General features: G+C 36.8%; 1 protein-coding gene and 1 non-coding gene across 2 annotated transcripts; one reads left to right on the top strand and one right to left on the bottom strand.

Moving 5' to 3' along the window:
• Window positions 1-22,385: 22,385 nt before the first annotated feature.
• Window positions 22,386-22,492, top strand: LOC111911299 (small nucleolar RNA R71). The gene has a single exon (XR_002856817.2). It is a non-coding gene; the product is annotated as a small nucleolar RNA R71 (small nucleolar RNA).
• Window positions 22,493-46,067: 23,575 nt separating this feature from the next.
• LOC128127707 (uncharacterized) lies at window positions 46,068-48,872 on the bottom strand. Its single transcript, XM_052766382.1, has 5 exons — window positions 48,855-48,872; window positions 48,734-48,793; window positions 48,617-48,677; window positions 48,113-48,268; window positions 46,068-47,998 (listed from the first exon to the last, which is right to left on the bottom strand). Exons 1-5 carry the CDS (start codon window positions 48,870-48,872, stop codon window positions 46,068-46,070), a joined length of 2,226 nt encoding a protein of 741 aa, XP_052622342.1.
• Between the last annotated feature and the right edge of the window lie 23,217 nt (window positions 48,873-72,089).

Below are 72,089 nucleotides of genomic sequence, written 5' to 3'. Positions count from 1 at the left end.
CCGACTAGCTCCTCCCCTTGCCGCTGCTACAGCCGCTATAGCTGCCGCGGCAGCCGTCTCTGTGAGAGCTGCATAGCGCTCATCAAAATACTCCACCATGGCGGTCTTAATCGACCCAAATAGCTCTGGCAACTCAGCCCGGAACAACTCAGCAATCTCCTCACGCAGGATCTCACGAATCCTTGCATCCAACTCGCCTGTGCTCATCTGACCAATAACTTCGGGCGGTACCGATCCGCCCGGAACTCTCTCTCCTGCTCCTGATCCTGATCCGGATCCACTCTCATCATGCCTCGGAATCTCCATACTGAAAACACCACACAAAATCTCAGACTCTTCCCACATCCTGGGATCCAACTCTCTCTCAACCCACCCTAGAGATCATGGTTTACCTGATACGCGTATGGGTCCTGTGCTTTCAGTAGTACGGGCCCATACTACCTTCCACACCTACCCATATTTGTATGAAGTACTACCACAACACCCTAGAGAAACATGCATAACAACGCTCAACCCTCACCACTAGAGGAACACTGAAAATATCCCATGATGAACCCTAGGCTACAGGCATCACAAATCAGGCAACATATCATGAAATCCTAAAGATCCCTAGCCTATCACTAGCATGCTGTTCTATCAAAGCTCAAAAACAAATAACATGCATGGTATTTTGGGGTTACTTACTGGCTCTGGCTGATCGTACCTCCGCGTCCTCCCTTACTCATTTTGAAAACCATTTTAAATACTCTTTCGAAAACTCTCCTCGATTTGAGACTGGAGTCACACGAATGTTCCTCCAATTCACTCAAACCAAGGATCTGATACCAACTTGTAACGACCGAAAAATACAACCAATTTTAAATTTTTCAAAAACAACTCGATTCCATTAATTCTTTACAAAAAGGTTTTCAATATAAAACATTTAACGTGTTCTTAGAATCACAATACTACAAAATCATGAGGAGCGGTACGATCACGCCTTCACCTTGCCACGATCCTCTGAAGAACCTGAAAAACATAAAACCACAACTGTAAGCCCGAAAGCTTAGTGAGATATCCCCAAAATACCAACCACAAATACCATACACGCATAACATGCCATAACATATCCGATCACAGAACAGCCATGCACTTCGAGTCTACTGTGTGACTGGTCCGCCGCACTGGCCTACAGTCCACCTGGTCCACCCTCTGAGTCTATCCACATACATCGAGTCTACAGTGTGATTGGTCCGCCCGCTCCCGGGCCTTCAATCCACCTGGTCCACTCTCTGAGTCTATAGTATGACTGGTCCGCCCGCACCGGGCCTTCAGTCTATCTGGTCCACTCTCCGAGCCTTCGGCACGTTTGGTCCGCCCTTTTAGGGCCTACAGCCTATCCGGACCGCTCGCTGGGCCATCGGGACAACCGGTCCGCCCTGGGTATCTTGGCCTACAACACACAGCAGGACCCGCCTCAACCCAACTCCAGTCCAAACAACCATGTGCACATATACATACAATCATATAGCAATTCACAGTCAACAAGCAGATCAAACAGATCACATAACATACCACCATCCTAACCAGGATTCCGACCTAACAGGTCACTAGCATAGCATCTCCCTATCTCTCAGGATACCGATCTCAATCAGGTCTCTAACATATACCATCCTAGCTCACAGGATGCAAACATATCAAAGCAGTAACATGATAACAACTACCCGGATCTCAATCCGATAAGGGCCGGCCTTGGTGCCTTAGACCCTGTTGATATAGTGAGGATAACTCACCTTGAAACTGCCGACTGAACAGATAACCCAAGCTGCTCCGATCACTGATACGATCTCCACCACTGGACAACCACCAATGCACTGAACTCAAAACAATAATCAACAATTACCAAAATGCCCCTGGAAACCACTGGTCAACCCTTGGTCAAAGACAAGGTCAAAGTCAACCCCTGACTGACTCTACTTGCCGAGTCAACCCGATGACTCGCCAAGTCCCCATACTCAGAACTTCCCTCAATCCGCGACCTAACTCGCCGAGTCACCCCGAGACTCGCCGAGTCCAACAACTCTGAGTCCACTCGCCCACAACTCACCGAGTCATCCCTTGACTCGCCGATTCTTGACTCAACCAGAAAATATTGGAACTCTTCGACAAGACTCGCCGAGTCCAATAACAGACTCGCCGAGTCTAAGGCTATCTTCAACCTACTCGCCGAGTTGTTCATACAACTCGCCGAGTTCCAGGTCATCTTCATCCAACTCGCCGAGTTGTTCTTCCAACTCGTCGAGTTCCAGCTCATCTTCAAGCAACTCGTCGAGTACACCCATGTGACTCGCCGAGTACCACCGGTCTGAATCCATTTAGAAGCATTCCAGGCCATGCAATTGCTCCAAAACATAGATCTAGCCTCCTATAACTCATCCATCACGTAAAGTGGCAAACTTTATGTGAATCCAAAGAGATCTATGCATTTTGCACATTAGGGCTAAGGTTTGGGACATGATAGCTTCATCCAACACTCAACACAGGGACTTTCATGCATTCCAACTCTTCTCCATTCCAGATCTGAGGTAGCAACCTCAGATCTAACCTCTAAACTCCAACACATCCATATATATATATATATATATATATATATATATATATATATATATATATATATATATATATATATATATATATATATATATATATAATCTCTAATACCCCCAAAATGATGCATCAAGGAAATAGCAGCTCAAAGACGAGATATTACCTCAAAAGAACGCCCCAACTGCAATGAAACTTGATTCCAAGCAAAGCCCCTTGCTCCAAGCCTCTCCTTCTCTAAGATCTCTTCAACAACCACCTCTCCAAGCTCTAATTTGCTCAACAATGGGTTTTCTCCACAACTTTAGGGTTTCTGGGACTCAAGGGGGTGATAAAGAGGCTGGGAAGGAAACATAATGTTCTTTATATAGGGCTCAACCCCGAGAATTAGGGTTTTCTCCACTCAGCACCTACTCGCCGAGTCCACCTCATTGATTCGCCGAGTCGGCTACTTAATACGCGACCAAATCGCGACTCTACTCGCCGAGTCCATCCATGGACTCGCCGAGTCACTCTTTCCCAATTTACTCTTTTAGCCCTTCAACTCTACTCTTGATATTTCGGGATGTTACATCTCGGCCCTATACAAAAAAAGAAAATAAAAACAAAGGGAAATATGCCTTAAAAGGTTACACCACATTAATATACACTATGTAATCAGACTATTACATTGCATGAATCAATGTAATTTGAGTAACCACCAAGTATTAACCCCAAATCTCTTTCTCTCCCCTCCTAAAAATCGGCCGACCATCCTCCTTCATACCATATTCACTCTTTCAATTCTAACACCCACAGTTCTCTCATTCCTCTCCATAAAACTCAAGGAAATTCTTTCTTTCCATCCCTAAAAATCGTGTAAGTGTTAGTGTGTATTCAAGAGTTCCTCACCAAAGATCCTAACTTGGTAAGTTTTACTTCACACTTAAGTTGTTAATTTCCATTTTATGCTAATATTATCCCTCATAATCACCTCATTTTCTTGTTCATGCTCCTAGAACCCTCTAAGCTCGAAAGCTCTTCCCAAAAGAGCATTCCAGGCCGAAAACTTCCTTTCATTTTCTCTTCATAACCGATCAAACTCAAGTTGAGCTTAATACCCCTTTGTTTTCATGATTTCCCATCTTTAGGGGGGTGGGAATACAAGTTTGATTTTGTGTAAAATCTTTGTATTTATGCTTTTATGTGTGTATTTTCATGATATGTTGTGTGATATGTTATGAAACTATGTTAAACACTCATACACTCGAAATATCTGCCAAGTTTTGAAGATATTAGGGAATAAGTTACTTCAAGTAACTCAATATGATGCTTGGAAAGATTAAACATGTTAATGTTTACTAGGAAACCAAAGAAAGCATACAAATGGGCCATACTTGACAGTAAAGATAAATAAAATGGGCTTTTATTGGTCATTCTCGGTTTTAGGGGCCAAAAGTGTCATTTTTCATTAAAATGGTCTTTTATTTGATATTCTCGGTTTTAATGGGCCAAACGTGTCATTTTGGATAAAAATGGGCTTTTAATGTCATTCACTGTTTTATGGGCCAAAATTGTCATTTTTTATAACAATGGGCTTTTAATGTCACTCACGGTTTAATGGGCCAAAAGTGTCATTTTATGATAAAAGTGGGCTCTTTATGTTATTTTCGATATTTTGGGCCACACAAGGCATTAGATAAAATGGGCCTTTTATTGTCAAATTTGGTATTTTGGGCTAATGTGGTCATTTTTGGTAAAAATGGGCTTATATGATATTTTTATTTACAATGGGCCGAAAATGAACTATTGGGCCAAAAATGACATTTCTATCCAAAATGAGCCAAAATTTGATTATTTAGTAGAATGAGCCATTTATAACAATTTGTACCAAAAATATGACCTTATATGGCCCTTTTGTCCTAATTGGGCCTTATAATGTCAATTTCGTGTTAAATGGGTCTTAGCATCAATTTTATAAAAATTGGGCCTCTCGGGAACATATCGCTAACAATCGGCTATTTTGATAACAACGATGAAACAATGAACTATTCTGACACTCTTGAAAAAAATGATTGCATTTTACTATTTATGAGTTATAGTCAAAGATATACACTCGTAACATTATTTTTAACGCTAAAACAATGAAACACACTATTAGCGTAGAAATGTCGTTAAGGCTCTTGTGAGATGCACCTTCACCGTACTTACCTTAGTGTACACCATAAGTCCTGTGGTTATAACCAGAGTCTACTGGAGGGAGAATGGGAATTCGTCATGTATAGATCTATACGGGGTTGACACCCCACACATGAGTTGCTCGCTATAGCTAGACATGCTAGTGTAGGGTGACAAATGTCTTCTACGAAACCGACGCCTAAATAACGTCAAGACAGGCACTCCGTCATATTAGTATGGTTATAACGACACATATAGAGAATAACAAAACTATTATAAGTTTTACGCTGAATATACATACCACTCAGTTTTGCAAATGATAAACACTGTGTTGATTATTTGTACTATATAGGGGTGTCAAACGGGTAAAATTTTCGGGTTTTGGGTAGAACGGGTCGGGTACAACGGGTATTTCCTTAAGAAAATAATATCCGATACCCGACCTATATTGTAATTCGGGTTTTCGGGTTTCGGGTATTCGGGTTTGAGGTCGTGTCGGGTTTTTATCGGGTATACCCGAAAATTTCTTAAATGACACTTATTGATAATTTTTTTCTTTATTTTTTTATTTTTACATGTTGGTTGGTTTAATAAAGAATCGGGTAGGAAAATACTCAATACAATTAACAAGTATATATATAATAACAATACAAATCATTATAATATGTTAAGTACTTTTTTAATTCTATTCAGTGCGATAGTGAGAAACTGGGAATTGTGATGACGGTTCAGGACTTCAGCTTCAACGTCGTATTCCCTTTGCAAGTTTGCGTCGACTGTCGAGCTGTCGTTCATAAGAAGGAAACGAAGGGTTTTGCTGTTTTATTTAAAGTGTGTGTACATGACTGCATTGTATATTTGGTATTATTTAAAAAACGAATTCGGGTATTCGGGTATACCCGAAAATAAATATTCATACCTAAAACCCGACCTATATTATTATCGGGTTAACCTATTACTTGAATGTTTATACCCGTTACCCGTTCTACCCGATCCATTCTACCCGAATTCGGAACGGGTCGGGTGGGTAGAACGGATTTTGGGTTTTTTCGACAGGCCTAGTACTATCCACCCCACTCCGGTCTTTGGGTTTAAGACCACATTTTCTCATGACATAGAAAATATAGGATTTTCTGGGAATCACTCGCTATACATTTTTCAAACAAGATATAACAAGGGTACACATGCTATAGTACAATATTTGAAACAAAACTCACAAACTATTTTTATAGAAAATATCAGATTTTCTGGTGTTTACAAATCAAATACAAAGTTTTCATTTAAACATGCTCATAAACTCACCAACATTTTATATGTTGACGCTTTTCAAAATAACTTGTATTCTCAGGAACTCACTAGGCATGTTGGCAGCTTTGGACTTTTGGGATGTTGTATTTTGTTTTCAACAGATATTTTTGGGATGTAATTTTATTAACAAACACAATGATGTAAAGTATATATGTTGTTATATTTAATGCATGGTGATGATGATGTCTATTTTTCATTTATACACACTTGCTAATATATTAAAAGATGAAGCCATTCGCCCCAGGACGTTTCCGTCGTAGCAGTTCGGGGGTGTGACAGATTGGTACCAGAGCATTGTTTATAGTGAACTAGCATATCTAACCATACAAGATATGTAACTATAAATACAATGAGACTAAAACACTCTGAACAAAGATAAGAAAACAATATAAGTTTTGGAGGAATTGAACATCGTGGTTAAACCCACGTAGTTCTGTAATCGTATTGGGTATAAATATAGCCTGATCAACTGTATTTATTCAAAATACGATCAACATGTGTTTGGGAGTAATCGGGGGCAGACAATAAATCTGAAACTTGTCAACCTAATACCCAAAGGATTGATGAACCGAACATAAACAAATAAAATACTATAGGAGTATTTTAACAGTAAGTGAAACCTTTATTGTATTTTCTTATATTTCTTTTTCGTGCTTATATTCTCGTGCAGACGCTATGGCCGGATTTCATCTTCCGGGAGATCCTTACTTCTCCAAAGGGGAACGGAGATGGCTCGAGCCCGAGCCAGAAGAGGAGCTAGAGGAAGAACCAATAGAAGACCCCGAAGCACCGGAAGAGGAACCCATAGAGGACCCCGAAGAACAAGAAGAGGGACTCGCAGAACCAGTGATAGAATTTGAGGAGGGTGATTTCGATGAGAGTGATGAGGATGACTCGGATGCAGAGTCCGAATTCATCAACCCACCATACATGACGCAGGTGCCAGCATACAGGATAGGCCCCCATGACCCGATGCCCCCATGGGCACATGACATTTGGAGATGGAGCAGACAACAAGGGGTGCGACCACCCTTTGGCATGGACCAGGGAATGTACAACCTCCGATATGGAGGACCGGCCGATCGCGCCTTCCCCGTTATTGTCAGGAGGACACGAGACATTGGGGAGCAGGCCCAGACGACTACCGCTCATATGGAGGCAGTGAGAGTAGTGGTGGAGCACACCGAGAGACAGACTTAGGAGGTAGTGAGGGACTACCGGGAGAGGCAGGCAGCGTTGGAGGCCCAAATTCGTGCCATTGAGCGCCATTTGGCCAGGCTTTAGAGTGCATCCACCTCATCGGTGGCACCACCGGAGACCTCCCGCCGCGAGTACGACCCATCCTACCCGCCACATGCTCTTGATGTTATCTCTTTTCCTTTTTGTTTTGTGTATGTAGGGTTAACCCCTCGATTAAGTGATTACACTACTCGAGGGGGGTTGTTATGTTGTTTGACTATTATCCCATGTGCTATAGGCCTTATAATGGCCAAATTTTCACGTAAGATGTACCAAACCTTTTTTAGTTTTGAAACAAGTGTGTGTTTTATTTGTGATGTTGTTATCTGTTATAAGTTCTATTTTCATTATTTCTTGATACTGTATGATTTCACTTATAAGCACAACCAAATTGCTGAAACCGCAAGACAATAAAAGATATCTGAAATCATTATATACTCATCGTTCTTCTGATCCATGACAGAAGATGCCTCAAAGATACGTATGCAAAAACAACAACAACACGCAGCCACCACCACCGCCTCCGCCGGAGGTAAACTCTGCTGCATTCCTGGCAGCAGTATCGGCCACAGTCACAACAACATTGGCACATATCCACAATGGAAACTGTGGAGGTGGAAATGGTCAGGGAACAAGAAGCTCCAACCATGGGATGAATCAAGGGTCCACGAAAGCATGCACTTATAGATATTTCTCTAATGCAAAACCCCGAATATTCTACAGAACCGGTGTGGTGATAACTTTGAAGCGCTGGACCAAGAAAATCGAGTCATCTTCGAAATATGTGAATGCCCTGAAGAGATTAAAGTGAAGTTCGCAGCCTGTACATTTGTCGATCGAGCACTATCGTGGTGGAATGTCCATGTTGAGGCCTTAACACTTCCAGTTGAAAATGCCATGCCGTGGGAGGAACTCAAGGAGATGCTATTGGCGGAATACTGTACCATGGGGAAATACAGAAACTGGAGCAGGAGTTATGGAATCTTACTATGCAAAACTCAGATATTGAAGCCTATATCGCTAGTTTCAGCGAACTAGCACTTCTATGTCCTGGAATGATAACCTCGGAGGGAAAGAAAATCAAACATTTCATTTGGGGGTTAACTCCTCCAATTCAGGGGAACGTGATTGCAGCAAACCCTAAAACTTTCGATAGTGCAAACCGTCTAGCTCAAAAGCTGTATGATCATGGAAACAAGAAAGGCACCAAGACTACTGAGACAAAAGCTAAGAAGGAAGGAGGGAACAATAAGAATTTAGTAAATAAAAGGAAATGGGGACAGTCTTCAGCATCTTCTAAGAAACAACAAATGGTAGTAGTTCATGCTGCTACCGCTCACACCTCATCAACTCCAACTTCAACCACTACAACCAACCCAGCACCTGCAAAACCTTATGCAAGTTCAAACCCAAAATGCGACAAATGTAGTTATCATCACATTGGTGCATGCAAGGACTTTCAATGCACTAACTACAATAGAAAATGGTACATTTCCTGATATTGCAGAGCGCCTACGCGACAAAACAACCCTCAAACCAACAATGTCGGGGCCAGCCGCACGTGTTACTGGTGTGGGGAGGATGGCCATTTCAAGCGGAATTGTCCAAAAGCTAACAACCAGGGTGTCGGGGGATCCGACAGGGTACTAACATTGGGGCAGCATGAAGCAGTTCAAGATTTGGCTGTTGTCACTAGTACGTTTCTCCTAAACCTTGATGTAGTCTAATGTGGGAGCCTTCCCAGTCCACATCTCATGAGGTGTTTTGGAAACCTTCTTGGTAGGGACTAGATTATGGATATGGACGACGATCTCTAAGGCATACCCCCAAAATAAGATAGGTAACAAAGCCCGACTCATCATGGAACGAACCATGTCCAACAAGGTTCGATTGCGCCTCTCAGCCACACAATTAAGTTATGGTGTCCTAGGTGACGTCAACTGTGAAACAATTCCACATTCCTTAAGATAGTCAAGGAACTCGATACTAAGATACTCACCACCCCGATCGGATCGGAGCATCTTCATCTCCTGCCAACCTGATTCTCCACTTCTTGTTTAAACTCTTTGAATTTCTCAAAGGGATCTGACTTATGCTTGATTAAGTAAATATAGACATATATGCTGTAATTATCAGTAAAAGTCACATAGAAGCAGTTAGCATCCCTTGTGGCGGTTCTAAAGGGCCCACACACATCGGTGTGTATGAGATCTAACAAACCTTCACCCCTTTCACAAGTACAAGTGAAGGGTGATTTAGTCATCTTTCCAAGCAAACAAGATTCGTAAGTGTCATCTGGCCTTAAGTCGAACGACTCCAGAAATCAAACCTTTTGGAGTTGGCCCTTTGCGCTTCTTGTTGGCATGTCCAAGATACAATGCCACAAGGATACCTTATCCAATTCATTGGAAGAATCGATATGCAACACATTATTTCATAAGTTGTCTATAACATTCACGGTTTCATATACACCATTACAAGGTAATGCTTTAAAATAAAAAAAAACACCATTATAATAAGTATTTGTAACACCAATTTCATTATTAAATGAAAAACTATAGCCTTGTTTGTACAAACCACGAAAGAAAATAATGTTTCTCGCCATGTCAGACGATTAACAACAATTATTCAAATCTATTTCTAATCCACTGCTAAGCAATAAAGAGTAAACTCCAATCTTGGTGACAGGTGAAACCTTCCTATTCCCCATGATCAACTTTATCTTCCCATGCTCCACATCCTTACTTCTTTTTAGGCCATGCACATCAGAACAAATGTGAAATCCACAACGTTTGTCAAGAACCCAAGAGTAAGAATGTGATGAGTTTTTAGATAGGTATAAATACTTGCATGGATGGGTTTAACCTTCACATCTTTGACATCCTGCAAGTATTTGGGGCAGCTTCGCTTCCAGTGCCCTTTTTCGTGACAGTAGAAACACTCTACTTCCTTAGGAATGGAAGATGGAGCAGCAAAACTAGCCTTGGTCCCACTTGAAGAGGATCCATCAAGAGACTTTCCCTTGTGGCTCTTTGAGGGAGCCTTCCTATTCTTCCCTTTCCCTCGTCCAATTTCCAGAACATGGGAAGTTGCGGTAGGAGTAGATACAACCTTTTTGCCTTTGAGACCACTTTCGGTAGTCCTCAAAATCCCTTAAAGTTTGCTAAGTGTGACCTCCTCCTTGTTCATATGATAGGTCATGTAGAAATGATCATAACATGGAGGTAAGGAGTGTGGAATGAAATCTATGTTGGATAAGGTATCTAAGTCCATAAATTATTTGGTATATACCTGACCCGACCCGACATGGTCCATTTGTGTTGCACTTCACCCAAACGATTTATGGATAATTTTATGAGAATTGTATACTTACGATTTATTAATATATTATAAGTTATAATATATTAATATAAAGTCATATTATTTAATTAGTTTTAATATTGAATTAAGTATGAATTAATTTAGTGATTAAAAGGAAGACTAATTAAATCATGGGCTATTATATTTATATGGTGTGGGCTAATACTCATTTGTTAATGGGCTAAGCTTATATGGAAGTCCATGGATGATCGATGGAGCTTTTAACCCATGGATCCTTGGAAAGGAAAAGACATGGGTTATTAGGGTTTCACCCTAACCATGCACACTATATAAACAAGCTTATGTTGCATGAAATAGCACCCTAGAGTGTGTGTGTAAGGTGTGGCCGATTTCTAAGAGTGTGTATACTCTCTCATATAGTTTTCCAAGTTTGTGGTGATTTGTGATTTCCATTTGAGGCATTCACATTATTGGTGCTTGGCTCTCAAACTCCAAGGAATCAACACTCATCAAAAGGTATGTAATTCATCTAGTTCCTTTTATGTTTAAAAGTTCCCCATGCCATGCTTGATAAGTTATAAACCTTGGAAAACAAATTTTGCATGTATTTAGACAAACATAGATCCAAGGTTTATTAGGGTTGCATGTACACTTAGGAAGTGTTAGAATGCTCAAAACCCAACAGTGGTATCAGATACTAGGCTTGTTTATTAGATACTTGATGCAAAATATTGGAAAAAAGTCAATTTTTTTGCTGTCTACCTACTGAACTCGCCGAGTCCATGGGGGGACTCGCCGAGTTCATGTGTAAACTCATCCTACTCGCCGAGTAGGTTCGTGCACTCGATGAGTATGAGCCTCAAAATGTAGATTTCTGACTTTTGCTGCAGGAAATAGACTAGAAACATTACCCTAAACTGTTTTGGTACTTGGAAACTTGTTTTAGTTTGTGTAATGGTTGTTCTAATCCATTTACAATAGCTTATATCAAAATTTCATGCTTTGTATGTGTTCATATAATCCTTGAAACTTTGATGATCATGTTCATGTTCTTATGAATTTAGAAGATGATAGGAATTATTTGCCTAATTGTTTAGGATTAATTCTTGATCATTTATGTGTTTTAATGGAGACCATAATTTGTCCGCAAGTTATGGATATCCAATGGTCACTTCTTTTAAACACACATTTAAACACATAAGTTACATAAAAATGAAGAGTGTTCATTTTTATGAACCTTTAATTCATAAGTTATGAAATGAAAAGTTTTGGATGGTTACAAGACTTGCCCTCAAGTTTTGGAATTTGTAAAGTTTCACACACTTTATTAAACTTTAATTCCAACCCTTAGAGTTTTAATAGTTAAAATTCAACACTGATACTATTTATAACATTAACGGTTAATTATTATGTGTGTATATATATATATATATATATATATATATATATATATATATATATATATATATATATATATATATAAGTATAAGTCGTTCTACCGTTAGTAGGCCTCATTCACGAAGCCGGTCTATAAGGGGGGTATAAGGTTGTTGCCTATAAAATGACAGCTTAATGGGTGTCCACTCTCACCCACTGCTTCCTTGATCGGTGGAGGGTCGTTAGCCGAACGGGTCGGACAATGACTTTAAATCCTCATTAAAAGTATAATGATTATTATATAGTAACTAAATATTTTAATTCCAAATCCTAGTTACTTTAGGAAAAATGTGAACATGGTGCTAGTCCATGGAATTCACACTTTGTACTTTACCAAGTCGTTGGTGGAGCGTGTGTGGTTAAGTGGCACACTAACTTGGACTACTAAGGATCACGAAGGGTGACTTAATGTTTGTCATAGATCAATGGAGCATGTGTGGTTAACTGGCACATTGATTAGGTCATAATATTAAGGGTACCAAGTGAATTAGTATGGTTATTCACACCTTGTTTTTTGATCCTCGGCATCCCAGTCACAAAACTTGAAGGGCACAATCGAGATTGAAACATGCCATTGAAAAGTTCAATGAATCTCCAAAGAATCTAGTAATTTCAAATCCAATTAAAACCTAATAATTATTTCATTTTTCATGGTGGAAATTGGTGAATCGTCATTCGCCTACCTTCAAATATCTTATAGCTTGGATTACGGCATCCCTCTTCCAAGTTATAAAATATTGTGTTGGGTCCTAGCCTTAATATTTCATATTGGGTGTTATATTAAGGATTTTGAATCAACTAACTTGATTTTCTCCCATTTTAGATGTCAGGTTCAGACAACTATGATCTTCCCAAATTGCTTGGAACAAGCTTTCCTCTTGAAGATGATGTCCCTCAACATCATGCATCTCTTCCTCCACCTTCTCTATTTATTCTCCTTAAACCACAAGTTTAAGGTCACTCAAGCCCTATTGGAAAGCATAGTCTATGTGTGCTCACATCTTGGAGATAAAGTCACATATTGACAAGTCGGGAGAGTTGGGTGTCAAAGTTTTGTGAAAGTTGGATGTTCAATCACTTTCTTGGTAACATAATGAGTCCCTTTGGGACTATTATGAGACAAACTATGACATGACCCTTAGTGATCTTATCTATTTTCTTGGTGCTGCGGAATCAACAATGATTTGGAACACTAGTAAAGCAAATTTTGTTAGAAGATCAACTTCCCAAACCTTAAATGGACATTGAAAATGGTAGCATTGGATATCTAGAAAAGGATTTCTCTTCCCAATGGAAAGGGATTGGCCATAGCCAACTCGGTTGACCAAATGGTAAAGAGAAATGCTAAGTCTGAGATAGTCTCATGTGCCATTACCAAAGGGTCCATATGTTTTATTGCCAAAGGGAGGGACACTGATTGCGAAGCTGTCATATTTACCTGAAAGATCATAAGATTGATCAAGTCAAGAAGTTTGACTCTACTTCAGTTAAAGTCCAATGTCTAACTCTATTAAGTTCCTATTTGGAAATTCTTATTACATAATCTGAATGGGTCACATGTTGATGTTTTTAAGAATCAAAGAAAAGATAGGAAGCTTAAATGAAGTATATGCTTATTCTGATTGCGAAGATGGGTTTCAATCGCATGGTACGGTGATCAGAATTTTGAGCTGTTGCTTGAGAGTTATGATATATTACTTAGGAATAGATGACAAAAAGGTTTTCATATGGATTGTAAGGATAAGTTTTTCCGCAAAGTTTTTAAAATAAAAAAAAAGGTTTTAATTTTATTTATTTTAAAAATATCCTTACAATGGCATTTGTGGAAAATTGTTGCTTATATGTTTCCAGTAATAACAATATTGGAAAGTGGATTTGATTCTTTCATTTGTGGTAGTGTCAGAATTTACCAAATGAGGAAAGGTTCTCATCACCCAAGTTTTAATTGGATCGAAACTTGGAATCATACAAGCTGTATTGTATGACGGATGAGAATTTTCGTACTTGGAAAATTAAGACTAATTCCTTATTCGAACAAGGATAGGACTAAAGGGATCGAGTACAATGGGTGTGTGCTGGTCAAGGTCCACCACAAAGATCGATTCGTCATGATTTACTAAAGTTTAGTAAGTATGGTTATACTTGCAAGTTTAAGTATAATTATGTAACATTGGAAAAGTTTCAATGTATGGCAGAACGGATGAGAAGAATCAAATTAGGCAGAAAGATAAAAGTTTCTCGAATCTGAAAAGATGTGAGAGTACTTTAGTATCATGTTTTATGATCATCATAATGATTATGAAACCATATCACAGATTCATACTCTAAAAGGACATCTTGGTCCATTGTTATGACTAAGAAGAGGGGTCATGAATTGTTGGAATGGTTAAAATCAAGAAGATGAATCATACTTCGTTCCAAAACAATTCTTAGAGTTATACTCCAGGATTGTAACATTAAGTGACATAAAGTAAGGTTTAAAACACTTATCAAATGTAGTGTAAAATCTTTTCTACTCTTGTACATTTGAAATTGGTAAGTTCTGATGTCTTGGATGAGACACAGACCAACTAAGACCAATTATGTGAAGTGTTAGTCTTGATAAGAATCCGTACTATCCATTGAATATTTGTTTTTTCAGGGAATGGTTCTTGACTAGGGAAACTTATATGTTAAGAGGACAGTGGGAGCCTTAAAGATCCTGAAAGAGTTTCAAGATTTAATCAATAGTAAAACTTGTGTTTTATCACTAGCACATGACTTGAGGTTTGTAACCTATCATGTTGACACAATTCTTGTGCCAATTAAGTTGACTATGCATATGAGTTCTGTTAGTTCTAAACTGTGTGCATAACAGCTTGGAAGCATTGGTGGGCCTTGTGCTACCAGGTGAAAAGAAATAATGATTTAACAAGTTCAATCCATGTAAGGCTAAATTTGTCACTAACCTTGTCTTGTGATTATGGTTTTGAAAAATTCACATGGATAGGAACTCATACACCATAAAATCTAAGTGTCATAAGGTTTCTCTCCGATTCATGAGAATGATGGTGAGGAAACGTTTTCACTAAGTGGATTTTAAGTAGATAGCAATTGTGTTATTTGCATTTTCAAAAGTCGTTAGTGGAGTGTGTGTGGTTAACCGGCACACTAAAATGAGTTTGTGAGAAATAGCAAAGGTCTAAAAAATTGAGACTATGATTACGGCATCCTTTTTCATAGTTCTTGAAATTGCTTAGACACACATGTGAGCAATCTACGAAAGGTGTATGAATCTAAATTTTAGAAGTCCAACCGATTTCTGAATACATGTGATGTGCACAAAAGTACCTACTAATTTTAATATTTATAACCTAACAAACTTAACTATCTATGCACTTATAGGCAGTGTACCTAGTCAGATTACAATATAGCTTGGGTAAGTCGGGTGTCGATCACAGGGAACGGTGTTCTAATTAATTTACTTACTATTAAATTAACCTAATTTATTTAACAAATTTAATAAGGGGTTTTATCTGGTCTTACAAGATCAGATGAACTTAAATCAAATTCAATAAATAAAAACACAGTCTTGTTTAGTTTGAATCCACTTCTCCCTTATAGCTAGCTAACAATTACGGATTACTAAGTTGGTTTTTAATTATATTAGTAATTTAGTTCTATCTTACCAATACTTAACTAATTCATGTCAAACCATGTATGTTCACACATAATTAAACACAGAACTAATTATACATGTAAATATACTATGTAAGATTTGTTGTGTAAACGCAATTATGATCACAATTCACGTTCTCTAGCACGGCTAAACTTTATTTATTCTAATTATTAACTAAGATTGGTCAATCCTAGCTCTAACAATTCAATGTTCACTAAATTATTAGGTAAACAAGTTCATGCAGTTTAATGGTCACTAAGCTACACAGAACATGCAATTAAGCAATTAGATAACAAATTTTAACATGCTAGGTCATACAAATCAAACACAAGCAAATTTTTACCAACTAAGCTCAATCCATAATCATATAACTATTCATAAGTTTAAAGCTTCATCTAGCTAAACAAGAGTAGCTAGATTCAACTGCTCATCATAGTAATTAAACTAAGACAGCTAAAACTAATAAAAGACATGTTATAAAAATAAACCTTTACTTCTTTTAGTGTTGAAAACCCTCTTCCAGAACCTTTCTTTCGTTCTTATTCGTCTCCTGGAACTCTTTTTCTTCTGCCAAAAGTCTCCCTTTTTGTAATAATCAGGAGAACTTATATAATCCTTGAAAACTCGCGCCACGTCGTGGCCAGGTTGCGCCACGTCGTGGGCTTCAAGCAATCCATATCCTTCAAGGAAATCCTCCGCATCGCGATGTTTATCTTCTGGAACACCCGTGCCACGTCGTGGGCTTCATTGCCACGTCGTGAATTTAGCTCTTATCGTGAATTTATTATTTTCTTGTCTTCTAAGCCTCCCATGTTCCCCATTTTGTCACCTTTGGTCCCTTTCTTCGAAAATCCTTTGTATTAACTAAAAATAACAATTTAAACTCATAAGTATCATTATTCTAAACATATTATCAATTTATTAATAAAAATGTACTTAAATACTGCCTAAAAATAAGTATAAATATGGCAATATCAAAATACCCCACACTTAGGCTTTGCTTGCCCTCAAGCAAATTTAAACTTAATTCTTAATTACTAAAACTACACAGAACAATCCGACTCTAGTTCAGCCATTATGCCAAAACCTCAACGCATGCATTTGTGTCTAAAATTCTCCTAAAGTACCCCCCCATACTTTAAATACTCACAATCTTCATAAACACTCACCCACTTTTTCCGAACAATGCTCATTTTATGCAACCCTCCGAATCCATCCTCAGAAAACCTCCTAACCTCAAGGTATTTTTAGTTGAGCAACCTAAGCATACATAAACTAGAATTACAATTTTTCGATACCACTATGGAGCTCTTTTTGGAATTCTTCAATTCTTTGACGTTTGATCTTTAATTTCTTTGAATTCACCACCATTGTTGATTTGATTTTTTGTATCTTCAACTTTTTTAATTTCTTGAGAATTTTGATCTTTTGATCTTCACTTTATTTGCTCCAAAATTCTTCACACTTTTTTTTTCCGTAATTCTTTCTCTCTCTCTTTTTTTTTTCACTCAAAACCTACATGCTTAAGCAGAGGCGCTCAACCTCAACCTTTATTGGTTAATGATAATAATTTTCCTGGATACATTTCAGTTTTAGGCTGCTAAAATATTGCATCCCTCAAACCAAGCGGGGTTATGTTTTTGTTCCATGATTTCACTAAAATAAGGGAGGCCACAAATGCACTATAACGTATATTGGCTCAACTAAACATTTGAACTTTCATCGGATCATCCCGCATAATACTAGCAATTATAGCTCAAATTATTACTACTAGATTCAATTAATCAAAATTTAAATTTTCAAAATTTTCTAGCAATTTACTTTTTCTACCCCTACCCCACACTTATTTCATACAATGCCCTCATTGTATGTATAAAACCAAATCAAAATTAAAGAAAAGGGAGAAAAAGGAACAGACTCCCCTAGGATAGTGGCGTGAGCATCTCCAAAAGCGTGGACATTGTACAATTGGACTTCCAAAAATAGAAACTCGGTGTAGAACTGGTTGAATACGTAAATAAACCACGAACAGGACTTGAAACTTCAATTCGTCAAAGTGGGTATTTGTAAGGAAAAATGTGGCAATGATAAACTAGAGCACGTCGTGACATATATCTGGACACGTCGTGATATGGCTTGAGACCGCGAACACCAAAAAGCTAAACTACTACAAACTGCAAGAGCGCCACGACGTGGCACAAGGAGTCCACGTCGTGGAAACTGAACCTCAGCAGAAAACGACTTGTTTGCTTTATTTACTCTAGCAGCTTTGACCAATGGCTAACTGGTTTCCGACGCTTCTATGCAAATATATTTCCCAACTATAACCTCTCTCCTAATAGACCCCACAATTATCTTGAATTGTGGTTTCCGACTCACGACTCTAAGCTTCCTTGACTAGACAAACACGACTCGAAAGTTAACCTTCTATGCTCCTTAGAATTCCAACGCTAATCTGAAAAATTAGATCAACCCAAAAGAAACAAAAAGTAACATAATAGTCTTAATAAAGTTTTACATCACACACCAAAATTAACATAAAAAAAACTACTCAAAAACAAAACAAAAAAATAAAATCAATCATCATCTTGATCTTGTGCTCCACTTGGCCCTGCTCCATCATCTTGCGGACGCCATAGCTCCTCCCATGTCGGAGAATAGGGATACTGTGGTGGCATAGAAGGTGGTCGGGTCACACCCAAATGTGAATAAATACCCTCAGTAAGCTGGGTATGGTAAATAGCATGACCTCGTAGATTATCCAAATACGTTCCCACCCGACTCTGAAAAGGGTCGGTGGGCACTCCCTGCACATACTGCGAAGCAGCACGCTCTCGTTCAACCTCTCCTCTAGCCCGCACATTCCGACGCCTCGGCCTGGCTGGTGGTTGCTGTCCCGGCTGCACCTCTTCCTGCTCGTCATCTATCGGTGGTATAACAAAACGACCCCCGATATTCACCACCGCTCGCATCACACCCAAGACTTGAATGGTCAAGTCTGTGTCCGGAAATCGAGTAAGATTCCTCACAAAGTCATGGGTAAAAATATGATATGACCTAGCCAGGCGAGTAACCAAATGCCCCCCAGTAATCGGGCTCCCAGACGTAGAATTGGCCGCTTTCTTCCCCATAAACCTCGCCAACATATAAGGCAAATCACAGCAAACCCCCGGGGGTAATAAGTGTCCATAAATAAAATAGATTCTGGATGGGGACCTTATCACCATGATGCTTGTGATTGATTGAAAACGTGATAAGGCGGTGCAAAAATCGGAAAACAGGATTCCGAATTTGTGACTCACTTGAGTCACGAGTGTTGTACTCATGGTTAGAAATGCCCCGCCAAAACTGCACATCCAAAGTACCCGGAGCAAAATCCCGCACACATCCAAGCAAGAAAGGGATAAAAAACGGAGATTGCGTCTCCACTTCCGTATAGAGCCCCATACGCCAAGCAAACTCCCGAAGACTACACTCACAATATACACCACCCAAATGAAAGACAAGTGCCCTATTGTAGGTGACATCAAGGGTGCGCTCTTCGAAACATACGGTAGAGAAAAATTCTACCGACAATTCCCGGTACACGGGTTCTTGAATGGCGAATAAATTCCTCCACCCGTGCCAAGTGAACGAAAATTGATCTCCAACATAAGTCTTCGACCAATAACGTTCCAGCTCTACTACTATTCCCACTCTACCAAGCCATCCCCAATCAATAATTGGGGCTATTGCAAACTCCCTATTGTATAACCATCCAAGCCGATTCTCGTAGGTTGTTAGCAACGGTCGGGGAATGTTTTGAGGAAACTGGTATAGAGGATGTATGCTTGCTACATCTATCAGGTCCTCTTCCTGCTGAACAGCTCGTCGTGGTCCCATTTCTGCAAACAAAAGCAAACCAAAGCAGCAAACAAATAACACATTAAAACATATAAAATTGGTCTGCCAGAAGTCACGACGTGGCCAGGTTGCGCCACGTCGTGGGCCGCATCGAACCCAGAATCTGAATCGGTCCTGTTTACATGCGATTTTCACAAAAATAGTGCTTGGCGTTTGTTCCTATGGACGTTTAAATAACATGCAATCTAAAATCAGCCACTAGATTCAACCAATTTCGTGAATCATTCAAACCCTAATCACGAAATCTTGAAATTGGAAGAAATAATTACAAAATAATGAATAAAACACATACCGAATGGATTAATTAGCAAGATCTTGCAAGGAAATTGGAAGTATAATAAGAAATTGGCTGTGGGGTTGTGATGTTCCCATGAGTGCGGCAGTCTCCAAGTGGGGGATAAGGTTTCTCGGTCAAAGGATTTTAAGCAATTGGTCCCCCCCCTGATTTTTAACGGCCACGACGTGGCGGGCTATGCCCACGTCGTGGACCTTATATTTTTCTTAAGATCGCGCATTATATTTTCACCCACGACGTGGCTGGGCTATTCCCACGTCGTGGAAACTGTCAGATGCCAAATTTTAATAATATTCATCATATTAACTAATTTCTTTGCATATCATTCATTATTTAAAGTTCCCTACAGCTAATTCTCTACTTATTACCGGTTTTTAGATGATGAATTGATGTCTTTCCTAATTAAAAATAAAGAAAAAAAAAAGAAAATTTTAAAAAGAAATTGCAAACCAAACTCGAGTTGCCTCCCGAGAAGCGCTTCTTTTTCTTGGAGTCTTGAGCTGGACTCCGTGCCTTCTACGTTGACTCTTCGGAAGAGTCTACCACCAAGATCTTTTGTTCCTTGAACCACCGTTTATAAGCTTGAACTCTTCTTTTATACGCCTTCTTTGAATTTTCCTTTTTTGCTTTTCCATCTTCTTCATGCTTGCGTTTTGTGCCCTTTGTTTGTTCCTTGCACTCCATAGCATTCTCCTCTTCTTTCACCACCGGCCTTGTTACTTCTGAAGTGACTTCCTCTTCATCACTTGTCATTTCCTCGTCCTCTTTGCTCACCCAAGAAGGCGGGTTCTTCTAAGCTATGACTTCAATCAAATACGGAACAGATGCCCTTGGTTTTGTCCTCTTGTCTTGATGAACTGCTTTTATCTCTTCTTCCATAAGCTTTTCCAACTCTTCTAGTTCATTCTCCTCATTAATTGTGAACACCTCTTCTTTATCTTCTTGAAAGTCATCTCTTATTCCGAAGACTTCTTGTTCATCCCCAACCCTCAAAGTGAGCTTGGTCTCGCGGATATCAACAAGGGCACCAGCAGTGTTAAGCAATGGCCGACCAAGGATTATTGGAACATCCGGATCTTCTTTCATGTCCAAGACTACAAAGTCTATTGGAAAAACAAATTTTCCAATTTTCACTAAAATATCCTCCACTATGCCTCGGGGTTGTGTCACCGAATGGTTCGCCATGTGAATCTTCATTTTTGTAGCCTTCATCTTCTGAATCTCCAATTTTTTATAAAATGAAAAAGGCATTAGATTAATGCTAGCCCCGGAATCAGCTAAAGCATTAACCTTCATTTTATTCCCAAACTCGCATGGAAGAGTGAGGCGTCCAGGATCCCCCATCTTTTCTGGTGTTTCTCCCAACACAGCTTTTGAAGTTTGTTCACTTAGAATTACTGTAGATTGCTTCTTTAATTGCCTTCGCGTATCTATCAAGTCTTGCAGTAATTTCTGGTTCTCGGGAGCTTTGGATAAGGACTCAACAAAGGGAGTATTAATTGGAATCCCTTTTACATGCTTCACAAACTCTAAATGATCCTTCTCCAGTTGACTAAGTGTTGTGCGGGTGGGAAATGGCATAGGTGGATGATAATCTGGAATAGCATCAAAAGGTTTTTGCTCAGACTTGCGCCACGTCGTGGCGAGCCTGGTTCAGCATTTTCTCCATTTTCGATCCTTGATTTCTTGGGCTGCTATGGTTCTTCTTCCAACGCCTCCAGGAACTCAGATATTGTATCTTCTTCAGTATCGATGGCCATTACATGAGATTGGGCTTTTACTTCGGGATTTTTCGGGGACAATTTTTCATGAACTAAAGTGGCTAGTTGACCAAATTGTACTTCAAGGTTATGGACGGAGGCTTGCTGGTTCTTTATCAATGTTTGTTGTTCCATGATAGCGGAATCCGTGGCATCATGTCTCTTTTCCGAAGCCTCCATAAACTTCATCAAAATGGTCTCTAGGTCGGGTTTCTTCTCGATTGGTGGCTGCTCCTTTTGGTAAAAGCCTCGACCTATCTGCCTATACTTCTCTTCTTTTTGCTTTTTATACTCTTCATATGGCAGCCACTCCTTCTTCAGTTTCCTCCAGTCGTCATCAAACTTATCCCCACTAGAGTAGCACACTTGAGCTCTTCTGTTCCCAAACTCATCCATATTGGAGTCCTTGGTCAAGTGTGGACCGCTGCATCGCTCGCACCCCACTCTTATGGCATGTATCGACTAGTCCATTTGTGTTATCCGACGATCCATGTTATTTAGCATGGCCATGACAGCTGCAATTTCTTCCGTTTGGGCCCCTCCACCGCCTTTGCTTCCGTCTTGCCTCGGGTTATGGTATTCGCGGGAGTGTTTCGCGAATTCTTCAATTAGCTCCTTGACCTCCCTTGGATTTTTCTTTGTCAACGGTCCTTGAGAATCAAGGAGTTGTCTTGTCATCACATTGACCCCATCATAAAAGATTGACATCTGTTGCTGCACATTTAGGTCATGTTGAGGGCAATTTCTGAGTAAGCCCTTGTACCGCTCCCATGCTTCATATAGTGACTCCCCCGGTTGTTGCTCAAAGTTGGCTATCGCCTTCTTGAGTTTGGCTATCTTGGATGGCGGGCAGAACTGGTCCAGGAATTGCTCACGCATTTGAGCCCAAGTGGTGATTGTACCTGGTGGGAGTGCTTTTAACCACTCTTTAGCAGGTCCTTTGAAAGTGATGGGAAGCATCCTAAGCAAGACTGTATTTCTGGTGACATTTGGGACATTGAAGTAATCCGCAATGTCGTTGACTTCGTCTAGATGCTTAAAAGCATCCTCATGATCCTTCCCGAAAAATGGGATGTCCTTCAGTGCTGTCAATATGTGTCCCTTCAGCTCGAATGTGGCAGTGGCAGGAATTGCGGGTTGGATTAAACCCGGACCCATATCTTCTCGGATCCGCTTCTTGTATGCTCCCATGGACATTTCTTCAATTGCTGCCATCTCGTTCTTTGGCTCGTTCTCGGGTTTACTTGTGTGTTCTTCAAATTCTGGCTCGGTATTGTATTCGGACTCGGTTTGCACGAGTGTATGATCCAAATGCTCAAGATTGCTCTTGTGCTTCGCTGATGAACTTGACTCTCCTGTCTTCTTTCCCGATTTCCTAGAGAAGGCTGACTTTAATTCTTGCAAGGGCGTCTTTTTCTTGTGAAGTGCAGACTCGGGGTCTTCCAGTGGTGGCACCAAGTGTGTGTTTGAGCTTCTGGTCATGAACTCCTGCAACTTGCTAAACTAAAACGTAAAACTGAACTAAAATAAGAAAAACTAACTACAAACTAAAATTTTAAAAAATTTGTCTGTCCACGTCGTGGCAAGTATCTGACCACGTCGTGGACTCTGTGATTAACAGAATTTTTTTATTATTATTATTATTTACTTATTTTGCTGAAAAATTAACTTTTTGTGGCTTTGACTCCACAAGAAGGATCGATTAATTTAATGCAAATAAATAAACTAAAAACTAAGTCGTTCCCCGGCAACGGCGCCAAAAACTTGATGTGCACAAAAGTACCCACTAATTTTAATATTTATAACCTAACAAACTTAACTATATATGCACTTATAGGCAGTGTACCTAGTCAGATTACAGTATAGCTTGGGTAAGTCGGGTGTCGATCACAGGGAACGGTGTTCTAATTAATTTACTTACTATTAAATTAACCTAATTTATTTAACAAATTTAATAAGGGGTTTTATCTGGTTTTACAAGATCAGATGAACTTAAATCAAATTCAATAAACAAAAACACACTCTTGTTTAGTTTGAATCCACTTCTCCCTTATAGCTAGCTAACAATTACGGATTACTAAGTTGGTTTTTAATTATATTAGTAATTTAGTTCTATCTTACCAATACTTAACTAATTCATGTCAAACCATGTATGTTCACACATAATTAAACACAGAACTAATTATACATGTAAATATACTATGTAAGATTTGTTGTGTAAAGGCAATTATGATCACAAGTCACGTTCTCTAGCACAGCTAAACTTTATTTATTCTAATTATTAACTAAGATTGGTCAATCCTAGCTCTAACAATTCAATGTTCACTAAATTATTAGGTAAACAAGTTCATGCAGTTTAATGGTCACTAAGCTACATAGAACATGCAATTAAGCAATTAGATAACAAATTTTAACATGCTAGGTCATACAAATCAAACACAAGCAAATTTTTACCAACTAAGCTCAATCCATAATCATATAACTATTCATAAGTTTAAAGCTTCATCTAGCTAAAAAAGAGTAGCTAGATTCAACTGCTCATCATAGTAATTAAACTAACACAGCTAAAACTAATAAAAGACATGTTCTAAAAATAAACCTTTACTTCTTTTGGTGTTGAAAACCCTCTTCCAGAACCTTTCTTTCGTTCTTATTCGTCTCCTGGAACTCTTTTTCTTCTGCCAAAGGTCTCCCTTTTCGTAATAATAAGGAGAACTTATATAATCCTTGAAAACTCGCGCCACGTCGTGGCCAGGTTGCGCCACGTCGTGGGCTTCAAGCAATCCGTATCCTTCAAGGAAATCCTCCGCGTCGCGATGTTTATCTTCTGGAACACTTGTGCCACGTCGTGAATTTAGCTCTTATCGTGAATTTATTATTTTCTTGTCTTCTAAGCCTCCCATGTTCCCCATTTTGTCACCTTTGGTCCCTTTCTTCGAAAATCCTTTGTATTGACTAAAAATAACAATTTAAACTCATAAGTATCATTATTCTAAACATATTATCAATTTATTAATAAAAATGTACTTAAATACTGCCTAAAAATAAGTATAAATATGGCAATATCAACATGTCAAAGCTAGTGGGAGCATAAGTGTTATGCCAATAATCATCATGTTAGTGGGAGCATTATAATTATGATTATTACTATTGCAATCCATCTGTGTTAATTATAGAAAAACAAAAGTTTCAATTTGTGAAGTTGCATGGGTTGAAAAATTGTTTTGCTATAATTAAGGGAGAGGAAATTATACTTCAATTCAATTTTAAAAGCTTAGATTGAGATTTTAATTATCTTTACTCAAGTGTATATATATATATATATATATATATATATATATATATATATATATATATATATATATATATGTGTGTGTGTGTGTGTGTGTGTGTGTGTGTGTTTTATGTTGGAATGGTTCAACTTACATAAATCCTATATATATTGCGTTATCAAACTTCGGCTATGATTACGGCATCCCTCTTCATTGTTAAATTTTGAAAACATGGAAAATAAAAATATTGTAGCAAAAGACCGGTCTAGTATCATGTCTTTATGTGAGACATCATGAATCGTGTCCTATATGCTTCAGATATAGGATCGATTTCATGTGCTATAATATTCATCCTTTCTAAATATATTCATCCTTTCTAAATTTTCCAAATGTTCAGGGCATTTAGAAGGGAAAAGTCTAGAACTGGATATGACTAAAGGGATTAAGCAATTGTCGAGGACAATCTGAGGTTTGCCAAAGATTGGTTGCTCAGGGACATTTGGAAGTATAGTGTTAATTTTGGCAGGACCATATTGACATTTTCTGAAAAGAGGCAACTCTTGTTCAAAAGTGATAATCAAAATGGGACTATGGAAATGTCTCCATAGGTGCAAGTTATTTAATCTGTGTAAGATTAGAAAACCTTAATGCAAGAAGGATGTTCAAAGCAATGTACTTTGAATATGAGACTTCGTTTCCATAGAGTTGATCTTCTTTGGAATACTCTTTAATGACTAGTGACAAGGTTTTGGTGACTTTATGCATAATCATTACAAGAGGAACATTGCATAAAAGTTTAAAATCTAACAGATTTTTGGTAAATGGTAGGAATTAGGAATTCTTATATTTACAATAAGGATTTGGGATTGTGAAATGAGCATCATTGGAATCATGTTCAATTGATCTATTTCACAAAGTTAGGATCATAGACAAACATAGTTTGCATACATGGAGTATGGCATAACCATTGTTAAGAAAACAAAGTGTACATGCTAGGTGCATGGGAGAACTGTTGTTTTATTCAAGTATTAAGTTGATTATTTGAAACATTATACAATGAATAATGTGTAATCAATATGATGATAAATAAAAGGTGGTTCTATTAATATTCAAAAGGGTTCTGAGACCATATTGGATTCGATTATTATTGTGTTTCACTTTGCATGTTTTGACTTCCAGAATAGCTAGGTTATTCTTTCGAATGACTATGTTATTTAAACACTCCACAGTCGTTCATAGTTTGGAAGTAGGTATGAATTAAGACTGTCATGAATCGAGGTTGTAGATGGCTAAATGTGTTTATACATAGCAATGGTTGCTACAACATTCATGAGTGCTCATAAGTTATGAGTATTGGAATAAACCCACGCTCACTTGTATCACTTCATGGAATTTATCTCGAGTGATCGTGAGACGATAATATCATATAAGTCTTCAAACCTAGAGATATGAGTTGTTACCTATGAGTTGGTTGTGCATTGATTACACGTAAACGTATCAGTAACTTGATGTTATAAAACGTGCCTTTGTGTACAATTCAACAAGTAGTAGAAAAAGCATATGAGTCGAAGTTTATCTATTCCTTCTAGAAACAGAAGCGATATCTGGGCCCCTCGATGATTTTGTGTTGACCCGTGTATCGGGCTCGGCCAGAACTGAATTGATGTGTTCAGTTAAGTTCTTTGTCAAACAAATCGGAAATCGAGAAACAACTGCCAGACAATAAGTAAGACATTGTTCCATGTATTTGTCCGGATGATATCATGAGAACAGAGGACTATATGATCACTTATCTAAAATGGTGCTTCATAGTTCAACAGAGTTTTCGAGAGCTACGATTGTCGGTTGGTTGCTGAAGTAATATAGGCAAATACAGTTATTAGACTTATCCAAGTGGGAGTCTATTGGATAAGGTGTCTAAGTCCATAACTTATTTGGTATATACTTGACCCGACCCGACATGGTCCATTTGGGTTGCACTTCACCCAAACGATTTATGGATAATTTTATGAGAATTGTATACTTACAATTTATTAATATATTCTAATTTATAATATATTAATATAAAGTCATGTTATATAATTAGTTTTAATCTTGAATTAATTATGAATTAATTTAGTGATTAAAAGGAAGACTAATTAAATCATGGGCTATTATATTTATATGGTGTGGGCTAATACTCATTTGTTAATGGGCTAAGCTTATATGGAAGTCCATGGATGATCCATGGAGCTTTTAACCCATGGATCCTTGGAAAGGAAAAGACATGGGTTATTAGGGTTTCACCCTAACCATGCACACTATATAAACAAGCTTATGTTGCATGAAATAGCACCCTAGAGTGTGTGTGTGTAAGGTGTGGCCAATTTCTAAGATTGTATATACTCTCTCATAAAGTTTTCCAAGTTTGTGGTGATTTGTGATTTCCATTTGAGGCATTCACATTATTGGTGCTTGGCTCTCAAACTCCAAGGAATCAACACTCATCAAAAGGTATGTAATTCATCTAGTTCCTTTTATGTTTAAAAGTTCCCCATGCCATGCTTGATAAGTTATAAACTTTGGAAATTTTTTTTTGCATGTATTTAGAAAAACATAGATCCAAGGTTTATTAGGGTTACATGTACACTTAGAAAGTGTTAGAATGCTCAAAAACCAAAAATCTATAGACGGATCCTCAGGGAAGATCAAATTTAACTTTAGCAACCGGTCCACAAACCTTTGCATTTTCTGCAAGTGGCCTGTGACGTGTTCACCATCCTTCATCCTGTTTGTTATCATGGAAGCGATGATTTCATACCTCTTTTAACGAGCACTCTGATGGTATCTTTCCATCAGGTCCTGGTGCATCTCAAAAGGGTAAAAGTCCTCATAGGACTTTTGGAGTTCAACTCTCATGGTCACTAACATGATACAAGACACGTTAGTCGCATGCTTCTCATGAGCTCTAAAGTCAGTGATCTCCTCAGGAGTAGCAGAAGACTTATCGATTTCCTTAAGCTCCTTGTCTAGGACGTATTTCTTGTCCTCATAGTGAGTGACCATCCTGATGTTCCTAATCCCGTCATTGAAGTTGGACCCATCAAATATGAATCCCCCACACAAGTTCATGAGAGAGAAGGAGCCAGTAGGGTTTGAGCCAGAAACAGTGTTAGAAGACATCTGAAAAGAAGGAAAGACAAAGTTTAGATTAGATAATGAGTCCTTAATATAACACCCAAAAGGAAATATTAAATCTAGGACCCAACACAATATTTTACAAATTGGAAGAGGGATGCCGTAATCCAACTTGCAAAATATTTGAAGGTAGGTAAATGACGATTTACCAATTTCCACCATGAAAAACGAAATTGATTATTAAGTTTTAATTGGATTGAAACTCCTAGATCCTTTGAGATTCATTGAACAATTCAATGGCATGTTTAAATCTCGATTATGCCCTTCAGGTTTGTGATTGGTATACCGAGGATCACAAACAAGGTGTGAATAATCATGAAAAATGTGCTTGGTACTCTCGATGTCATTTATCACCCAATTAATGTTCCGGTTAACAACACACGCTCCATTGATCTTATGATAAACATCGAGCCACCCTTTGCCACCCTTACTAGTCCAAGTTAATGTGTCGGTTAACCACACATGTCCAAGTTAATTTTCATGGATTAGCATCAATTTCACATTTTCCTAAAGTAACTAAGATTGGGAATTTAATAAAACATTTAGTTACTTTATTATTATCATTATAATTTTAATGAGAATTATAGTTCTATCCTACCCGTTCGGCTAACGACCCTCCACCAGTCAAGGAAGCGGTGGGTGAGAGTGGACACCCATTAGACTGCCGTTTTATAGGGAGTAACCTTATACCCCCCTTATATACCGGCTTCGTGAATGAGGCTACTAACGGTAAGACTGCCTTGATCTTATACATATATATATATATATATATATATATATATATATATATATGTATGTATATTATTAAACTTATAATACAATAAAGTATAAAGGTTGAATTTTAAACTTTTAAAATTCTAGGGTTTGGAATTATAGTATCTTAAGCGTGACTTTACAAATTTCAAAACTTGAGGACAATTTTGACACTATTCAAAACTTTTCATTTCTTAACTTATGAGTTTAATGACTTTTATGAAAAAGACTTTTGGTTTTCCATAACTTGAGGACAAGTTATGGAATCCATTAAAAGGCATTTAGATCTACAATTAAACTAACAAGAAGTGTCAAATAATATCTATGATCTAGACAAATTCATAAGCAAAGACAATTCACATCAACAATTTTCAAGAAATCATCTAAACTAATATAAATCTTGAAATTTGGACAATTATCTTTTAATTGGACAAGCATGATCATTACCTTATGAAAAAACAGGTTTCATGGTTCAAAAAACAGTTTGGGGTAATGATCCTAATCCAATTTCAGGCCGAAAGTCGAAAATCTGTCCACTGGAGCACCAACTCGGCGAGTACATGAACTGGACTTGTCGAGTTGGTCATTTAACAAAGGTACTCGACGAGTCACCCAGTGGACTCAGTGAGTTCACTGGGCAGAAGGTAGAAATTCGATTTTTTTACACTTTGAAAATCAATATGACATCAAGTATAATAGAAAAAAAAAATCCTAGGCTCTAATACCACTGAAGGGTTTTGAGCATCCTAACAGCCTTAAGGTGCACATACAACCCTAAATTCTTTGGATCTAGGTTTTCTCTAATTATACATGTAAAATTATTTTCCAAAGCATTTCCTTAACTAGCATACAAACATGGGTACTTGTATAACAAAAATCTAGTTAGAACACATACCTTTTCTTGTAGCTTGATTCCTTTGACCTTTAAGAGCCTAACACCCCAAATGTGATGCCTAAACTGCTTCACACAACACCACCAAAAATAGAGGACTTGAGAGAGAATACTTGCACTCAAAAATCGGCTATGGCTCTTCCAAGAACACTAGGGTGCCGATTTTAGGAGCCATGAGGTCTTTTATATATTGTGACAAAAATAGGGTTACATCATGTAAACCCTAATGTGCATGACCTTCTATATTCCTCATGCTACATCGGTTTAAACCTCCATGGATCATCCATGGGTTGTCACATGGGTTTAGCCCAACATAAGGAATCATGGATCATTGGCCCATACCATAAGAAAGAATAATTTACCAAATCAACCCCTTATCTTTAATTAGTCTCTTTTGATCACAAAATTAATTCCAAATTAATTCTTGATCAATACTAATTAAATAATATCATTTCATATTAATGTATTAGAACTTATAATATATTAATAAATCATGAATATCCTCTTCTCAAAATTCCATCCTTACAAATTGTTTCGGTGCCATGCAACTCAAATGGACCATGCTATTCTCGGGTCAAGTACATACAAATTATAGTTATGGGCTTAGACACTAAATCCAACAACAATTTCAAACACCTACTAAATCAACAACCCCAAAAGCTAAGCGAAGCCTTCACGGTGGAGATAGCTAATGGGAAGACTGAAACAACCAAAGATATATATATGTAGGATGCACATTAACACTAAATAACCACTCATTTTCAATCGACTTAATGCCGATTAATATTCGAAGTTTTGATGTGATAATCGGTATGGACTAGTTAAGCCCCCACCATGTCGATATTATGTGCCATGAGAAGGTCGTTCTCCTTCACTTACCCACCAACAAAACTCTAATCATTTACGGTGATAAACCTGGTGTAAGTCTTCATCTTATCTCGTGCATCAAGGCACAAAAGTGTCTGCACAAGAAAAATCATGCCTTTCTAGCCCACGTGGTGGACAAACAGAAAGGGGAAAAGAACATTAATGATATTTCAGATGTGCGTGACTTTCCAGACGTATTCCTGGAAGACCTCCTAAGGATACCTCCCGAGAGACAGGTCGAATTTCGAATTAACCTGATACCTGGAGCCACATCAATTGCCAAATCACCCTATAGGTTTGCCCTTGTGGAAATGCAAGAGTTATCGAGCCAACTAAGCGAACTCCTCGACAAAGGGTTTATAAGACCAAGCTTTTCACCCTGGGGAGCTCCGGTCTTGTTTGTCAAGAAGAAGGATGGATCTTTCAGAATGTGCATCGATTACCGGGAGTTAAACAAGCTCACTATCAAGAACCGATACCCTCTCCCCCGGATTGATGATCTATTCGACCAACTTCAATGAGCCAATTACTTTTCCAAAATAGATCTACGGTCCAGATATCACCAACTACAGGTTCGAGAAGAAGATATCGCCATAACTACCTTTTGAACCCGCAACGGACATTTCGAGTTCATGGTAATGCCCTTCTGTCTAACGAATACACCTTCAATATTTTATGGACCCCATGAATCGAGTTTGCCGACCATTCCTCGACAACTTTGTAATCGTCTTCATCTATGACATACTCGTTTATTCACGAAGCAAGGAAGAGCATAGTAAACATCTAAGACATGCCTTGGAAACTCTAAGGGCAGAAAAGTTATACGTAAAATTCTCCAAATGCAACTTTTGGATTTGCAGGTTGGATTTCTTGGGGCACGTAGTCAGTGAGGAAGGGATACATGTGGACCCTTCTAAGATCAAGGCTATTGAGGATTGGGCAATCCCAAAGACGCCAACGGAGATCAAGCAATTCTTGGGCCTTGCTGGTTATTATAGAAGGTTCATCCATAATTTCTCCAAAATCGCCAAGCCTCTCACCACTCTAACCCAAAAGGCGTACCCTTCAACTGGGATGCAAAACAAGAGGTTGTTTTTCAAACTATGAAGCAGGCCCTCTGCAGTGCTCCGATTTTGATGCTGCCAGAAGGAACGGAAGATTTCGTAGTGTATTGTGATGCTTCCAACCAGAGTTTGGGTTGTGTGCTAATGCTGCATGGAAAGGTGATTTCCTACACGTCAAGGAAACTGAAAAACCATGAGGTGAATTATACTACCAACGATCTCGAGCTAGGAGCGGTGGTCTTTGCTTTAAAAATATGGAGGCACTATCTCTATGGGACAAAGTGCACAATTTACACAGACCACAAAAGCCTCTAGCACATTCTAAATCAAAAGGAATTAAGCATGAGGCAGCGAAGATGGGTCGAGTTGCTCAAAGACTACGAATGCGAGATCAAGTACCATCCCTACAAGGCTAACATGGTGGCCGATGCCTTAAGCAAGAAGGAATACTTGGGCCACCGAGTAAAAACACTGACAATGACCATCCACTCCCACTTGTCTTCACAAATCAAGGAGGCTCAGCTGGAAGCCTCAAAACCGGAGAACGCCGCAAGTGAAGCACTGCGTGGGATGGAAAAGAATGTTGAAATCAAAGAAGAAGGAGTTTACTATTTCATGAATCGAATCTGGATCCCAAACTTTTGAGGGTTCAGAGACATATTCATGAATGAAGAACATAAGACACGATACTTTGTCCATCCGGGTTCGGATAAGATGTACTTGGATATCAAACCACATTATTAGTGGCCAAACATGAAAGCGGAGATTGCTATCTACGTAGGCAAGTGCCTGACTTGCGCAAAGGTTAAGGTAGAATATTAGAAGCCCTCAGAATTATTACAACAACCAGCGATACCCAAGTGGAAATGGGAACGAATAACGATGGATTTTATAACCAAGTTGCTAAATCGGTTGACGAACTGGATGCCATTTGGGTGATAGTCGATCGGTTGACTAAATCCGCCCATTTCCTACCAATAAAATAAAGATACAAAATGGAGAGATTAACTCGGATCTACATCAAGGAGGTGGTCAGACTTCATGGAGTGCCAATATCTATCATCTCTGACCGAGATAGTAGATTCACCTCACGATTCTGGTAGTCACTCGAGAAAGCAATGGGAACACAACTTGATATGAGTATTGCCTACCACACCCAGACTGACGGTCAAAGCGAGCGAACCATTCAAACACTGGAAGATATGCTCTGAGCTTGTGTGATAGATTTTAGCAAGGCATGGGATACTCACTTGCCGCTAATCGAATTCTCATACAACAACAACTACCACACAAGCATTAAAGTTGCTCCCTTTGAGGCCTTGTATGGTCGGAAATGTAGATCACCCCTCTATTGGGCTGAGGTGGGAGACACCCAGCTGGCAAGGGGACAGGTACCGAACAACACCCTCACAACACCTGAGATCATCCGAGAAATGATTGAGAAGATTGTCCAAATCAGGTCACGACTCCAAGCATCTCGGGATAGACAAAAGAGCTACGCAGACAAAAGACGAAAGCCGCTGGATTTCCAAGTAGGTGATCACGTGCTACTGAAAGTATATCCCTGGAAAGGGATGATACAGTTTGGAAATAGGGGAAAGGTAAACCCATGATACATCGGGCCATTCGATATTCTTGCCAGGATCAGTCCGGTGGCCTACAAGCTGCAACTACCCTCGGAGCACAACAACGTACACCTTATCTTTCACGTGTCAAACCTCAAGAAGTGCCTATTGGATGAAACCCTCGTTGTTCCACTCGATGAGATTCATGTGAATGAGGAGCTCCACTTCATTGAGGAACCAGTTGAAATCATGGATAAGGAAGTGAAGCGTACGAAACATAGCCACATTCCCATTGTAGAGGTTCGATGGAGTGCAAAGCGCGGACCTGAGTTCCCATGGTAGCGCGAGGATCAAATGATGCAAAAGTACCCTCACCTCTTTTCTAACTCTTAAAGCTATCTCACGAAAGAATTTCGAGACGAAATTCCCTCTAACGGGGGGATGATTTCACAACTAGCATTTTAGGGCTAGAAATTCATATCCATATACAACTATAATCCTTTAAGTAACTATGTAACACTATGTGCAATATGAGTTACTTTCAACACAATATGAATTTATACATCCAAAACAGTGTTCCAAGTCGAAACTTCCTCGTGTAAGCCCAAAAATCAAATCCAATAAGTTATGTGCATTCAACTTTGGGCGTTAACTCAAAACTCTCTTATTGGGCCTAATGGGCCGGTAACTCCTCAACTTGGTTCTTTTGGGCCATAAACCTCTAATGGGCCTTATTGGGCCATGAGGAATGATTTTAAGACCTAATTGGGCTAATACCAACCATGGAGCCTTTATTAGGTCGAGAACCCATTTATTTTGGACTTTTAAAACTGTAAACCCTATTGGGCCTAAGAGTCCTCAGTTACACATCAAACCCAAGCCCAATCCTTTCCCCTCTCCTATTCTCGGCCTATATATAAAAAAAAGAAAATAAAAACAAAGGGAAATGTGGCTTAAGAGTCGACACCACGTTAATATACACTATGTAATTAGACTATTACATTGCATGCATCAATTCAATTTGAGTAACCACCAAGTATTAACCCTAAATCTCTTTCTCTCCCCTCCTAGAAATCAGCCTAACATCCTCCTTCATACCACATTTACTCTTTCACTTATAACACCCACAATTCTCTCATTCCTCCCCATAAAACTCTAGGAAATTCTTTCTTTCCTTCCCTAAAAATTGTGTGGGTGTTAATGTGTATTCAAGAGTTCCTCACCAAAGATCCTAACTTGGTAAATTTTACTTCACGCTTAAGTTGTTGCTTTCCATTTTATGCTAAGATTATCCCTCATAATCACCTCATTTTCGTGTTCATGCTCCTAGAACCCTCTAAGTTCGAAATCTCTTCCCAAAGGAGCATTCAAGGACGAAAACTCCCTTTCCTTTTCTCTTTATAACCGATCAAACTCAAGGTGAGCTTCATACCCCTTTGTTTTCGTGATTTTCCATCTTTAGGGTGGGGGGGGGGTACTACAAGTTTAGTTTTGTGTAAACTATTTGTATTTATTCTTGCATGTGTGTATTTTCATGATATTTTGTGTGATATGTTATGAAACTATGTTAAACACTCATAAACTCGAAATATCTTCCAAGTTTTGAAGATATTAGGGAACAAGTTACTTCAAGTAACTCAATATGATGCTTGGAAAGATTAAACATGTTAAAGTTTACAAGAAAACCAAAGAAAGCATACAAAGGGGCCATACTTGACAATAAAGATAAACAAAATGGGCTTTTATTGGACATTCACAGTTTTAGGGGCCAAAAGTGTCATTTTTCATTAAAATGGGATTTTATTTGATATTCTCAGTTTTAATGGGCCAAAGGTGTCATTTTTGGATAAAAATGGGCTTTTAATGTCATTCATGGTTTTATGGGCCAAAAGTGTCATTTTTGGATAAAAATGGGCTTTTAATATCATTCACAGTTTAATGGGCCAAAAGTGTCATTTTGTGATAAAAGTGGGCTCTTTGTGTTATTTCGATATTTTAGGCCAAAAAGGGCATTTTTGATAAAATGGGCCATTTATTGTCAAATTTGGTATTTTGGGCTAATATGGTCATATTTGGTAAAAATGGGCTTATATGACATTTTCATTTACAATGGGCCGAAAATGAACAATTGGGCCAAAAAATGACATTTTTATATAAGATGGGCCAAAATTTGATTATTTAGTAAAATGAGTCATTTATAACAATTTGTACCAAAAAATGGACCTTATCCGACCCTTATCCTAATTGGGCCTTATAATGTCAATTTTGTGTTAAATAGGCCTTAGCATCAATTTATAAAAATTGGGCCTTTTGGGAACATATCGCTAACAATCGGCCATTTTAATAACAACGATGAGACAATGAACTATTTCTACACTCTCGATAAAAATGAGTGCATTTTTACTATTTATGAGTTATAGTCAAATATATACACTCGTAACATTATTTTTAACGCTAAAATATTGAAACACGCTATTCGCGTAGAAATGTCGTTAAGGCTCTTGTGAGACGCACCTTCACCGTACCTACCTTAGTGTACACCATAAGTATTGTAGTTATCACCAGAGTCTCCTGGAGGGACAACGGAAATTTGTGTATAGATCTATACGGGGTTGACACCCCACACCTGAGTTGCTCGCTACAGCTAGACAGGCCAGTCTAGGGTGACAAATGTCTTCTACGAAACCGATGTCTGAAGAACGTCAAGGCGGGCACTCCGTCATATTAGTATGGTTATAACGACTCACATAGTGAATAACAAAACTATTATAAGTTTTACGCTGAATATACATACCACTCTATTTCGCAAATGATAAACATTGTGTTGATTATTTGTACTATCTACCCCACTCTAGTCTTTGGGTTTAAGACCACATTTTCTCATGACACAGAAAATACAGGATTTTCTGGGAATCACTTGCTATACATTTTACAAACAAGATATAACAAGGATACGCATGCTATAATACAAGATTTGAAACAAAACTCACAAACTATTTTTATAGAAAATATCGGATTTTCTAGTGTTTACAAATCAAACACAAAGTTTTCATTTAAACATGCTCATGAACTCACCAACATTTTATATGTTGACGCATTTTGAAAATAACTTGTATTCTCAGGAACTCACTAGACAGGTTGACAGCTTTGGACTTTTGGGATGTTGTATTTTTTTTTTCAACATACACTTGATATTTTTGGGATGTAGTTTTATCAACAAACACAATGATGTAAACTATGTATGTTGTTATATTTAATGCATGGTGATGATGATGTCTATGTTTCATTTATACACACTTGCTAAGATATTACAAGATGAAGTCATTCGCCCCCAGACGTTTCCACCGTACCGGTTCGGGGGTGTGACAATGCATACCTGGAATACTCCATTCAGGCGCTGCTTCTTTCATAGTTTGGTGCCTTTATTAAGAAGCTAGAGGAAATGCTTGATCAAAAGTTCAATTGTTACAACCATCTTTTAAGTAGGATGGTGAAACACAAAATAAAACGTGAATTAATAGAACAAAAGGTCATGTTTATGAACGGGTAGAGATCCGAATGGAAAGCAGTAGTTTCAACTGTAAAAGCTCATGAACAATTTAAGAACTATACATTGGCAAAGCTAGTGGGAATTCTTAGGTCCCACGAAGATGAAGTGACAAAGGAAGGGAAGGTTGTTTCTGTAATGGGATCTTTGGCCCTGGCTGCGAAGGGAAAAACTGTAGCAGAAGAAGATACGAAGTCTAATCTCTCAAATTGCAAACTTATGAAAGAAGAATACGCTTTAATTGTCTCAAACGCCAAAAAGTTTGCGAAAAAGAACTTTGGGCGCCTTAAAAACAGGAACTGGCAAGGCAACCACAGTATAGAAAAGGCAAAGGACGAGAGCGCCAAGAACTCTCATATGGACGAGGTAAAGAAAGAGAAAAAACTACTAGGAGACTCTGGCTATGACTGCAATTTTTTTCATGGCAAGAATCATTTGGCAAAAGAGTGAATGCTAAGAAGAATGAGTGAGAAGAAAGACGAAGAAGATGATGAAGCTTACTATCTCAGAAAGATAGAGGAGCTTAGAAAGAAGAAAAATGCTGATAATGCTAAGCCTGCTTCGATTGTGCACGAAAATGATGACGAGTTTGGAAGAGTCGAAGTTTGGTCGACTGATTCGGAGGATGAAGAGGTTCGCAACCCTACACATGGAGAGTGTTTTGTAGAAAATTCTGAAGCCCCTAAGTACGAGGGAAAATGTTTTGTGGTTCGCAATGATGCATCCGAGCATAGAGGATACACCACTGATGGCGGTCAGACCAATGACAACTGTTTTGTTGCGAGACCTGTATCTGAGCAGATAAGTGAATGCGAGAAAGTGATCAACAAGGTACACTCAATTCTTGAATATCTTAATATTCATGTCTCTCGGTACGAAACTTAATTAGATGATTTGAAATTTATTGTTTCCAGTTTCTGTGATAGCTTAAAAAGAACCTGTTTAAGTAATTCTAACTTAACTGATCAAATCAGCAGGGTAACAAACAAAAGTAAAGAGAGACGAATATGGATTGAGAAGTTGGAGTTAGAGTTGTCTAGTTCTAGGGATGATATCATTTATTTGCTACGAGACACTTTAGGGCTTTTGAAACAATGAAATATTTTTTGTTTGATTGCTAAATGTCTTTATTTTAAGATTATTTAGCTGCATCTCGATTCTGAAATAGGAAAGAATATACACAAAATGATTTTGCCCTTTCTCGAAATGAAAGAGGATGAAATCGATGCAGACTGTTTCAGATGCGAATCCATTGTTTCCTCGAATGATGTCTCTGATTCTAACAAAATTGGACTAGACAAATTGAAGCTTACATACAATCCTAAGAACATAAGTACATGCTGAAACAAATTTTAACTGCAGAAGATAAGAATCAGATTAGATCTGATACTTTATAGAAATTTGACTCATTATGCACCAAATTAAGTTCAGAAAATACTCTTGATGTTGAAAATGTATATGAATTTGATGATGAAAGTGACATGAGTGAAATTTCTGTGGAGGATGAGATTGATTGCTCTGAATTTTTAAAAAGTGAATCTGAACCAAAGAAGACTCTGATTTCTGAACATTTTGTTGAGTAGGTTTGTATTTCTGAAAATAAAGGTTCAAAGGTTTTTAAAGAAAAGGCAATAGTTTTTCCGAAAGTTCAAATTGTTCCGAATCAGGTTTACGCAACTTCTGGACTGAACAAAAATCGTACCTCATAATTATCGTCCCTTGTAGAAGAAGATAATGCAGATGGGTGTAATGAATTCTTTTGGTCTTCTCCCATCGACAATGCTGATGAAACCAAAGGACTCTCGGATATGACCTCTTGGAAGATGAAAGGGAGATACGTAGCAGAACCACTGAACAAAGTTAACTCCAGTTACGAGAAAGGCAATCCAAGTGGAACCAAAAATGTTCCAAATGATATGTCATCCGAACAGACTGACACTCCTGTTAGAAAAGCGAAACCTAGTGCTTGTATTCATAAGTCAGATGATGAATTTGTTACTAAGAAACATCATTGAAATGCGAGATATCAGAAAAACTTTAAAAAAAAAGCATTTCTGGAAGTCTAAAAACTCCAACTTTGTTATTCAAGAAAGATCACTAAATCAGAATGCGAAAGTCTTTTCAAATTGGAATCCTAAAAAGATTTCAAAACCACAGTCTTCTCCACAGGTTTCAAAACCAAAAGTTTTTCAAAAACCATCATTTTCAAAACAAGCGAAACCTTTGGAAAAGACGAAACCTAGTTTTTCTGCAAAAACAAATATTTCAAAACCTGCCAACACGTTGAAAGATGTTAAGGAAAAGAAAAAATTGTTTTGGAATCTAAAATTCCCTCAAGAAGTCTGAAACACACTTGAAAAGGGAGGAAAAAAAGTTTTAGAAAAAGGTTGCCAAGCAACAAATTGACACTAAACAAAGAAAATTATATTTTAAAGAAAAGATTTCTAAAGATAATAGGATTTTTGTTTTCAATATCACAAAAGGTGAGAATTTCACTTTGGTAAAACGATCTTACTTGGTTGATGAGGCTATAACCTTTCATGTTTCTAAGAAAGCCGCACATGGACCCAAACAACTTTGGGTTCCTAAATCTTTCTGATTTTTGTATGTGTTTCGTGATGAATGGTTTGACTCCAAATCGTATATTGATAGTGGTTGTTCACGTCACATGACGGGAAGGAGAGAAGAATTGAGAGAATTCAAATCGTTGAAAGATGAAGGTCGAGTCAAGTATGGAAATAATTCACTCGGGGAAATCAAAGGACACAACATGATTACGAATGGGGAATTCTTTATTCGGAAGGTTGCCTATGTGGAAGGCCTGCAACACAACCTCATAAGCATATCTCAACTGGTTGTAGGTACTGGTCTGAAAGTATTGTTTGATGACGAGGGATCAGAGATTATCAAAAAGCAGTCCAAGAAAGTGCTTCTGAAGTCTAAGAGAAATGGCTAAATGTATCCGTCGAATCTGAATTCTATCAAAGGAAAGCATGCCATATGCCTTCTTACGAAAGCAACTTCGGATGACAGTTAGTTATGGCATCGAAGGCTCTCACATATCAACTTCAAGGACCTTAAAAACTTGTACTTGGCGATCATGTGTGAGGACTTCCACTTTTGAAGTTTGAGATTGAACATCTCTGGGTTGCCTACGAACTTGGGAAGCAGAGTAGAAAGAGTCATTCGACAATTATCAACACCAAAATGATTGAGCCACTTCAACTATTACATATAGATCTTTGTGGTACATCAATCATCGAGGGTATTGGTGGTAACATATACATATTGGTTTTTATTGATGACTTTTCTAGATTCACTTGGGTTTATTTTCTTTAATAGAAATCAGAAGCCACTTCCAAGCTTAATGACTTTATCAAGCAGATTGACCTTCAACTATGAAAGCTAGTCCGAAATGTTCGTAGTGATAATGGTTCGAAGTTCAAAAACAAAGTGTTTGAAGAATCCTGACTGAAAAAGGAGTCGCTCATAACTTTTCAACTCCTTACACTCCATATCAGAACGGAGTAGTTGAAAGACAAAACCAATCTTTGTATGAAGCAGCGAGGACCATGTTATTCTTTGCGAACTTGCTACTGTACTTCTGGGCTGAGGTGATCGGAACATCTTGCTTTACTCAAAATCAGTCAGTCCTCAATAAACGATTTTCCATCATTCCCTATCAGATATTGAATAAACAAAAACCTAATGTAAAGTTCTTTCATGTATTTGGTTCCAGGTGTTTCATCTTCAACTCTAAGGAGCAACAGACCAAATTCGATGTGAAGGCTGACGAAGGAATCTTCCTGGGGTACTCTCTGAATTCTAAGGCATATCGGGTTCTCAACAAGAAATCAAAATGGATTGAAGAAACCTACTATGTCACGTTCGGAGATTAAAGAAGTATTAGACATCCGAACGTGAATCTGAGAAGATCTTTCCCATGACAAATCCAATGACGATTCCTCTATCAAACCTCTACGAAGAATTCATGAACCTGTTTGACAAGCCAGAAAAGGCGATCTCTTCGAATCAAAAGCAACAGATAACTAGTAAGATGAACTGAAGAAGATTATTGATGATGCTGCGAAGGATCTTGGAAACGAACCACTTAGTCCGAAGGCCTCAGACAATCCTTCTTCACCACAAACTACAAATGCTCCTATTCATGGGGAGGATGCAGATCCTAAAGTCAACTTTGAACCACCATTCCAGGGGGAGGATTTAACTCCTTCAGTCAACCATGAAAGTCCAATCCAGGGGAGCATCCTATTCGGAATGATGAGCAACATCCATCATTCGGGGGGGGGGGGGGGGGAATGAGAATGAAAACAAGGATTCAGATGCCCAGTCAGAATTTGAGGACGTGAATGCAGAACACTACAAGAAAAAGTCGAAATAACAACGGAAAATTTCCGTACCTAAAACATGATATTCCGTAGTTAAAATCGATTAGCGACGGAATTTGCTATAGATACATTATGTAGGCAAATTCTTCGTTAGTAAAGGTTCGTTACGGAATCCGTAGCACCTTCACAATGGAATTTACAACAGACTTATTTCGTAGAAAACTTGCTATGGACTACATCCGTAGCAACATTGTAGTAAATTAACTACAATTTATTTCCGTAGCATGTACGTAGTGAATTAACTACGCCTCGATCCGTAGTAAATCTGTCGCAAATTAACCACAAACTAAATTCGTAGCTAGTTTCTGTAGCAAATCCGCTATGGGTAATGGTGTAGCTAGTACTCCGTAGTAAATTTACTATGACCTAATTTTGTTACAAATTAACTACAAACTAGCCCCGTAGCTAATTTTCGTAGCAAATCAACTATGGGTAATATTGTAGCAAACATTCCATAGTGAATTTACTATGATGTATCAAATATGTTATAGTAAATTTACCACAACCTAGTTCTATTGCAGAAAAAGTTTGACAGAATATGTTTCATAACATCCATAACAATTCAACTACAAAAATATGACAGAATTAATTAAAATAAATACAAAAATGAATCGACTTTTTCCAAAGAAAATTAATAACAAAATCAACATTATAAAATTGCATTAAACAGTAAAAGAAATTACATCAACTCTTAATAAAAGCATAGTTTATCATAAAAAAAAATTCACTTTGTCCAAAACACCAATTATAATATCCCAAAATTTTCCAATAAATTTAAATTTTTCGAAACATTTATTTTGTAAAAAAAACATCAATCCATAATATAACTTAACCAATTTATAAAATTCAAATCCCCAACTTAGTAATTCCAGACATACTTTAGATAAACCATTTGTTATAACTCGGTTATAATAGAATAATAAAAGCCTTAAAATCCGTAATAAAATTTATGACACGGACCTAATCTTCAACCGCATCAGGGTACAGTTAAGTCGAACCCTTACCCTTGTTGGTACCCGATGTACCTGTAATAATCATTTATAGAATAAAAGGGTAAGTACAAAGCTTAGTGCCTTCCAACACAACATAACATTAGAAATATTACACCCTACTCCTACTTATCATGCCACCAACAAAATATACAAACATCCATATAACATATAAACATTAATATCATATATCTCTTGTCTATTTGGGAACAAATCCCAAACAACACCCAAATAAAGAATTGGTATTCAGCTGTCGAGTCCACAGACGTGGCGTTTCCGCCTTCGGTCCCCCTGACTTGGCACAATGGCCTGCAGTCCGTCGACTCGGTATTCGGCCGTCAAGACCCAAAATATCGACTCGGTATTCCGCCATCGAGCCCAAACATATCATGCATATACATTCAACATAACAAATAAGTACATCAAACGTAACTAATGCAACAAGTATTAGTTTAACTATCAACCATATAGTTCCTATCCTAGTCTCACTCGACCTAACAGTAGGCATATAATACTCTAAGGTTATGAAGTGAGGATCTCACATTTACTAGTCAAACACCCTTCAAATAATACAAACACCCCTTCACACCAGGTTAACCTTCAACTTTCTAATAATGACCAAAAAGAGTTAAGTTATGGTACTTTGATATCTCAAAAGTATAATGGCTTGAGTGTTATTTTTCTTTTTCTTTTTTCAGATTTATACATAGAAATTATAGTCTTGTTCGGGACCTGTTTTACCCCGCTTAAACACCTTATTTTTCAAAACTGTTTTATATACATTAAGAACAGGTCATTAGCTTTAAAAGTAGTATTTTCACACTGCTGTACGATTTTTCTACAATTTTTTACAATTTTTACAAAACTGTCTCGCAAAACAGTTCATTACGGACCAGTCTGGGTAAATGGTCGATTTCACCCTAGTTAGGGGTATTTCTAGCCTTTGGTCAAAACTAATGAAATGTATAGGACTCAAAAACGAAACTTTGGCTTTTGGTTTCGACTAAAAAGGTTTTCGCATGATCGAGATATCATCTCTCAAAGATATGTACAGATTAGGGTAAAATCCTGAAATCACAGCTTTGTCTATTTAGGGTTAATTTGACCTCTTAACCCATTAAGACCTATCCAATGAGGCTTATAATCAGTAAAATGAGTTCATAACAGTAGATTACTTCATTGATATAGAATTCAATGAAAATCTCAACCCCTTTTCTTGAGATTTCTTGTATAAAACATCAAAATAATTACAATGTCCTCATGGGAAGAATACCAACTAGGGTTTAAGGTTTGGGACCAAAACAACCCATGTCACCACTTAGCCCTCAAAACACCTTGGAGCATCACTACCCATTGCCATAGTGGCAGTGGTGGCTGGCAGTGACTGCCACCAGCTTGGCGATGGTGGTGGTGGTGAAGATTTCGTTTAAAGGTAGAGGAGAAAGAAGGAAAATAAGATTGCATGACTTACTTAGGAATGATGAATGTTTCTCCCTTGATGAAGATCTCGTAGCCTCCTCCCAACCTTCACTTTCGATGCTCCCTTCTTCTCCACTCCCGTTCTTTCTTTTCTCCCTTCTCACTCACGTCTACACAAAGAAAAACGGCACCCCCTTAACTTCATAGGGTTAGGCCGCAATTTTGAGGCTTAATAGGCCTTTTGGACGTGATTATGGGCTGCCCTAAGTTGGTGTCCGATCAAGGGGGTCCAAGGCTTCAAAAGCATAGCATTTGGCCCTTCAAGTTTGATATAACGGCTCCTCTAACCCTAAAAACAATTCCATTGCACAATAGGTCCATAATTATTAATTAGCCCTAATTACCCCACCTTATTATTATTTTTTGTAATATAGTTAAATATATCGGAAACAATTAATAAAGTATAATAAATTCACGTACCATGAACCGGGGCGTTACACCAATCAAATTAATCTAATAGTTAAACTCAACTAGAAATCCTAAACATGCAATCAATAAAAAATATATCATTAATTATTTGTGTTTCTCATATCATTGACCATGTTTTTCACATCACCCAACTCTATCATTTGTTTATGTATGGTTTCCTCTAGTTTTTGGATCTTTAAATAGAGATGATGATTTTCCGAACTACTATGTAGTGAAATGCATATTTGAGAAGAGTTTTTAATAAAAATGGGCCTGTCATATGATCCAAACCCATAAACTCTTTTCTTGCAAACCTGTCCTCCAACAACAACTTGCTTTCAAGAATTTGGAAAATTGATTCAAAGTTTGAACAAACTAGACATATTAAGCATTCCAGAAAAGTAAGTCTCATATTTTTTTAGATGTTCGGATTGCCTCAAACGGATTTTTGAAGTTGAAGGGCAGAATTGGAAAAATATCCCATTTTAGCTTTTCATTCATTTTTGGTGTTTCATTAAGGACTTAATGGTTAAGTTTATAGTTTAACATTTTTAATATAATTATTGACTACATATGAGGTTTCCAAAATATACGAAACAACTTTACTCAAAAGTCTTAATGCATGACTTAATGGAGTATAAAGTTAAGGCTTAACAAAATAATAATAAAAATGTATAAAGCTTCATTTCATGTCTTAGCCTAGGACTTCCCCGGACCAAAATACCACAACCAACAACCCATGGTGGCCTGTGGTGGCAAGAGCTGACTCACAGTGGCGGTAAGAGGCTACCAGTGGCGGTCCTTGGTGGTTTTATAGTGGAAAGAAAAAAAAGAGATCCGAAAAAGAGATGAAGAACTACCCAATAGCTAGAATGAGACTGGAACACTCCACCCGACACCCTTTTCCCTACAAGTAGCACCTCCGGTAACACCAAGTCCGATAGTACCCTCCTTCCAATCGCAACTGTCCTTCATGTTGACCCTTTTCTCGACTGGCAAATGAAAACATGCACATAATTTGGTCCTAGATCGATTAGGGTTAGATTAGGGCTTATAAACGTGTTTCTTGAAATTGTGGGCTGCCAAAAATCCAATCCCGATCCTCCCTAATTTATCCAGTCGAGTATAATGAAGAAAAACCTTGATTTTTCAATTTAGACCCTGATTTTTCCCATAATGACGGAGAATACCCTCAAAATAAGTTTATTTTCACAGAAAGTTTTCAACTGTGACACTTTTAGCCCTTAATTCTTCATTATCTTCCATTATAATAAAGATCGAGATAAGGGCATTTCTTTCAGAAAGTATAGGAGAAGCTTGATTGATTCATGGATGTTATTTCATCTTAACTGTTATTATTATTATTATTATTATTATTATTATTATTATTATTATTATTATTTTCTTTATTTATTATTTAGCCACTTAATATTTATCGAATCTTTTTTATTCGTTTTTATCTCCTTAGTTATATAATTATTAATTTAGCTAACATTCGATTCCTGAAACAATTATCATAAAAAAATAGAGCATTACAAGTTTATTTCCATTTAAATACATTTTCTATAAAAATAAGCCATGGTGACTTAAAATTGCATACTAGAAAATTCTATTGTATAATATTTTTGGTTTTTATATTATAATAAAGATAGTTATGACCTATGATCTTGTAGTAAATTCTGTAGCGACATAGCTGCGGATTTTGACTCCGTAACAAATGTCGTAGTAAGCTAGCTGCAATCTTAGATGCGGTAGCAAATTTTGTAGCAAAATAGCTACAGATTTTGATTCCGTAACAATTTATGTAGCAAAGTAACTACAAACAGGGCCGGTCCAAAAATATTGTGGGCCCAGGGCAAAAATAAAAAATGGGCACCCCCAAAGTCATAAATATAATAAAAATTAATTCGAAATAGAATGCTATAAAATTCACTATTAATATAAAAAACACAAATATGGTCACAACATTACAAAAACAACTAATTTATAGGTAAATATTTCTCCTAGCCTTTCTAGATGCAAAATCATTAATAATGTTATCCAAATCAATTTTATCTAACATGTATTTCTCTATACATAACATTGTCAATCCGTTCAACCTTTCTTGCGACATCGACAATCTTAGATAATTCTTCAATAACTTTAACTTTGAAAAACTTCTCTCTGCAGATGCAACAGTAACATGAATGGTTAACAAAATGCTATATGCAATAAAAGTATTTGGGTAACAATCAACAACTTTAACATAATCCAAAATTTCAACAGCATAAATTATATCATTAGGTAAAGTCATTTTCAACACTTTCAATTCTGAAAAAAGTTCACTTGAATCCACATCAGAAACATTATCTTTAGAAAAAGTAGTAGCAAACTTTATACAACTTTCTTTAAGTTCACTTTCACTTAATGACTTTAATTTCTTTGAATCATTTAAAAACCCAAAAATACTTTCAAAGTTTTTTAATTGTTCAAATCTATTTTTTAATGAAACAATTGTCATATCTACAACAACCAAAAAATAATTAACTTTTAAATACTCTTCAACCGATTGTGTTTCTTCTTCATGATCACTTTCATCAAATTGCTTTTTTCTAACAATACGACGTTTTGATGGAAATATTGGCTCTACACCCATATCTAGTGCAATAGTTTTAGCAATATTCATACTTGATGTAAAACCTTCATTTCTATATTTTTCAAAAAACTTCATAATATTTTCTATTTGGTTAATAGTAGTGTTAATACAAATAGATTTAGATTGCAACTTTTTACTTACAATATTTATAGCAAATAAAACTTCATACCAAATAACCATACCAACTAAAAATTCAAATTTCCCAAAAGATTTAAGTAAGCTTTTAGCTTCACTTTTTGACTTTGGGTCATCACATGCTTTACATAATTTTAGCAAAGCAACTTTTATTTGAGGAGCTTGAAATCTAATTGCTTTTATACTTTTAATCCTACTTTCCCAACGAGTATTAGATAATGATTTTAAGGTTAAAGTTGGATCATTATCTAACAATATTTTCCATCTTTTAGTAGAACTAGAAAATAATGTATAAAGGCGTTGCACGATTCCAAAAAATGAAACAACTTTTTCACAAGAAAGTGTCATATCACTAACCGTAAGGTTAAGACTATGACAAGCACAAGGCATATATAAAGCTCTAGGATTAATTTCAAGCATTCTTTTTTGAACCCCTTGGTGTTTTCCTTTCATATTAGACCCATTATCATAACCTTGACCCCTTATATCATCCACATTAAGATCTAACAATTTTAATGCATCTAACAATTCATTCAAAAGTCCCAAACCAGAAGTATCATCTACTTTTAAAAATTCTAAAAAATATTCAACAACTTGTATTTTTTTAGAAGAAAAATTCACACATCGTACAATCAAAGTCATTTGCTCTTGATGACTCACATCGGGAGTACAATCAAGAATTATAGAAAAATATTTTGCCTCTTTAACTATTTTAATGATAGAATTTCTAACCGTGTCACCTAAAAGAGAAATTAGTTCATTTTGAATTTTATAGCCAAGATAATGATAATGAGTTTCATTATTTTCAATTCTTCTTATATGATCTTGCATTATAACATCATATTCAACCATCATTTGGATTACTCCTAAAAAGTTACCATTGTTATCTTGAAAAAGTTTTTCATTAGACCCTCGAAAAGCCAAATTATATTTAGATAAGAATTTCACAGCCGCTATTATTCTTCTTAATACTTGTCTCCAACGTTCTTTTTCTTTTATTATTTCTTGTTGTAATTCGTTATCAATTGTAAGGTTTTTATCTAATCTTAGTTTTGCCTCATTCCAATTACTCATACAAACAAAATGTTCATTACTATTTTCATGTTCTTTAAGTCTCTCACTAAGATGTTTCCAATCATTATATCCTTCATTTGTTAAAAAACTTTTTTGATTAGTACATTTAAATATTTTACAACAAAAACAAAAAACTTTATCTAAATTTTTATCGTATACTAACCATTTTCGATCACGTGACAAACCATTATTTAACTTTCTAGTATAAAATGCATAAGAAAAATGTCTAGAAAATTTATCTTTAGGAAACACAAGATTCATTTCTCTTATTGGCCCTTTTTCAATTAAAATATCTCTTGATTTAATATCAAGAGAATCCCAATTTCTAGGGTCAAAAATATCTATAGATTCATTTAAATTAGTATTTTCTTCATTTATATTAGTATCATGTTTATTAAAATTAATATTTTCTTCATTCAAGTTATTATCATGTTCATTTAAATTAATGTTTCATTAACACTAGCAACATTTTCATTTAAGTTAGTATCATGTTCATTCAAATTAATATTTTCTTCATTAGAATTCATTGGTTTTAAAAATTTAACCATAGACCCTTTCTCTTTTTGTAAAGAAGCCTCAACAATTTTCCGTTTTTTTCGTTTTTCACTACCGAATAAGTGTTTTTTAGAAAACATTTTATGATTGACAATTGACAATAAAGTAAAAACTACTTTAAAAAAAGAATACACCTGATTTCTTTGATTTCTTTGTGAAATATGTTGACCGATTGAAGCCTAATATCAAAGCAAACTGTAAAAATCAATAACAAAAAACATCATATTACAATGTTATCAAAAATCAATTACCAAGTTATAAACGCAACTCCAAAAAACCAATATAAACACAAACGATGAACAATTGATAAACTATCAACAAATTAATTATATGGAAAATTTAAGAATAAAACGTAATATTGACACTAATTACCAAAACAGTAAAACACATTGCATGATTTGCATCAATTATGACAATATTACTTTTTTATCAAACAATGTATTTACTAATTAAGTAAGCAACATGCCAACAGTATGTTAAGTTGTTAACTTTTATCATTAGTTACTAAGCCAAAAGGTAAAACAAAAAAGATGAACAATTAAAATTTTTTCTAAGAAGAAACAAAACTTTTCTAAGTAAGCAACATGCCAACACCAACTAATCGACTTGAGAATTGAAACTGAATTACTAAGCAGAAACAAAATTTTTCTAAATTAGCGAAACAAACATCAGCCTTATGCTTTCCCTAATTCTTAAATTCCTCTTTAATTGAATCTAATGAAACCAATTGAATGAGAATTGATCAATAGAGAAACTGAAATGGATTAGAGTTTAGAAACTAGAAAGATTAGTCGATTACCTGATGGTGATCGGTGACCTGGTGTCCTTGTCGGCTTGTCCCTGTGTGGCTATGTCGATGATTTGAGAATTGAGAAACAAAACCGGAAACGAGATTTCAACAGAGAACTGTCGGCTGCGTGCCTTTGTGAGACTGTGAGAGACAAAGTGAGAATTGAGATTTAAGAATTGAGAAACCGGCAACCAAATATATCTAGAGTCGAGACAATTAGCCGTTAGAGATTAAAGACTGTGATTTGTGAGAGAAATCGATGGGACGATTCAGTATCAAGGACGTGAGGCGTTGTCGTGTCGATTCAATTACTTGGCACCCTAATCTCGATTTCCCACATTCCCCGCTACCTTCCTTGGTATGGTTCCTAATTTCCTATTTGATAATTCATTATTCATGGAAATCAAAATCACGTTCAACTTCAGCGACATAAAGATCAAGCGGCTTAGCAGCCATATTAATTTGTTTGGGCCGTATTAATTTTTTAGGGACTTGGGTCAATGTGATTTTGGACTGAACATTTGACTAATTTTGGTCCCTAAGGAAATATATAGATAAATTAAAGTTATATATATATACACTATATATTCTAGAATTTTTGGGCCCCCTTGAGTCATAGGCCCAGGGCGGTCGCCCGGGTCGCCCACCGTCAGGACCGGCCTTGACTACAAACTTTAATCTGTAGCAACAGTTGTAGCAAAATACCTACACCTTATAATTCTTTAGCAGATTTCGTAGCATGATAACTATGGACTCCGATTGTGTAGCAAAATTATGTAGTTATTCAAATATTAGTTATAGAATGCAATTTTGTAGTTAATTCCGTAGCAAATATACCTACATCTAACTAGTTTGTAATATATTCCATAGTAGAATAGCTATGGTTTTTAATTTTGTAGCAAAATTCCATAGTTATTCAAATATTACCTACATAATGTAATTCTGTAGCAAGTTCCATAGCAAAATAGCTACGACAAGCCATTCCGTAGCATAATCTGTAGCAGAGTAACTACGGATTTTACTTTCGTAGAAAATTTCCGTAGTTATTTCAACTTTTTCTTGTAGTGGAATTGGATCCATCCTGTGATCCAAACTATCCTCCTCTAACCAAATGGGCCAAGGATCATCCTAAAACATAAGTAATCGGATATGCATCTTCAGGAGTTCTTATGAGAGCACAACAAAAAGCAAAGCAGGCTGCATTATTCTCCAAGATGGAATTTTTCATGTTCAATTCGTTTATTTCTAAAATTGACCCAAAAATGTTAAGATTGCTCTTGATCATTCTGATTGGGTGCAATCAATGCAGGAGGAGCTCAATGAGTTTGAACGTAACAAGGTTTGGAGACTGATTCTAACTCCGAAGGATGCATCGGTTGTAGGACTGAAATGGGTGTTTCGAAATAAGCATGACAAAGAAGCTAATGTAATCAGAATCAAAGCTCGCTTGGTCGTAAAAGGTTATTGTCAAGAGGAAGGAATAGATTACGAAGAAACTTTCGCACCAGTAGCACGGCTGGAATCTGTTCGCATCTTCCTAGCATATGCAGATCATAAGAACATTGAAGTCTATCAAATGGAAGTCAAGTGTGCTTTTCTGAACGGGGAACTAGAAAAAACTGTCTATGTGGAACACCCACCTGGGTTCGTAAACGAGAATTATCCAAACCACTGTTATATTCTACATAAGGTTGTGTATCGTCGGAAACAAGCTCCACGAGCATGGTATGAAACTCTAACTTGATTTTTAAAACAATCTAAGTTTAAACAAACCTCGGTCAACCCAACCTTCTTTCGCAAGAAAGATGGTGACCATCTGATGATCGTCCAAATTTACGTTGATGATATCACTTTCAGATCTACTAATCCTAGATTAACTGTCGAATTCCGAAAATTGAGGGAAACTAAGTTTGAGATGAGCTCAATGGGTCCAATTAACTTTTTCCTTGATTGAATATTAGATAGAGTCAAGAGGGAATATTCATCAATCAGGAAGCTTATACGAAGACATTACTGTCCAAGTTCGGAATAGTGGGAGATTCGAAGGTAAAGGTTCCAATTGCATTTGAAACAAAGCTTACACCGTCATTGGACAAACTGACAACTGATATCAATCTCTATCGTTAAATGATAGGATCATTAACGTATCTAACAGGAAGCCATCCAGACATTATGTTTTCGGTTTGCTATTGTGCCAGGTTTCAGGCAAATCCTCGTGAACCTCACATGACTGCAGTTAAGAATATCTTCAGATACTTGAAACGAGCAGCCTCGCTTGGAATTTGGTACCCTTCGAACTCAAGGTTCTTTGTCCATGCATTCTCTGACGCTGATCTTGGTGGTTGCGATCTTGATCGAAAAAATACAACTGGGGGATGTCCATTTCTTGATGGCAAACTAGTTAGTTGGCAATCAAAGAAACAAACATGTGTATCCCTTTCAACTGCTGAAGTCGAGTATATCGCAACTCCCTCTTGTACCTCGCAAGTGATTTGGATCCAAAGTCAGCTAAGGGATTATGGGATTAATATGAATAGAATCCCTTTATAGTGTGATTCTGAAAGTGCAATTCAAATTTGCCACAACCCAGTGCAACATTCCAAGACTAACATATTGAACTGAGATATCATTTCCTAAAGGATCATGTGGAGGGTGGCAATGTTGAAATTCACTTTGTATGATCTGCTAATCAAATGGCTGATATCTTTACAAAAGCCTTACCTGAACAAACTTTCAATCGAATTCTTCAAGGCTTAGGAATGATAGAAACATAATCGGTTCCAAAACCATCTTCGTAATCGAAATGCACTTCCTAAGTTCTGAATCGGTCTGAACCCTCAGAGGTATTCACAAGTCACTGTTCACACTCCGAAGCGGTCCGAGCACTCGCAATGGTTCAGAATGCCATGTTCATCAGGAATTCGGAACATCATATATCCTTTGTATATTATGTATCTTCGTTATTTTATTTTCTGTTTTTATTTCTTTTTCATAAAAATCTCAAAATACAAAAATATTTTATTTTCTGTTTTTATTTCTTTTTCAGAAAAATTTCAAAATCTAAAAATATTTTTCTTTTTTGTTTTTATTTCCTTTTCAAGAAACATCCAAAATACAAAAATATTTTCTTTCTTGTTTTTGTTTTATCTTTTTAGAAAACTAAAAACTCTAAAAATAATTTTATGTTTCTTTTATTTGCAAGTTAATTTTAAATTTGTATTATCTTAGGTACCAATAAGTCATCTCAATTCGGAAAGATGGGGTAGGTATATAAATTCGATTCTATGTACTAGCTAAGTGTCCCTAGAAGCATGTTGCTGCATGTTGACCATCCTCTGAGAGTTTGTGTTGAAGCCTTAATGAAACGTTCACTCTGAATGTTTCTTCCAAATCAGGCTTATATTCACATAAGTCGTTGGGCTACCTTACTCTTCTCATATTGAGTTAAGAGTTGACTGCTTGGTCATTTGTAATATAGCAGAGGTACATTTTCGGAACCACCTTTAATAATTCTCCATATCACATTCGCTTTCACACTCGTAACCCTTAAGACTCTCAGAAATTACCACTGAAGTTTACAGTTACACAACTTCTGTGTTAATGATCTTAAATTCGTTATCACCAAGAATTAAGTGAAACCTAAAATCCAAAACCAATTTCTGAATTAACAATGAACAATTGATATGTTCTAGATTCTTAACCATGGAATTGATGAGAATCCACCTTCGTAGTTCGTACCTTGAAATCTCATTATTTATTTTTGCGAGATCTTAATGAAATGTTCTAGACTTAAGATATTTCTTCCAATTAGATCCAGTTTTTATTTTTCTTGAGATTTCTTTTTTACCCGGTCACTTAAATATTTCCTAAGCATAGTTGTTATTATCACTACACTGATCAGACAGGTACTTCTTCGGAACATTCGGACTCATGTTGAGTTTCAGAGTTTGGTTGAAAAGTAAGCCACCCTACGAGCCTAATGAAAAGATGTATTTCACGGTTTCTCAACAAACAGCTGATTGTAATTCAACGACATACCACATAGACACTTATGAGTCTCTCTTGACTCTGAAGGAAGAGATCGTTGCTCGGGATCCATCTGGTTTCATGTCGATTTATTGACATTACTAGCATCCAAGATATTATTTGTTTTATTTCTTTATCTATTGGCACACTCTTATACAAAAATCCTTGTGATTTTCCAAAAATCTGGTTCTTAGTCCTAATGGTTACTTTCAGATTCGGAGAAAAGAAAATGGCAAATAATTACGAATGTGTAGAACTGAAGAGGTGATTTTAAAGGGATAGGACTTCAAAATTTGGGCGCGTGTTTTTCAAAAGTCCTGACAGTTACGCCACCTGATATCACGCCTGTCACACACTTTTTCAGGCACTTTTTCAGGGAAACGGAACCATCTACAACTGGATTTATCTCTCTCTCTCTCCAATACTGACGTATAAAAGGAAATCGTCGATTGATTTTTCTACCGCTTCTAAAGATTTTGAAAACTCTCCGGTGCAAAAACATTATCATTGTTCATCATCTTCTCTAAGGATTTCCATGGCTGCCTCATCAGGAACCACATCTGTTGCTGAACAAACTGCCTGATCAGCGCTTCTGAGCAACAAACCCAACCAAAATCTCAGTCTTGATCTCGGTTCATCCAAGTATGAAGAATCCCTCAAACCTTTAATCGAGTGTCCTCTTCACTCTCTGCTATCTCACGCTCTCACAATGTTAGAAGGTGTTCCCTTAGTTCATCTGTCCAAGGCATATTCAACTGCAAGTTGTCAGGAAGGTGAGTTAGTGATTACCTTTGAGATAGATTCCCACGAAACATCAATTTCCAGGTCTCGTTTTAGCTGGTTGCTAGGTTTTACTCAAGGTAGGGATTTGGTCTATCTGGAGTCAAACTCTTCTTCTACAATTCTGCAGATGTTCTACCAGATAGGTTACATGGGAAATCTGGCCGTTTTATCCAAGTTCAAGAAGCCCAACCTACCTCCAATGTGGAATGGACTCTTTACCCTTATCTTCAAAAGTTTTTCAGAGAGGGTCATGGGCTCGAACAGTGCAAGTAAGATTTTCTGCACTATTATGTACGGACTTTATCATAGGATCAACCTGGATTACGATCCTATTCTTTGGGCACAACTGGTTCAATGTACTCTTTCCATAACATGTCCCTCGGAGATTTCGTGTGCTAAGTTATGGTCTTTCATCGTCTACAGAGCCATCTCTAAACTCAACATTCCGGTGACTCAGGGGTGTGTCTGATGGTTTTGAGCCAAAAGAACATCCTATGTGCTCATGCAAACTCTAATGCTTGGATCTAGGTTTCTCTATTGTACATGCAATTCATCCAAGTCTTGCATACCCTAGATCTAGTGAGTATAATTCGAAATTAATGTAACAAATCAGATCTAGATGATTACCTCCTGTTTTTTGCATGAATCTTCTTGTCCTTGAGACTTAGAGTCACAAATGTCACTCCTCTAATGGCTCACAAACACCAATAGCAAGAGGATGATCTTGGATAGAGGTTGGAGGCTATAAAATTCGGCTCTTGCACTCTTACGAATAGGGTAGCCGATTTCTGAAGCCTAAGGGGTCTATTTATACTTGTGCTGCTAGGTTTTCAGTCAAAACCCTAATTGGATAGCTTAGGCCTTAAGCAGTCCAAGGAATCTTCCAGAATAAGGCCTTTGGACGAAAATTAGATGGACTCCCATACTAATTTCGTCTACCCCTTAATTCCCAAAGATTCTCAGCCCAAATCAACTATCACACAATTGACAGTTTCAGTCCCCATTATTTAATTAACCTCTTTTAGCCACATAATTACTTCTTAATTAATTCTTGTCTAGTATATTATTCATATAACATATTAATAAATCATAATAACCTCTTTATTCATAAATCATCTTATCATGTTGCTTTGGTGAAGGCAACCCAAAAGGAACATGTACAACTGGGTCAAGTACTTACCAAATATAGTTACGGGCTTAGACACTAATCCAATAGTATCATCGTAGGTATTCCGATCTTTCAAACTTTGAACATCATAGTGTCTGATCCTATGAAGTTCGCCTTTATTGGATCACTTCTAGATGCCATGCTTCTTAATGTTCCTACAGACAATGTGGTTATTAAAGAATACAGAAAGAAACCTACGCCAGGTCCTCGCCCTTTAAAACCAGAGATGTAAAAATATTTGGAGGAAGCGAACAAGCCTAAAAGGGAAGGTGAGTGAAAGGCGAAAGCTGGACCTTCCGAACCAGCTCAAGTTCTGAAGAAGAAAGTAAAGAAATCGGCTCGTAAGAAAAGGTCTCCTACTCCTGTTGCTGCAGAGGATTCAGATTCTCATACAATTTCTGAAATTTAGTGAATAGAGTAAGCCCAGCACGAAACTGAAGATACAGCTACGACTTCGCAACCTATGGTCTCGGAACCATCTGCTGCTCAACCCAATGCAGAGGTAACTTTCTCAATACCCACCTCTGTTCCATTAACAGAAGATTTCTTTCGGGGCTTTACTCCTCCATCTTCTTCGAATCACACCCCTACTCAAACCACCACTCCAATTACCATTACACCATGTCCAAACATCTCAGTTGAAGTTTCGCAATACCAAGTCTCATTTCCTCAAACAACTCCATTTTTCATAGATTATACAGCAAGAACCACCACAACCACTATTACACCGCTAGTAACTGTCAACATATCTGATACGGGGGCAGGTGCTTCTGGTGTCACTGTTGGTCCTGATTTCTCTCCCATCTCACCTCTAAGAACTGATGATCCTGATACAGTGTTTGGTGATGATCGAGATTATTTCCAAGACTTCCACTACAACCCATTCAATGTCCAACCGTATAGTGATGACGAAGATGCAACTATGACAAAGGGGCAACTCAAAGCCCTCAATGATAACTTGGATACTCTCCTTGAGTCTTCCAAATCTTCGTCTAGCAGTGAATATTCCCGTGCGTCTTTCAAGGCTTTATTTGAGACTCTCACCAAGGAGCATGCTGAGAATCTTGCTACATTGACAAAGGCCGTTGAGCACTCAGAAAAGATTGTTCGTGAAACGACCGAAAAATCCGATAAACTACTTTATGATGTTAAACAGTTTATGGAAGACTTCCTAACTTCTTCAAAATGAAACACAGTTGCTGCGAACAAGGTAATTATGAAACTTGGCACAACACTCCAAACTGGGCGCAACTCTTTTCGAGGTTCGCACTGGCATCCAGACTAATAATGCAGAGCTGCAAATGTCGACCACTTCCAAAATTGAAAAGCTTCAAGCAGATCTTGCTACTAAGAATGCTCTCTTGGATAAGCTTGCCATCAAAACTAAAAAAGTGAAAGTTGTTTCAGCCCACCTCTCTCATGCCAACAAAGAGATACAAGAGCTCAAGTATGAAAAAGCTATGGTTAAAAGTGTTGTCACCAATGTTAATAAGTTTTTGCAAACTCTCATCGAGACTCATGATTCTATGCTCAAAAGTCTCTGTTCGACAATATTTGTCTGACAAACTTCGACCAATATTCTCTATGCTTGATCGGGTTGAAGGTGTTTCGGCATCGGTTTCTTTTCCGAAACAAGGGGGAGAAGCGAAGAAGGCATCTGGTGAAGTAATCAAGAAACCAGCTGGTGGCTCTAATGAACATGAACAAAAGCCGAAATCAAAACATCCAAAGAATAATGAAGCATCGGGATCGAAAGGTAAAGAAAAGTTGATTGATGATGATGATGAAGAAAAAGAGGATGACGGATCAAAGCTTAAATGCAAGTCTCATGACGCGGAGATTGATGACAAGAATTTGGAATTCTTACACTTTTAATAAGGATATGGAATTATGATGTGAGCATCATTGGAATTATGTCCAATTGATCTGTTCACAAAGGAAGGAACATAGAGAGACAGAGTCTACATGTTTATAACATGGCATGACTGATGTTTAATTTAGGTGTTTAGTTAATTAATCGAAAATTATACAATTAATAAAGTCTAATTAATATGGTGATTAAGTAATAAGTGTTTTATTTATATTCAATAGTTTTGAGATCATATTTAATTAGGTTATTATTTTGTTTCACTTTGCATGTTTTACTTCCCGAATAATTGGATAATTCAAACATCCACAGTCGATCATACTTTTGGAAGTAAGTAGTGAATTAAGAGTGTCATGAATCAGACTGTAGATTGTCTAAGGGGATAGACATAGCAATGGTTTGCTGTGGAACTCATGAGTACTTTTGAAAGGGGGATTTAAGTATTGGATTAACCCATGCTCAAAGAATTACTTCATGGACTTTATCGCGGGTAATTTTGAGACGATAATATCTTATATTCTTAACACATAGATATATGAGTTGTTGTTTACAAGTCAGTTGTGCATTGATAATATGTAAACGCATCAGTAACTTGATGTTATAAAATGTATTACTGTGCATGATATGATGAGTAAATAGTACAAGCATATAAGTCAAAGTTTATTCGTTCCTTTTGCCCTAATGGGAAAAGCGATATCTGTGGGCCCCTCGATGATTTGATGATGACATCTTAAGCGCTTGGCCAAGTCTGGACTGAATTAATGTGTTCAATTAGTAGTCTGATATCATTCAACATAAATTAGAAATTGGGAAACAAAACTTGGACAATGAGATTGATTATAATCAACGTCTCATGTCTATACAATATCTTATAGAACTGACTAGGTCAGAGTTCGACAACGGCTTTCGGTAGCTACAATTTGATGATCAATTTGGTAGTTATACTGACAGTTATAGTTATTAGACTTATCCACGTAGGAGACTATTGCATTAGGTGTCTAAGCCAATAACTATAATTGGAATAATCTTGAATTGATAGTAGCACAGTCCTTTTAGGTTGTCTTCAAACCTAGCAATTGAATAGGATAACTTTTAGAGAGAGAATAATGATTTATTAATTTATTACTTGGTTAATAAATACATTAGAAATCAAAATAAATGATTTATTAATGTATTATGGAAATAATATATTAATTAGAAATCATATTGTTTAATTAATATTTAATTAGAAATTAATTGGAATTAATTTTGGGGTTAAAGGAATTAATTAAAACTGTAGGGACTAAAGGTGATAATGTTTAATAGTTAATCATTGGACAATTCTAGAACCTCCATATAGTAGGGGGAACAAATTCTAGATGCTCCTAGGGTTTCCTTGGGATCTAAGGGTGCCTTGGACGCATTAGGGAGGAACTTAAGGGATTAGGCTTATCTTGGATACAACTGATGGGTTTTATCCATAAGAATATCCTATATGCTCATGCAAACCCTAATTATTGGATCTAGGTTTCTCTATTGTACATGCAATGTATCCAAAACTTACAATCTTAGATCTAACATATTATAAGCTGAAATTAGGGTTTAGAGAATTACCTTTGATTGTTATGTAGCAATAACAATCTCAAATCCTCCCTGTAATGACTTTAGAAAGCTTAGAGTCACAATTGCCACTCCTCTAATGGCTCATAAACACCAAGAGCAAGAGGATGAAGAATAAGGAGAGAGGAGGCTGCCCAAAATGTCCAGAAACCCTAGTGAAACTCTTAGCCCCGTTTTTGGGGATTAAGGGTACTATATATACATGTAGGCTATTAGGGTTTTCAATTAGGAAACCCTAATTTGACTTCTTAAGCCCTAAGCAGTCCATGGACTCTTTTAGAATATCCTTTGGACGATTTCTAATGGGTTTTCCCATAGAATTCGTCCAACCTATTATTCCAAGGTGATCCATAGCCCAAATTCAATTATCTTATAATTACAGTTCCAGTACCTTAAGTTTAATTAATCTCTTTTAGTCACAAAATTAATTATCAATTAATTCTTGACTAATATTAATTAAACAATATGATTTCTCCTTTAATATATTATTCTCATAATATATTAATAAATCATAATAATATTCTCTCTCCATAATTCATCCTATCAAGTTGCTTTGGTGAAGGCAACCCAAAAGGACCATGCACCATCAGGTTAAGTACATACCAAAATAGTTGTGGACTTAGACACTAATCCAACAGTCTCCCACTTGGATAAGTCTAATAACTATTCTGCGTATGACTTCAGATCTTGATCTGCAATCGTAGCTTTCAAAACCACTGTCAACTCTGATCTTATCAGATATGCGTCCTTTAGATAAGTGATCATATATTCCTCCATTCTAGATATCGTATAGACTGAGACATGGACTTAAATCATTCTCTCTGTCTACGTGTTGTTTCTCGATTTCCGATTTATGACGACTGACAACAGACTACAATTGAACACATTAAATTAGTCCCGGCTTGGCCAAGCACTTAGTGTCATCACTAAATCATCGAGGGGCCCACATATATCGCTTTCATCCTACTTTGGATAAAAGGAACGGATAAACTTTGATTCCATGCTTGCTTGCACTCACTCACCGAATCACACACAACAATATGTTTTATAATACCAAGTTACTGGTGCGTTTACATATTATCAATGTGTAACCGACTCGCAAGATACAACTCACACATCTCGGTTTCAAGAATATAAGATATTATCATCTCACCAATCACTCTTGATAAAATCCATGAAGTGATCCAAGTGAGTGTGGGTTTAATCTAATGCTCAAACTCATATTCATAAGCACTCATGAACGTTGCAACAAACATTTGCTTATGTCTAATACACTTTAGACAATCCACACACCAATTCACGATAGTCTTCATTCATAACTACTTCCAACATATGAACGATTGTGGTCCGTTCGAATAATTTGATTGTTCTGAACCAATTTAATTATTGAGGAAGTCAAAACATACAAAGTGAAACACAAGAATAATACTAATCCCATATGGCCCCAAACTCTGGGTATAAATAAAACATTTTATTTAATCACTATATTGATTACTCATTATTTGTTGTTTCGGGTAATCAAATTCTTACTTGAATTATCACTACACTTGTCCCATGCTCTCAGCATGCACACAATGTTTACCTATGGTCCTTACTTTGTGAAATAGATTAAATGAACACATTTCCAATCATACTCATTTCACAACTCCCAATCCTTATCATAAGTATAAGAATATCAAATTCTTGTTACTTATGATAGATTCTAACATTTTATGAAATGATTCTTTCGTAAATTCATAGCTCAAAATCATTAAGACTTGGCTAATCTCTATCAGAAACAATTCTGTAGATATGATGTCTCTCACTCAAAGTACATTCCTTTGAACATCCTTCTTGCATAATAGTTTCTAATCTAGATATAGATTCTCAATATCCAACTCCCAATATGGAAACATTTCCATATTTGTCATATGACAATTCATTCATAATAGAATCTTATCTATTCATAATAATGTCGATATGGCCCATCCATACTTCCAACTACTCACAAGCGACCAATCCTCAGCAAGCTTTGGATTGTCCTTTGATAGTTGTTTAATTATCTTAGTCAAAACCGATTCTTGTCCTTTTTCCCTCTTAATATGCTAGACATTTGGAAAATTTTAGAATGGTCAAATATTATAGCACTTGCAATTGATCCTTTACCCGAAGCGTATGGGACACGATGCATAATGTCTTACATGAAGATCTGATACGTTATGAATCTTCTGTCATAATACTTTATCAAACATTTTATGTTATGGCATTGTTCGAATTGTGAGAACGTGGCACATTAAATATTATGGCAGAAGATTGATAAAGTATCATATCTTTATGTAAGACATTATGCATCGTCTCCCATACGCTTCGGGTAAAGGATCAATTGCAAGTGCTATAATATTTGACCATTCTAAAATTTTCCAAATGTCTAGCACATTAAGAGGGAACAAGGACAAGAATCGGTTCTGACTAAGATAATTAAACAACTATCAAAGGACAATCCAAAGCTCGCTGAGGATTGGTCGCTTGTGAGTAGTTGGAAGTATGGTATTGGATGGACCATATTGATATTATTATGAATAGATAAGATTCTATTAAGAATGAATTGCCATATGTCAAATATGGAAATGTTTCCATATTGGGAGTTGGATATTGAGAATCTATATCTAGATTAGAAACTATTATGCAAGAAGGATGTTCAAAGGAATGTACCTTGAGTGAGAGACATCATATCTATAGAATTGTTTCTGATAGAGATTAGCCAAGTCTTGATGATTTTGAGTTATGACTTTACGAAAGAATCATTTCATAAAATGTTAGAATCTATCATAAGTAACAAGAATTTGATATTCTTATACTTATGATAAGGATTGGGAGTTGTGAAATGAGTATGATTGGAAATGTGTTCATTTAATCTATTTCACAAAGTAAGGACCATAGGTAAACATTGTGTGCATGCTGAGAGCATGGGACAATTGTTGTTATAATTCAAGTAAGAATTTGATTACCCGAAACAACAAATAATGAGTAATCAATATAGTGATTAAATAAAATGTTTTATTTATACCCAGAATTTGGGGCCATATGGGATTAGTATTATTCTTGTGTTTCACTTTGCATGTTTTGACTTCCTCAATAATTAAATTGGTTCAGAACAATCAAATTATACGAACGGACCACAATCGTTCATATGTTGGAAGTAGTTATGAATGAAGACTATCGTGAATTGGTGTGTGGATTGTCTAAAGTGTATTAGACATAAGCAAATGTTTGTTGCAACGTTCATGAGTGCTTATGAATATGAGTTTGAGCATTAGATTAAACCCACACTCACTTGGATCACTTCATGGATTTTATCAAGAGTGATTGGTGAGACGATAATATCTTATATTCTTGAAACCGAGATGTGTGAGTTGTATCTTGCGAGTCGGTTACACATTGATAATATGTAAACGCACCAGTAACTTGGTATTATAAAACATATTGTTGTGTGTGATTCGGTGAGTGAGTGCAAGCAAGCATGGAATCAAAGTTTATTCGTTCCTTTTATCCAAAGTAGGATGAAAGCGATATATGTGGGCCCCTCGATGATTTAGTGATAACACCCTAAGCGCTTGGCCAAGCCGGGACTAATTTGATGTGTTCAATTGTAGTCTGTTGTTAGTCTTCATAAATAAGAAATCGAGAACCAACACATAGACATAGAGAATGATTTAAATCCATGTCTCAGTCTATACGATATCTAGAATGGAGGAATATATGATCCCTTATCTAAAGGACACGTATCTGATAAGATCAGAGTTGTCAGCGGCTTTTGAAAGCTACGATTGCAGATCAGGATCTGTAGTCATACGCAGAATAGTTATTAGACTTATCCAAGTGGGAGACTGTTGGATTAGTGTCTAAGTCCATAACTATTTTGGTATATACTTGACCCGATGGTGCGTGGTCCTTTTCGGTTGCCTTCACCAAAGCAACTTGATAGGATGAATTATGGAGAGAGAAGATTAATTATGATTTATTAATATATTATGAAAATAATATATTAAAGGAGAAATCATATTGTTTAATTAATATTAGTCAAGAATTAATTGATAATTAATTTTGTGGCTAAAAGAGATTAATTAAACTTAAGGGACTGGAACTAAAACTATAAGATAACTGCAGTTGGACTATGGATCACCTTGGAATAATAGGTTGGACGAATTCTATGGGGATACCCATTAGAAATCGTCCAAGGGATATTATAAAAGGGTCCATGGGCTGCTTAGGGCTTAAGCAGTCAGATTAGGGTTTCCTAGTTGAAAACCCTAATAGCCTACATGTATATATAGTACCCTAAAGCCCCCAAAACGAGAAAAAGAGTTCCACTAGGGTTTCTGGACGTTTTTGGGCAGCCTCCTCTCTCCTTATTCTTCATACTCTTGCTCTTGGTGTTTGTGAGCCATTAGAGGAGTGACACTTGTGACTCTAAGCTTTATAAAGCCATTACAAGGAGGACTTGAGATTGTTATTTCTACATAACAATCAAGGTAAGATCTAAAATCCATTCTTATGTTAATATGATTAATAGTATGCTAGATCTAGGGTTTAAAGTCTTGGATGAATTGCATGTACAATAGAGAAACCTAGATCCAAACATTAGGGTTTGCATGAGCACATAGGATGTTCTTATGGCTAAAACCCATCAGTTGTATGATTCCAAGTTTCTGTCCAATTGAAACTTGGGCGATGAGAAACTTTCCCTATTTGGTAAATTCTTGACATTTCCACAAATAACATAATTAAGAAACAAATCCATTATTGCTAATAACAGAAACATTCAAAGATCAATTTTTCATACACGTCATTGCAAGGATAAATATAAAATCAAAATCTATTTTATTACGGAAAAATTTGTCCTTACAATGCAATTCATTGAAAAACTATGTTAATACAAATTTCTTAGCAATCTATTCTAACTCTAAGTAGTAGCTCAAGAATCCAATCTTCAAGCAATAAGATCGAAATCCATTTCTTCACGATTAGATTATGCTCACTTCTTCCCTTAAGTTTCCTTTCCTTTCTTCGATCCTACAAAACATCAATTGTAATCTTATCACATCATGTATCAAGAATCTAGAATAGAAACTTAAAAGAGTTAGTTAATGGATTTTACCTAAAGCAGAGCCATACGTTTTGACTCTCCTATCTCTTAGATCTCTTAGGTAAATAGGGCAGCTTCGTCTCCAATGCCCCTTCTCTTGGCAATAAAAGCAAATTGACTCTTTTGGAACAGCGCATGGAACTACTTAAGACATTGCCTTTCTCTTATGATTAAACCCTTCGATCATGGCATGTCTTTCATTGCCTATATCCACAGAGGTTTGGAAGGCAGATCCACCAATCAACTTTGCTTTTCCAGTGCGCCAAATCATTGCTGATTCAGTAGCAATAAGCATATAGGTGAGATCAATGAGGGTTACGTCGTGATTCATTATATAGTACTCTCTTACGAACTCACTATATGAGTCAGGAAGTGACTGAAGAACCCAGTCAACAGCCAGCTCCTCACAGACAACTCCCAACATTCTTAACCTATCAATGTGTGACTTCATCTCTAGGATGTGTGCACACACTGAATTTTTCTTCTTCATGTTTACTTGCCAAAAGGGCTTGAGTGAGTTTGAACTTTTCAATCTTTTGAAATTGTGGGTTAGGGAGAATAATAGGAGGAGGTGGAGGAAGTGAAGCATGATCTTGTGTTCCTTGATCGAATCGTGGAATATCATCTTCATGTGAAAAGCTTGTTCCACGGGATTTGGGAAGACCATAGTTGTCATCCTTTGACATCTGCAAAACGGGAGAAAAATTAAATTCAAGTTAGTTGATTGATTGAGTCCTTAATAAATCACCCAAATTAGATATTAAGGCTAGGACCCAACACAATACTCTACAACCTAGAAAATGGATTCCGTAATCTAGTTGCAGAATATTTGAAGGTAAGTGAATGACGATTCACTAATTTCCACCATGAAAAACAAAAGAGAAATTTAAGTTTTAAATCTATGAAAATTCCTAGATCTTTTGAGATTCATTGAACTTTTCAATGGCATGTTTAAATCTCGATATGCCCCTCTAGTTTGTGACTAGGATACCGAGGATCACAAAGCGGGTGTGAATAACCATGCAGACATACATGGTGCCCCCACATGTTACAGTCACCTATTCGATGTATCGGTTAACCACACATGCTCCACCGAACTATGAAAAACATTGAGTCACCCTTTTCTACCTTTGCTTAGAACCATTTAGTGTGCCGGTTAACCACACACGCTCCACTAACGTCTTCGCAAGGGCACAAAGTGTAATTTCATGGAATTGCGTCAATTCACTTTTTCCTAAAGTAACTAAGATTGAGAATTTGTAAAAACATTTAGTTACTTTTGTACTTCATTATACTTATAATGGAAGGTTTTTGTCCTATCCTACCCATTCGGCTAACGACCCTCCACTAGTCAAGAGTGCGGTGGATAAGAGTGGATACCCATTCAATCGCCATTTTATAGGCAATTTCCTTAAACACCCCTTATAGACCAGCTTCGTGAATGAGGCCTACTAACGGTAAGACTGACTTTTACTCATACATATATTAGACTTTTAATGTTATATATAGTATATGGTGTATTTTTACACTTTTAAAATACTAGGTGGTCAAATTTATTAATTATACACTTTAATTAATTAATAAAACCATAAGGGGTGATTTGAACTTTTCAAAACAATACTAGGGTTTTAGAATTTAACATTTTTAAATTAAACTTTTAATCAACTTTTAAATTCCAAAACTTGAGGGCAAGTTTTGAAACATTTCAAAACATTAGGGTTTCAACTATTTAAATTTTAAAACAAAACCTTTAAGTTCAAATTTAAACTATAAAACTTACATGGGCACAAATGAAACTTTTTCACAACACAAGGATCAAATAACAAATAATAGAAATTAAACAATTAATTTTGTCATTATCTATATTTGACCTAATTTCAATTTCTTGCAAGATAAGTTACCCAATTAATACAAATAATCAATCTTTAATCATATAAGGAAGTTATTATCGAATCAATTGGTAATTATCTTGTGTTTTGGCAAGGATAATCTTTTAGAAACATTAAAAATCGTATTTTATAAGTTCAAAACGAATATGGTAATTATCCTTAAGCAAAACAGTAATAAAATCCGAAATTCCCTCTGTCTGGCGCTCCGACTCGCCGAGTCACACATTGGAACTCGCCGAGTTGGGCAGACTCGCCGAGTCCATGTAGTGACTCGCCGAGTCAGTTCGAACAGAAGGCCAGAGTTCGATTTTCAGTTAATAATTCAACATAGCATCACATACAACAGAAACCAATCAAGGCTCTAATACCACTGATGGGTTTTATCCATAAGAACATCCTATGTGCTCATGCAAACCCTAATGCTTGGATCTAGGTTTCTCTATTGTACATGCAATGTATCCAAGACTTACAATCTTAGATCTAACATATTATAAACTGAAAGTAGGGTTTAGAGAATTACCTTTGATTGTTATGTAGCAATAACAATCTCAAATCATCCTTGTAATGACTTTAGAAAGCTTAGAGTCACAATTGTCACTCCTTTAATGGCTCATAAACACCAAGAGCAAGAGGATGAAGAATAAGGAGAGAGGAGGCTACCCAAAATGTCCAGAAACCCTAGTGAAACTCTTAGCCCCGTTTTTGGGGCTTAAGGGTACTATATATACATGTAGGCTATTAGGGTTTTCAACTAGAAAACCCTAATTTGATTGCTTAAGCCCTAAGAAGCCCATGGACCCTTTTAGAATATCCCTTGGACGATTTCTAATGGGTTTCCCCATAGAATTCGTCCAACCTATTATTCCAAGGTGATCCATAGCCCAAATGCAATTATCATATAATTACAGTTCCAGTCCCTTAAGTTTAATTAATCTCTTTTAGTCACAAAATTAATTATCAATTAATTCTTGACTAATATTAATTAAACAATATGATTTCTCCTTTAATATATTATTCTCATAATATATTAATAAATCATAATTAATCTTCTCTCTCCATAATTCATCCTATCAAGTTGCTTTGGTGAAGGCAACCCAAAAGGACCATGCACCATCAGGTGAAGTACATACCAAAATAGTTATGGACTTAGACACTAATCCAACAACAATTGCCTTATCCAATACCTTCCTAACACCTATATAAACTTCCTTATGGTTAACTTTCGGTCATGACTCCTCTAAGAACCTAACGACCGAAAGTTCTCTTCCATTACTCTCTCTCTCTATATATAGTTTTCCTTGGTTGCTTGAGTTTGTTTGTGAACCATTAGAGGCGCGACACTTGTGACGCTTGCTACAAAAGGTCTTTCAAGCAAGGATTCAAGATTGTTTACAATAACAATCTTACATGTATGAATCATAACCCTTCTTATTTGATTTTCGAATATTATCCATATATCTAGGGTTTATACTTTGTTGTTCATAATTGTATGTTCAATTAGAGAAAACGTAGATCTTCAATTAGGGTTGTATGCACACATAGGATTATATGTTTTGCTCAAAACCCATTAGTGGTATCAGATCCTAGGTTTAGTTTTCTATTAAATTGATATTAATATGAACTTGAACAAGGAGGAGAAAACAAAATCGTCATTTTGTTCTTCGAAATTGTCGAGTTGTTTCTTCGGACTCGACGTGTTGGACTGCAACTCGACGAGTTTGTACGTCAGATCCCGATTTCAAATTTTCTTGCGTAACTTGATTTATTTGGTTAATATTTGGTAATTATCAATTATTAAATGTCATAATCCAATTTTTTGGTAATGTTAGATAATTAAATTTGACCTAAATCTTAGGAGATAATTATGAATTGGATAATGTTCATTTTATTTGATTATAATTATCCTTATGGTTATGATTAATAATTTAATTAATTTTTAATTAAAAGATAATTAGTATATCCATAATTGATTACTAAATAATTAAATTGATTATTAATCAAAGTTAATTTTAGGGTTGTTTAAAATTTAAATTAAAAGGTTTAATTTTTGAAATTTAAAATGTAAACCCTAAATTAGATTCTTACGAATTTTGTTAATAATTTAATTAAATGATTAATTAAAGGATAATTAATAAATCCATATACTTAATATTAGTCTCATTTGTAACTGCATAACAATTTACACATCAAGTATACTTAATATTATTGAATTTTTGCGAATGTTAGATTTGAAACTTAGATAGTTCTTCAACTTCCAACTACTTAAGTGACATTAATTTAATTTTTAATACATTAAACTCATTTGTAATTTTTAACTTCCAACTACTTAAATGCAATAAGTCTCAAACTAGGCCAGTACTCTTGGTTATGAACCATCATCCCTCCCATTTACATACCTAGGAGTTCCGGTGGGTGCCAACATGAATTTGAAGAAGAATTGGAAACCAATCATAGAACGATTTCAAGCCAAACTTTCAAAATGGAAGTAAAAAACGCTCTCCTTTGGTGACAGACTGACTCTTATTCAATCAGTCATTGGCAACCTCCCAACATATTTCTTGTCACTTTTTGTAGCACCTGAGGGTGTAATCCAAACCCTTGAGAGAATGAGGAACATGTTTCTATGGGGGGGGGGGGGATCGGAAGAAAAGAAGAAAATCCATTGGATTCCATAGGACACGGTAGTCGCACCCAAGAAAGCAGGTGGGTTGGGTGTTGGTACGATTAAAGCTCTTAATATTTCCTTAATAATGAAGTGGTGGTGGAAATTGAGAACCGAACCCCATCACCTTTGGGTGGAAGTCATCTCAAGCCTGCATAACCTCAAGGCGAAACCTGATGATGTGTATTCAAAAAAATCACTAAAGGGAGTGTGGAATAACATTGTTGGCATACGGAAAGACCTAGTAAGCAAATATATACATGTTCCCTCTGTCCTATCTAAACAATCTACTATTAATGGTGCAACCTGGAGGTGTGAGCTCTCCCCAAATGGAATATACACAGCATGCGCTCTTAGACATAGATGGGATTACCGGCCCCCTAATTTTGATGGCAATTTCTCTTGGATTAAAGAAGTCCCACTAAAAGTCAACTGCTTTATATGGCGGGCAAGAAGGGGGAGGATTCCCGTCGCATTGGAGCTCTCAAAGAGAGGGGTATATTCGGAATCTTTGACCTGTCCCATGTGTAATGAACATGATGAATGTGCAGATCATGTGTTGGTTGACTACCTTTATGCCAGACAGGTATTTGAAGGGATATCAAGTTGGTGTAAGGTGTTGGAATAGTGTCTAAGGCTGCAACTATATTAGGCAAGTATTTGACCCGGTTATGCATGGTCCTTTTGGGTTGCCTTCACCATAGCAACTTGATAGGATGATTTATTAAGAGAGAGTAAATATTATTAATATATTATGGGAATAATATAAAGAATAATATATTGTTATTTGATTAATATAAGTCATAGAATTAATTGGAATTAATTTGGTGACTTAAAGAGGTTAATTAAATAAAGGGGTATAAACTGTCAATTGTTTGATAGTTAAGCTTTAGACTGATAATCCTTATAGATATATAGTGGACGGATTCTAAGAGCTTAGGGATAGCTAAAATCGTCCATATGGCTTATCTAAGGAAAGGATTTGGATAGCCTTAAGAGAAGATTATCCAATTAGGGTTTAGGTTGTAACCCTTGAGGAGTCTACAAGTATAAATAGACCCCATGGGCAAGGGAAATCGATACCTCTCCAAAAGTAAGAGAACCCTGGCCGATTTCCTTCCCTCCCCTCTCTCCTAAATCATCTTTCTTGCTATTGGTGTTTGTAAGCCATTAGAGGAGTGACATTTGTGACTCTAGAAGCTTCAAGACCACAAGATCAACAAGGAACTCAAAGGTATGGTTCTAGATCTGTTTCAATGTTGTTATTTAACCTAATTAGCCATTAGAAGTCTTGGATTCAAAGCATGTTTAATTAGAAAGCCTAGATCCAAGCATTAGGGTTTTGCATGCGCACATAGGAAAGTTCTTATGGCCAAAACCCATCAGTGGTATCAGAGCCTAGCTTGGTTTTCTTTAAATTGTTGCTTGAATAACTGAAACAAACCTGCAAAATTCGATTTTTTGGTTTCTGAGTCATGGACTCGGCGAGTCTCAAAGTGGACTCGGCGAGTAGGCCTGACTCGGCGAGTCCCTTTGTGCACTCGGCGAGTCCAGGCGTCAGGAATGGCCAGATTCGGGATTTTTTCATGATTATCTTATGGAAACTTACCTTAATCATAATAGATCAATCTAAATCCGATTTTTTGATATATATGACTATTATCTTGATCTAGTTAAAGGTATTTATCAACTAATTAAATATTTAATTTCCTTATATGATAATTAATTAATTATTTTAATTATTTTGGTAATTATCTTTCAAAGAAATCTTGAATAAAATCAAATATAGATAATTAGGATATTAATTGTTAATTGGAATTATTTGTTATTTGATCCTCCATGTTTTAAATGTTTAAAACTTGCCCTCAAGTTTTGAAATTTATATTTGTGATTAAAAGTTTTAATTTAGACAACTTAAATTTCAAACCCTAGATTTTAAAAGGTTTAAAATACAACCCTATACTAATATGATATTACTAGTATAATATATATATGTATAACTAAATGCTAGTCTTACCGTTAGTAGGCCTCATTCACGAAGCCGATCTATAAGGTGGGTATAAGGTTGCGGCCTATAAAATGGCGCTTAATGGGTGTACACTCACACCCACCGCTTGCTTGATTGGTGGAGGGTCGTTAGCCGAACGGGTAGGATAGGGCAACCTTATCCTCTCATTAAAAGTATAATAAGTAATACAAAGTAACTACACATTTTTTTAAATTTTTTTTCCCAATCTTAGTTACTTTAGGAAAAGTGAATCGATGCAATCCCATGAAATTACACTTTGCACCCTTGCTAAGAAGTTAGTGGAGCGTGTGTGGTTTACCGGCACACTAATTGGTTTTAAGCAAAGGTGGCAAAGGGTGATTCATTGTTTATCATAGTTCGATGGAGCGTGTGTGGTTTATCGGCACATCGAATAGGTGATCGTTACAATGAAGGCACCATGTGAATTTGCATGGTAATTCACACCCGCTTTGTGATCCTCGGCATCCCAGTCACAAACAAGAGGGGCATATCGAGATTTAAACATGTCATTGAATAGTTTCAATGAATCTCATCCGAACCTAGGAATTCTCAAAAACACTTAGGACTAATAGTTTAGGTTTTTGTGATGGAGAATTAGTGAATCATCATTCACTTACCTTCAATTTATTTGCATGTTAGATTACGGCATCCCTTTTCTAGTATGTAAATATTATTGTTGGATCCTAGCCCTAATTTTTCTTATTGGGTGATAATTAGGGATTCTTATTCTAATCTATCTTTGTCCTTTTCTAATTGTAGATGTCGAATGCTAACAACGCTGCTGCTAGTTCTTTCACGTTGATGAGCCTTTGCCAAAAGGTCACCTTCGATGGAACGAACTTTAGCGAATGGATAAGATACATTCGCACCATTGCTCGCTATGAGGACAAGGAGTATGTCCTTGATGAGAAGCTCGAGAAAATCAACCCCGAAATCGCTACTCCGGCCGAAATCACCGCTTTTGAGACTCATGAGCGAGATGCAACGAAGGTACATTGCATCATGATTGCCACCATGAACTCCGAATTCCAAAAGTCCTACGAGGACATGTACCCGTACGAGATGCACCAAGACTTATTGGAGAGATACCACCAGAACGCGAGACAAGAGCATTATGAGATTTTCACCAACATGATTTCCGCTAAGATGGGTCATGGATAATCTCTTACTGTGCACTTGCAAAAGATGCAAAGGTATGTCGACCGCCTTCGCAAGTTAAATGTTGACTTTGGGGAAGACTTGGCGATCGACATGGTGCTTCACTCTTTTCCTCCGATGTACAACCAATTTAGGATGACCTACCACATGAACAAAGAAGAGGTCACCCTAAGCAAGCTCCAAGGTCTCTTGAGGGTTGCTGAGAGTAACTTCAAAGACAAGTCTGCTGCACCTACTCCCAATCCGACTGATGCTCCTATCTTGGCTATTGGTCAAGGAAAGGGAAAGAAGAGGAAAGCTTCATCGAAGAACTATCGCAAGGTCAAAGCCCGAGATGGTGCCTCTTCTAGTGGGACCAAAGTTAATCCCACTAAGCCCTGCCCTAACCCGAAGGAGGCAGAGTGCCACCACTGCCACAAGATAGGACATTGGAAGAGAAGCTGCCCAGAGTACCTGCAAGCAATCAAAGAAGGAAAGATCAAGCCATCTTTCACAGGTATATACACAATTA

This window comes from Lactuca sativa, chromosome 8 (genome assembly GCF_002870075.4).
Source record: "Lactuca sativa cultivar Salinas chromosome 8, Lsat_Salinas_v11, whole genome shotgun sequence".
NCBI classification, from domain to species: Eukaryota; Viridiplantae; Streptophyta; class Magnoliopsida; order Asterales; family Asteraceae; genus Lactuca; species Lactuca sativa.
Note: the sequence above shows the minus strand (reverse complement) of the source record. Positions and strands in the feature narration are given on the sequence as shown.

Bases quoted from the DNA above. Each gene is read 5' to 3' on its own strand.
- LOC128127707 (XM_052766382.1), bottom strand. The intron at 48,269-48,616 runs GTGTATTCTTTT...ATGAATCTATAG, and splicing joins AAAGAAATCAAAGAAATCAG to ATATTTTTGACCCTAGAAAT. The intron at 47,999-48,112 runs GTTTGTCACGTG...TAACAAATGAAG, and splicing joins TACTAGAAAGTTAAATAATG to GATATAATGATTGGAAACAT.